General features: G+C 42.5%; 1 protein-coding gene across 2 annotated transcripts; it reads right to left on the bottom strand.

Annotated features, from left to right (window-relative positions):
• Positions 1-35,029: 35,029 nt before the first annotated feature.
• On the bottom strand, positions 35,030-68,183 carry ANKRD10 (ankyrin repeat domain 10). Of its 2 annotated transcripts, none has more exons than XM_063103286.1 (6): positions 67,758-68,183; positions 64,629-64,781; positions 59,756-59,847; positions 48,977-49,212; positions 40,528-40,623; positions 35,030-36,631 (listed from the first exon to the last, which is right to left on the bottom strand). In XM_063103286.1, exons 1-6 carry the CDS (start codon positions 67,965-67,967, stop codon positions 36,156-36,158), a joined length of 1,263 nt encoding a protein of 420 aa, XP_062959356.1. In that variant the 5' UTR covers positions 67,968-68,183; the 3' UTR covers positions 35,030-36,155. The 2 variants fall into 2 exon arrangements, with proteins under 2 accessions (XP_062959356.1, XP_062959357.1); XM_063103287.1 differs by lacking the exon at positions 67,758-68,183 and adding an exon at positions 66,456-66,778.
• Positions 68,184-72,089: the final 3,906 nt, after the last annotated feature.

Genomic DNA, 72,089 nt, shown 5'->3' with positions numbered 1-72,089 from the left:
GCGGATGAGCGAGCAGCTCCCGAACTGCATGTGGCACATGCCTGCGAATAGGGCCCCTGTTCTCCTCACTTCAGTGGGTTCCCTTGTGTGCCCCCCACCTTCCTATAGCCCACAATGGGCCTGTCATGAATCCTGCTCTGAGCCCCTGCTGTGCCGTCCACCCGCTCTGCTGGATGCTGCGTCCAGCCTCGGCCCTGCTCCTCCCGGCCTGGGCAGCAGCGTCCCCCAGGATGGTCTCACTTCCCCGCAGTCTCCGGTCCCAGCCAGATGCCACAAGGGGCCTCCTGCGACCCTGCCCTTCTTGTCCACAGGATGGGACCAGGGTGGCCACCTCAGCCATAGACAGAGCCTTTCAGGGCTCAGCAGGGCCTGGAGAGGAACCCAGGGGGGGACAGCCGATGCCAGGCCTCCCGGCAAGGCAGAGGGAGGGGGACAGAGGGTCCTGAGGAAAGAGGGAGGGGAGGTGGCCGCCATTCCCACAGCTGAGGAGTGACAGGGCTTCAGCCTCCCAGAAGGGGCTGTTCTCCCCTGGGGATTCCTCATCTTCTTGACTAAGCCAATCAAAACTTGTCTCTGTCTGTGGCTTGAGTGACAGAGACAGAAAATAGCCCCTGAGGGGCCACAGCTTGCTCCACCCGTTCCTGGCCTGCAAGAAAGTCTGGTGTGGGTGACAGGACCTGCCCCTCCCTGCCTCCCAGCACGGTGACATGGCAGGAGGGCCCACGGGGAACATATGGAAGGCTCTGGAGGGGACAGGTGACGGCAGGGGCCAGGAGGCCGCTGGGCTTGGGGAAGAGGGTGTGGAAGGACAGAAAGCTGTTCCATCTGAGAGGGCGCTGGCAGCAGGACGGGCGGGAAGGGGTCTGTGGGTTATGTGGTGGTGGAGAAGCAGCTCCAGCCTGGTGGTCTCTGGACAGACCCCGTAAAGACGCTTTCCCTCCTGGCTGCTGCTGTTGCTGCCACGAAGGTGACCGTGTGTGGAGTGTAGTTGGCCGCCTCGTGTGGGTCACGTCTGCAACGTGGAAAAGCCCATAGTTGCTACGTGTTATGGCTCCAGCTGTGTCCCCCAAAAGATATGCTGAAATCCTAACCCCTGGTATCTGTGCGTGTGGCATTATTTGGAAAGAGGGTTTTTGCAGATGTGAGCAAGATTGGATGGGTCATTAGAGTGGGCCTCAATCCAGCATGTGTGGAGAACACAGAGCAACATGGGAGAGCAGCGTGTGAAGATGGGGGACACGGGCGTGACACTTCTCCAAGCCTGGGAAGGCCGAGGACCTGGGATGAGGCCAGGACGATTCTACGTAGGGTCTCTGAGGGAGCACAGCCCACACCTCGACCTTAGACTTCCCAACCTCCAGAGCTGCGAGCCGAGGCTTCCTGCTGTTTTCAGCCACCCTGTCCATGGTGCTCTGCTAGGGCGGCCCTGGGGAACCAGTTCAGCTCTGGACACTGTACTGCAGAAGAAACCTTCTCAAGACACATGAGGACGGGGCCATCCAGCTGGGCTGGGGACAGGAGAAGCACCTGCCAGCCCAGGATGGGGAGCAAGGAGCCTGCGTCCCCTGCCAGGTAGCTGCCCTTCCTCTCTGGCACCAACGCGGCACAGGCTGCCATGCTGGCTCCAGATGGCCGGCGGGTACAAGATCCCCTCTCGCTGTCCCCAGCCTGCCTGGAGGCTCGTCTCCTCCCCAGCAGGCCGGGCCCCTGTGGCCCTCTGAGTCCCGACTTTCTCTCTTTCCTCCGGCTCAGAGGGTCTCACGCCAGCTGTTGGTTGGGCACAGAAGCTGGGCACCCAGCTCGGCCTCCACACACATCCTTCCAATTATTCCTATCTGATACCCGAAACAGGTGTTTTTGTTTTTGTTTGGTTTGAAGCTCAAAAGCTTAGGTGCGACAAAATGCCCTGGTGGGGATGGAGGGCACTTTCACTGTGGCTTAAATGTGGGAAGGAAGGCGTGGAGCAGGAGGACGCAGGAGAGATGAACCACCTCGGACACTGATTGACCCTGCGCCCCTGCCCCAAGAGGTTTTGCACCCGTGAGCAGGAGCCAGAACCACACCCAGGGCTGAGACACCCGCTGGAGGAAGACTTGGGGGTCTGTGAACGCTCCGTATTCCACAGGGCTCCTGGGCCGGCTCTGGGAGGAGTAGCCGTCCTTCTTGCCTGCCAGCCCCCCGGTGTCCAGACATGAGACCCCACCCTGTAGCAGCCGCCTGCCTGTCCTGCTGACGGTCTGTGGTGCAGGCCCCACCCCGGAATGCCCAGGGCGATAGAGTGTGGGGGACTCTGCTTAACCCAAGCCATGTAGGGGTCTGTCAAGAGGAACAGGGGGCCCCTCTTGAGAGGACACTCAGACCAGCAGAGGAAGCCAGAACTGCCAAGGACGGTTCCAGGCAGCAGGCCAGGGTGGGAGGGGAAGGTGACTGAGGCCAACACGGTGACACTTCTCCATGGATCACAACAGAGGCCCCTGGGTGAGGAGACAGTAAGCCAGGCCCATCTCCATGGATCACACTCCTGAGGATATTTTATTGGCACAAACCTCAAAAGCATTAAAAAAAATTCCACATGGTAACGTTACATGCACATGAGATAATCCTACATCATGTCTGGAGAATCAGTGTAGCCCGAAGTGGGTTTTTGTGGCAAAATGAGAAATAATCGATGCAAAGCTATTCCCTTTTAACAAATACTTATTTTTGCTCTGCTTTTGGTTAAGGATTTTGAATTGTTTTTGATGAAGAATACAAGAACTGAGATTTTTTTTTTAAAGTAAGATTATTTAAAGGTGAATTTTCATCTTGGGTGCAAGTGCAAACAAAATAGCTCCAGCAATCTCATGCCTTAGGTCCACGCACCATGTGGTAAATGTGCCTCAAGGTTACCTTCTATTTCATAGTAAGTTTTAAGCATTTTTCCAGAAATATCTATAACCTAAGTTAGAACCATGACAGCTCCATTATTTTCTTAGTCTCATGATAAAGAACATGGAACAGTAATTTTGAGGAAAAAGATACTTGTTCCAAATTACAGCTCCTCCACGGTGGATCAAAAGATTATTAGGACAGTTTCCTTTAAAGACAAGGTAATTCGAGATAATGGTGCTGCCACTCAACCAGCCGTTGTCACGACTGCAGGCTCTGGAACCTCTCTGGGCTGGTGAAGATGTGTCTTCACACCAGGCTATAAAGTAATCGCTTTTGTGTGTCTGTGTGTGTGTGTGTGTGTCTTGTGTATCTATATGTGTAGTGTGTGTATATATTGCATATTGCGTGTCTTGTGTTGTGGGGTGTGTGTTGCGTGTGGGGTGTATATACGTGTGTGGTGTGTGTCTTGTGCATCTATGTGTGTTTTGTGTGTTGTGTGTCTTACATGTGTTTGTGTGTTGTGGGGTGTAGTGGATTGAATTTATGTCCCCAAAACTCACTGAAGCTTGAATTATGCCCCCCAAGTTTTATGTATTAGATACTTAGCCCCCACTGTGACTGTTAAGAGGGTGGGAAATCCTATTATGCTCATTGAAAGGTGGGGCCTTGAAGACGTGATTGGTTGGTAGGACCGTGCAATAGTGAATGGATTTAAAATGGTGGTCAGGGGCGTGGTTCTGAGGACTTTAAAAGAGGAGAGTCTGTCTCTCTCTATCCGCTTCCACCATCTTGCAATGTGAGACCCCTGGGTCACTGTTGCCACCACCAGATGGACTTTGGACTTCCCAGCCTCAGAACTGTAGGCAATAAATTTCATTCTCTTTATAAATCACCCAGTTCCAAGTATTTTGTTGTAAACAACAAGAACAGACTCATACATGGGGTGTGTGTTGTGTGTGGTGCTGTATGTGTGTGAATTGTTTGGGTCTTGTGTATCTATGCGTGTGTTGTGTGTGCTGCAGGTGTGTGTTTTCATGTCATGTGTCGTCTATGTTGTGTGTGTAGGATGTGTGTTGTGTGTGAGTCTGGTGCATTTGAGTGTCGTATGTGTATGTTTGTGTGCTATGCATCTGTCGTGTGTGTTGTGTGTCTTACCTGTGTCTTGCGTGGTGAGTGTGTGTGTGTGTGTGTGTGTGTGTGTGCATGCACGATCTTAATGCAGGTTAGGGTATCAAGTACAAAGTGACGTGGGCAGAGGGTGCCCTTAGACAGTGCAGGCAGGAATCATCTCCACAAACCATGCCGACATTTGCACTGAGCACTGCCCTTCCTCCTCAAGGAGATGTTGTTTAATTTACTCATTGTTGAGCAAAAAGGCAGAAACCGAGGACTTTTAATCATCATAAAAGACATGCTGTCTATGGCAAACGAGCCAGTAAACAAACCCTAATAGCAGTGCGGGGCACAGTGTGTCAGCGCTCCACAGCCTCACCGGGAGAGGAGCCTCGGCGGGGTGCGAGGCAGTGGAGACACCCCCCCTTTGTCCGGGTCCACTTGATGTGGAGTTGCATGTGACACGATAATGCACCCGGAGCTGCACTTCCACGCTCTTCAGATGACAGCTGTGCTGTTAGAGTGGTGGCTCCTGGCGCAGCTGCCCACGGGTCTCACTCAGGAGCTGTTGAGGGGGTCTGACACTCAGCCTGCACCTTGTACCGCTTGAACCAGAATCACCGGGTTTAAAAGCATACATTATTTTTAAAGCTTCCAGGTGTTTCCAATGTGTGGCAAATCTGAGATCTAGTGTCCTGCCTTGCTACTTGAATTGTGGTTCTTGGATTTGTAGTACCAGTGCCACCTGGGAGCGGGTTAGCAATGCAGATTCTCAGGGGTGCCCAGGCCTGCTGCATCAGAACCTGCATTTTAACATGACGCTCAGGTGATTGGTGTGCACACTAAGTTCAAAAAGCTTAGAGGTAGAGTCTTTGCACCCGCATGGTATCAGAGAGGCCAAATTTGTGGAATCAGTTTTTGTGACCAGAACAGTCTCAAACTGTGTGGAAGAAAACCCTCTGAATCACCAGCTCAGTCGCAGAGCACTCTTGCTAATCTATAGGTCCTCAGACTGGGCACCCAACATACTCCTGGCAGACACACAGTGTTTTCCAGGGGCTCACAGGCATGGAGAGCTTTAGGGGAGCTCTACCTGAGGACGCCTCTCCTCTGCCACTCCCCGCTTCACATTTGAGCTCCTGCAAACCATTCAAAAGGCGGTCCCATCTCCCACCCATCACAAATCTCTCTGTGGTGCTTTGTTCTGGGTTTAAAACACCTGCTATTTTTGCAGATGGCAAACAGGGAGGTTACAATAAAAACTAATGAAACCAGTTATGTGTAGAGGTGGGTGAGAATGGGATGGAAGGGATGGGGATATCTTTCCATATAGTTTTGAGTTTTGGAATTGTGGTGAATAATTTATATGTTCAAGAAAATAAAATTAGATAATCAAGGAGGGGGAAAACACTGTGAATTGAATACCACAAGAAACAAATAAACCTTACTGTACTGCAAATGAACGATACAATCACAGAGAAGAGAAAAAAGAACTAACCAACTTCCAAGCGCAGTACTTCACTGCACACGCTCAGCTTGCAGGGACAGGAGCTGCAAGCAAACCTGAGATCCCCCAGCAGGATTGTGCCACAGCATGGTGCGGCGATTCCGAAACGACCGTGCGTCTGCTGTGGAACCGAACAGATGAGCACCGTATCGATTGTGTTGTAAGCCAGCATTCTCACGGGAGAAGGCAAGGGCAGACCGTGAGTCACGATGACAGCCCAGCAGCAATGAGCACGCTGTGCATACAGATGTGATGTCTAAATGCCACCCCATGCTGAAAGGAATGTGGCTCCTTGGAGACATGAGTGATTCCAGGGAAGGGACAAGAGAAGTGTAAGATAAGCCTGGAACACCTCGGGCCAGAAAGTAAGAAAGTGTTCAAAGATGAAAGGGGCAGGTCCAAGGGCATAGCGGCAGCTCACAGGGGCTTTCTACTGGCCAAGCTGGGACAATTAACCACATTAAAATGAGTAATAGCTGTCATGGGTCACAAGCCATTAAATAAAATAAGAGCCCACGAGTCCACCCTGGAAAGGAAGAAAGATGGGAGGGCGGGAGGGAGAGACGGAGCAGGACCTTACTCACAGCGGAAGACCGACTGACCGACGACTCAGAAGGACTGAGCATCAGGAAAATCAGCACTTTGCAAACACCATGTTAATATTTAACTCAGACAAGAATTATTAACAGATACTGAAACTACTCAGAAAGTGTGGTGAGGAACAATGTCTTTATGCAGTCTCAAAATGACCCCTCCACAGACACGAATCGTTTATTAATTATAAAGGGAAAATAGTAACTCCATAGTGGAAAAAGTTGGCAAATGTCAACTTAACCAAGTGATCAAAGTTGACCTCCCCAGTTGTGAGCAAATCGACATCAGGGGACTTCTGATAGTGATGCTCTGAGAAGAACACAGCGTCACTTATGGGATACTCAGCCAGAAAACACAGAACTTGAGTCCAGTCATGAGGAAATGTCAGACAAACCCAAGTTAAAGAACGTGCTGCAGAATAACTGGTCCGTACTCAAGAAACACCAGTGTCATGAAGGACAGACACAGGCTGAAGGACATTCCACAGGTTACAGTGACTAAAACAAACCACCAACAAACTACAACATGTAATTCCTTTCAAAATTACTACAAAGAGCATTATTGGGACAACTGGTGAAATTTGGATCTGGACCTTAAGCGTTTATCAGGTAATAGTTTTATATCAATGTTAAACTTTGTGATTTTGATAATTATACTAGGGTTATGTAAAAGAAGGTCCTAATTTAGGGATGAATTATGTCTGCAACTCACTCTCCAAATGATTCAGAGGATAGAGACAGATAACAGAGAAACTCGTGGATAGTGGCCCTAGAGACAATAAGAGAGTCCGTCGCTCCTGTGAGAGAACACCCTGAACTCCCTGCTGTGGACTGAACTGTGTCCCCCAGAGTTCCAGGTATTAGAAACGTACCTCCCACTGTGACAGTGTGAGAGGGTGGGAAATCCTCTTCTGGTAATTGAAAGGTGGGGCCTTGAAGTGGTGACTAGATTGTAAGGACCGTGCCCTAGTGAATGGATCAGTCCATTTGATGGTTTGATGGTGGCCATGCACGTGACTCTGATGGCTTTAAAAGGAGAGCGCGTGGGACGACCCTGTGGCGCACTCGGGAGAGTGTGGTGCTGGGAGCGCAGCAGTGCTCCCGCTGCGGGTTCGGGTCACATATAAGGATGGCCGGTGCGCTGACTGGCTGAGCGCGGTGCGGCCGGTCACAAAAAGACAAAAAATAAAATAAAATAAAATAAAAGGAGAGCACGTGAGAGCCTCTCTCTCGGTGTCCCGCCACTCTCGCCATGGGACATCCTGCATTGCTGAGTGAGTTGTCACTAAGAACAAGACCCTCACCAGATGAGTCCCTGGACTTTGGACATCCCAGCGTCTGAAACTGTGAGGAATAAAGATTGTTCCTTCACAGATTACTCAATTTTAGGTATTTCTGTCATCAGCAACGGGAACAGACTAATATACTCCCATAAGAAAAACTGAATGTACAAGCGCCATATTTATTCAACCCACAAACTATGGCAGGATCTGTGTTCCCTGTGTCTCCTGTCCGTCTACCGTCTGTCTGTGTCCTATCATCTATCCGTCTCCACATCTCTCGTCTGTCTGTATATCACGTTATCTATCGACCATCCATCTCTGATCTAGCCTCTCATCGTCTGTCATCTATCTGTCGTCTGGCTCCTGTCTCCTATCTACCATCTATCAACTCCTATCTGTCATTGATCTGTCTCCTACCTACCTATCCTCTGTCTGTCCATCTATCTATCTATCTATCTATCAACCTATCTATCTATCTGTCTGTCTGTCGTCTGTCTGTCTATTCTTCTGCTTCATTGCAGAGTGGGACCTCTAGAGTAAATTTAATTTGGCTATAAAACACATAGGAACTTATATTTTGTGGGCACATCTGTAAATTTGGTCCTGCTACATTCCAAACAGGAGCCAACATTTATTTCATGGCTCCTGGGTGACAGGGAGAGAGGATATGGTCCCCACCACCCTCGTTCCCCATCTTCCATCTCCGACACCATGGCTTTGGCTAATCTAGTGATCTGCAGCCCAGAGACTTCTTTGAATGGACTATCACCAAAATTCTAAACTTTCAAAATTTACAAAATAGCTAAGGTGGGCTACAGTCTGACCATGGGGTGATTTGAGAATGGCTTTTGCTCGTGAGTATCTCCATAAGTGCATGGATCCTAAATTTCTGTTAGCTCTGTTTCTTTACATCCAAACACTGGGTCCCTCACTAAAACACAGTGATTGTTGGCCTTAGATTTATGATTGATTTTCCTAATTTTAAGGAACTTTAATCTGTCGAAAGAAGACTTCTTCTGTCTCCTGTGACTTGGAGGTCTTTCTCCAGCTACCTCTTTCCATTCAAGATGTAAACATGCCCAAGTTCCTCCTGTCATAGGCACCAACTCGCCGCAACACACATGCCAGCCCACTACGTGATCCCCTCTGGCCGCTCTCCCACCACCTCCCTTCAAGTTAGTGATGGTGAGTGTTGCCTAAATTCACAGCTTCTCTCTACCTTCCATCTGTCCGTCAGTCTTGATGCCTGGCTTTGGTCTCTGTCATTCCACGGAACCCATTCTCATGGATGGCCTCTTTGCCGTCCCGTTCAATGAACATTTCCACTTGTTATCCCGCTGGATTTCCAGCAGCTTTGGGCACTGCTGAGCACACTGTGCTTCTTGAACTCTCTCCTGCACAGTTTCCAGTCCACCCACTCTCTTGGTTTTCACTCCACCTGTGTCCTCATGTCTTAGCCTTCTCAGCAGACCATCGGTAAGGACAGCGTTTCCTATTCTCTCTTCATCCTACCTAATCTTCCTAGGAGAACTCACCCGTTCCCTTTATCATCTAGAATCTGACAGCTCCTAGTCTATAAACCTTCTTAGATCTTTCTTGAATCCCAGATTAAAATATTCATATATTGACAACTAGATATTTTCATGTGGATATATTATGGCTTGAATTGTGTCCTCCCAAAAGATGTCTTAACCACATTACCTGTGAATGTAACTTTATTTGAAAATAGGGTCTTTGCATATGATCAAGTTAAGGCGAGGCTATTAGGTGGCCAGGACCCAATATGTCTTCTCCTTATAGAAAGGGGAAATTTGGACACAGACAAAGACACACACACACACAGGGGGAGAACACTAATATAAGAAATCAGGGAGAAGAAACAGAAAAGAATGAGTAGGAAAGCTGAAAATAAAGTAGAATACCAAAAAAATGAACTAATAAAAATATCAAAAGCTGGTTATTTAAAAAATATATTTAAGACAAGAAAGATCTGGCAAGCTGACTTTTGGGAAAAGTGAGAGGTAACATAGGTCATCAAATTTAGGAACAAGAACAGAGATGCAAGGACACAATTGAAGGAGATGAAAAAACTGTAAAAACAACTTGCTCAAATTTTTGTCAATAATTTTGAAAATATAGACAAAATTGATGACTTTGTAAAAAATCCACCCACAAAGTGATAGCAAGCCTGAACAGATACATAAAATGGTGACAAGGACAGCAAAGGCACACCATTAAAAAAGGCAAAAACCTGCCAAAGCTGCAGTTTTTTGTGATTTTATAAAATACTTGGGGGACATATAATTCCCACTTGCACAAACTGTTCTAGAACATTAAAAAAAAACCACACTATCAATCATTTCAGAAGACCTCACAAAAACCCTGATGAACACACCCCTCCCCACGTTCACAATACACACAGACAGAGCCACAGACATCAATTACTTCCTGATGAACGCAGGTAAAACTCACCGAGAAACACATTAGCAAAATGAATCCAGCGATACGTCAAGAGCATACGCTGTGGTCAGGTAACTTTATTCCAGGAACAAGGGTATGGCTCGTCATCAGGAGATTCACTAGCACAATTCGTCACATGCAACATACCAGAGGAGATAATCACGTGCTTCTATCACTGTTTGACCAAACTCACCTGATGAAATTCAACTTATTTCCTAATTACAAACTTGATGTAAATAGAAATACAAAGGAACTTAAAAAATATATAATGAAGCACATTTCCAGGAAACCAACAAAGCGTAAGATCTTAAATGATGAAACACTGAAGGCACCGGAGGCAGGAAACCATTTAGAAATGCACAATTACTTGATATTGCTTCAAACATTTCAGTCAAAGCTTTATAGCCAGAAAACCAAGTTTGCAGGTATTGCCAAAGAAAGCCAAACCGCCATTAGTTTTAGATTTTATAATTGTATGACTCGGAAATTTAAAAGCCTTACCAAAAAGTATTAGAACAATAGGAGAATCTAGCAAGATGAAACAAATTTAAGAAAAGAAAAAAAAAAAGGATTTTATATTGACATTATTGTTAGAAAATGAAATGGAAAAAAATCCCATTCACAACAACATCAAAAATCGAGAAGCATCTAGGAATAAGTAGAGCACATGTAAATACATATAGCATGTAATATATATCTCATACATTTAGATTAGGGCAGCACTGAAGACCCGAACAAAAGCGGGGAGCACCCCAAATGGGAAGAGAGAGACACGAAAACGCCAGTTGTTAAATCAACACAGAGACAGGATGCCGCCCAATCAGATCCCAACAAGAACTGCAGGTGACGATCACTTAGTTCTAATATTCGGCAGGAAAACGTGTAGGGAAAACAAGAACATCAGAAGGAAGAGAAGGCAGGACACTGGCAACTGATCCAGGGAACAGAACAGCATCGAATGTCCTTTCCAAGTACACACTGGGCTTCGATGCGTGATGAAGGTGACTCTTCAAAAGAGCCTGAGGACAAAGCCATGCAATAAATACTGTACATTTGGAAGAAAAAATAGAAGTGAATGCTTGCCCCATGCCTCATGCAAAAGTAAATTCTAAACGGATTAAAAACTAGATCTATGTAGAATATATTTGAAATCTCACAGTCAAGTGAGCAACTTTATACAAGAAATTACATTCAGAAACCATCAAAGAAAAGAAGGATGGATTTGACTACTCGAAGACCAAAATCTATAGGTTAAAGACACTGGAAGCAAGTTAAGCAGCAAGGGTCGGAGAGGTGAGAGTATGTGCCACACGTAACCAAGGCCGAGAGTGAACAAAAACCTCCGAGGACCACCCGAAAAGGTCGTCAGTACAAAACCAGACGGAGCGCACAGACAGGTCACAAAAAAGGGATCTAGTGACCAAGAGGCATATAAGAAGATTGTAACTGCAATTTCTCTTTACTGAAACAGGCTTAAAATTGTGTGCAAGCCCTTGTTTGAATTCTGGTGAAAATGTTTTGTTCCTTAAAAAGTATTAAAACTTTAAGAAATTGATTCTGGAAACTCTGTATTTGAGGCAGTTTATGGGTTGGGACCTGCCTACCCACAAGCTGTTCATTTTGACCAAGTCTGTCTGACAGGACAAATGACCGTCTTTTATTTTTTACTTGGCAAATCTTTATTCATTATACAGAATGATCAATTAAATTGTCTTATCATCACTTTAAGGGCTCTCTCCTGATTTTGGCAGAAACACTTTCTGTCACATATCATGAACAAAGTAAGTTTGTAAAAAAACGTTTTCATTCTTTAAGCACAAAAATTAAAGGCCAGTGAGAGGAGGCAGCCAAGGACACGCAATACGACCACAGGGTGACGCTGCCCTTCAACCTAAATTGCATTTTAATTTCTCTTTATTGTGATTCTAACTTCTTTCCCATGAGCTGCTTCTTCCAAGGTAAAGTGAATTACTTCCTTTGCAGTTTCAAAAATAGCCACTAATACTTTAAGTATCACCATTCCAACTTTAAAAATTCACACACATTCAATGAGCCAACTTAATTAAAGTTGGTTTCCAGCATTGGTATCTAAAGTAATTTGAACAAAGTGATGAAATTTAAAGGGGACTGGACCTTGGTGGGCATTTTGAGTAAATCAGAGAAACGCGGATTCTCCGAGGCTTTGCAGGCAGCATCACTAATCGTGAGAGTGACCCCCACTGATGGGTCCTGTCCTTGACTCTGTGCTCCTGGCACAAAATTACTCTCAGCTCCCATCTGGTCCCAGACTTCCTATGAAATACTAATGTTTCTGTCATCTTGTTCCTCCATCTCTCTGTGCCAGTTTTTAAAATCTTTTTAAAAGAGATTTCTTTTATGAATTGGCTATACATATATTTTTAATCGGATAGATAAACCCTTATGTGTTTGAGGAGGTGTAAGGAACTCTCAGTCTCTTTTTAAGACTTAAATATTTGCAATATGCACGTTACCTGCATCACTTAATTTTCAAAGACATGGTAGGATACGTTTACTGCAGCTGTCTGAGAAAAGAAGAATTAGTTATCACCTTGTCAGAGAGCCTACAAGCACAAAAGTAACCTTTGCTTACCACAATCTTCTAGAATTTCCATCAAAATTGTATCCCTATACCTCTGTTCCCAGCCCCTCCCCTTCAACACAAACTTTTTTTTTTTTTTTTTACTGAGTGTGCCAGAATTTGAATGTCATCTTCCTTTTGGAGATTAAATTGGCCATGTATGTCAAGAGCCTTGGAAATATTCCTACGCTATAATCCAATTATTTTACTTCTGGGATTTGATCTTAAGGACCTGATATCATATATGGAAAAAGCCATACACTCAAATATATAAATTGTTTCATTATTTATGTGATAAGATGGGATTAACAGCCCTCCCTTCCTTTCTAAGGCAACGCCCATACTCCTCGACTGGGGGTCTGGGTCATACCAAAAACTCAATGGGGTAAAAACCAGAAAGTGACAGAGACTCTGCCAGCACCACAGATCATACGACTCCCTGACCTCTCAGGTGCCTCACCTGATGGGAAGTCCCTTCTTTCCTTCCTGTGCGAGGTCTAGAGGAACCAGACGTCTTCTTTCTTCAAGAGGAAAGAAAGCTCTCGGCTGAGAGTCTCAGCCATGGACGGAGTAAAAGAAGAGCAACAGAAAAGACCTTGGGAAAGGGCAAAAAAGGGGAAGAAATAAGGGGATTGAGGGGCATGGGGGGGAGAGAGGTAGACTAGATGCCCCGTGAGTTGGTGACTCAAGGAGAAAAGTTAGAAGCTGTTTTTCACAGTCCTTTCAACTCTGTGTTAATCATTGAATAGAAATATTTCTTTTTGGTACTGAAACTCCTAGCTTGGGTTCTCTAGAAAACAGAGTGATTGTGCTCTATTTGGGAGGTGCAAACCCAGGGCAACCAGGGCAGGGATTCGGGCACGGGGAGGAGGAACAGGAAGTAGCATGGAGTGGTACATCACGGTCATCACGGTGCATCATGGTGATCATGGTGCATCACGGTGCATCACAGTCATCACGGTGCATCGTGGTGATCATGGTGCATCACGGTGTATCACGGTCATCACGGTGCATCATGGTGATCATGGTGCATCACGGTGCATCACGGTAATCACAGGGCAGCTACTGGAGACAAACGCTGCATCGCACCATGAATGCATCAGCTGGGCATGAGGTCTGCAGGGAGAAGCCAAGCCTCAGGGGACAGTGAGGGGGTTACCTGTAGTCCTCCCTTTGACCTGTTTCTCATTGGTCAATGTCCGCCCTCCTGGTTGCCCTGTTTGGATTGCAGGTGCCACACCCTGAGGTGTGACCATTCACATCCAGCAGTGTGGGAAAAACAGGAAACTCTGTGTGGCTGGTCACTCAGGCGACATGCAGTGGCCACAAGGGAGGACCAGCACTCCCACACAGGCGATTGGTGGTTCCTGGGGACAGCAGCACAGCCCGAGACATGGACAGCTCTTCAGCAAATGAGGAGGTGCTGAAGACGTGTGTCCAACACAGGCAAGATCGCATGAGCCTTTCAAATTAAAAGTATCAGAAATGCATTACAGTTACAAAAGCAAAAATGTGAAGCTACATTTCTAAGAGTAGGGGAATGGTAAGCAAACAATATATCTACTGGATAAAACATTATTCAGCCATTAAAATAATTTTATGAAGATTACACTGTAACATGAGGAAATGTTTATAAAGTTTTAAAAAATCCGTGTTCAAAGTTGCTGGTATACTATGATTACAGCCATGTTAAAGCTATCCATAAAACGAAAAGCTGAGAGATTTACTTCTAAAATAATGGCGTAAGAGTCAGGAAATCCTTTCTCCAAAAAACAACTTATAAAACTGGACAAAACTGTCAAAAACAATCATTTCCATGCTCTGCAAATTGTCAAAATTCCTTACAATAAACTGTATAAAAATGAAAACACAACATGTCAAAATTTGTGGGACACAGAAATGCTCAGAGAGAAATTTATACCACTAAAGGCACACACTCGAAAAGAGGAAGAGTCTTAAGTTAATAATCTAAGCTGCCTCCTTAAAAAATCTAGAAAAAGGAGAGCAAAATAAACTCAAAGCAAGCAGAAAAAAAATAATGAAGAGGAGAGAAATTAAAGAAATCGAAAACAGAAAACAATAAATACAATCAATGCAAAAAAAGAGCTTGGGTTCTAAAGAGATGAATACAATTGGCAAACAACTAGCAAAACTGACATAGGAAAAGAGAAGACACAAACGACCAGTTTATGAGTTTAAAACATATCACCACAGACATGTTGACATCAAAAGGATATTAAGAGATACTATGAACAACTCTACATACATAATTTTGACAACTTAGTAAAAAAAGGAACAATTTCTCAAAAAATACAAACTACCACAACTTACACCATATGAAATTTATAATTTAATAGCCCAATCTTGTAAATATTAAGAAAATGAAAGTCCTAATTCAACAGCCCCCCCAAAGAAGGTTTAGATGACTTCTGTAGATAATTCTACCAAATATTTAAAGAAGAATTAACATGAAATCTACACAATCTCTTCCAGAAAATAGAACAGGAGGGAACGTGTCCCAACTCATTTTATGCAGCTAGTATTATCTTGACACCAAACCAGACAAAAATATACAAGAAAAGAAAACTATAGTCTAATACCCCTAATGAACATAGTCTTAGTCCGTTTTGTGTTGCTATAACAGAATACCTGAGACTGGACTATTTATTTATTTATGTATTTGGTGGCTCGCTGGTGTGGGGATCTCACCCCTCGGCCTTGGTGTTGTAACCCTATGCTCCAACCAACTGAACTAACTGGCCAGCCCCAAGACTCGACAATTTATAAAATGTTTATTTGGCTCACAAGCCTGGAGGCCGAGAAGTCCAAGATCAGCAGCCCATCTGGTGAGGGCCTTGTGCTTAAACTTAGGAATCGTTATAGCAGCCGTAGAAACTAGTACAAAACCTTGAAACTTCCTGGCTTAGACTTGATTTTCTGGGTCAACCTTGGTTCCCTCAACTGGAAGGCGGAAGGGGAAGCGGGTGTGTGCAACAAGGCAAAACAGGAGAGGGAGCCTCGCTGTGCGGCCACCCACTCTTGCGGCAACTAACTCCTTCCCAAGAACTAACCCGGGCTCCGGAGAAAGACATTCGTCCGTCTTAACAGCCTAATCACCTCTTACAGGCACCGTCTCCCAACACTGGCAATTAAGTTTCCACATGAGTTTTGTCAGGGGTGAACCACATCCAAAGCATAGCAGACATAGGTTCAAAAATTCTCAACAAAATGTTAGCAAACTGAATCCAGAAAAATTATGAAAAGGATTAACATGATTTATGTGATTTATTCCAGGAATACAAGGTTGAATTAACATTCAAAAATCAATTTTCTTTGCATGCCATATTAATAGAATAAAGGAGAAAACCACATTATCATCTCAATAGGTAGAGATAAAGCATTTTTGGACAAAATCAAAAACTATTCATAATAATAATAATAAACTATTTGCAAACTAGGAATATAAGGGAACATCCTCAACCAAATAAACAGTAACGAACACTATGAAAAGCTTACAGCTAACTTTATCCTCAGTGATTAAAGACTGGATACTTGTTTTAAATAAACAAGAAAGGATGTTTGCTCTTGAACTTCTAGTCGACACTGTGTTGGAGGGTCTAGCAGTGCAGTGAGGCTAAATAAAGAAATTAATGGTATCCACATTGTGAGGGAGGAAATAAAATTGTCTTTATTTTCAGATGACATGATTCAATATGTAGAAAACCCTAAGAAATCCACAAAATGATACTAAATTTCATGTGGATTTAGCAAGATTGCAGGATACAAGATCAATATGCAAAACTCAGCTGACTTTCTATAAACAGGCCATGAACAATTTGAATATGAAAGTATGAAAACAACTCCATTCACAGTAGCACCAAAAAGAATAAAATTCTTAGAGTGCTCAAACCATTGATCGGGCCTTATTTAGAGTAGCCACGGAGTAGCTTAGAGAAAAGATCCATGAGGCCAGATTTGCATGGAGGATGGGAAAAATGCTTTTAAAAATGTCATGTCTGCTGTGTCTTGTCGTGTGTGTGTATCACGAGTATGGGGAAGTGCCACAGTGCCTGGGACTCATCGGCCAGCACCAGCCATCTCCTAAGGAGGGCACAAAGGTCGACCCGAAAAATCAAGTCTAAACCAGGAGGCTTCAGGGGTGTATCAGTTTCCCACGGCTGCTGTAACAAATTACCACAAACTTAGTGGCTTAAAGCAACACAGATTTATTATTTTACAGTTCTGGAGATGAGCAAGGTTTCTGGAGGCTCAGGGAGGGAATCGTTTCCTGCCTTTTCCAGCTCCCGGGGCTGCCCACACTCCTTGGCTCCCCTGATTATGAACCCAGTTTCCACAGCCACATCTCCTCTGACCTGATTCTCCTGCCTCCCAACCAATGCGATGGCACCGAGCCCCCCAGATAATCTAGGAGAAACCTCCCTTCCCAAGATCCTTAGTTTAAACATGTCTGCCAAGTCCCTTTGCCAGGGAAGGTTTTGGGAACCAGGCTGTGGACGTTGAGGGGGCATCATTCTGGCTACCACGAGGGAAGGACAGGAGGCAGCGGGAGGCGCCCGGGAGCTGAGCAGCCGGCCGCGGTGAGTGGAAGCTTTCTTTGCCCCACATGCTTCTTAGTTACGTTATATTTCCACTTTCGTTTGTTTTTATTACTGGAAGTAACCTCAGCTCTTTGTCCAGAATCAAATGTAGAAAATACCCAATAACAGTGGAGGGCTCTCCCCACCCACCTGTTCCATGTCAGAGATAACAGTGCATGTAAACTGTTGAGTGTTTTCTACACACATAAAAAATAATTTCTATACTTTGAAAAATATGCTTACATGTTTACCCTTCCAATGACATCAGAAAGTCTGTAAAATGCCTGCATGATAAATTTTCCCATAAAATCCTTTTGTGCAGTAACGTTTTTTAAAAGAAAGGTTTATTGAGGTGTAATTTGCATATACTAGAACCCCCCCCCCTTTTAAATGTGCACTTCTGTGAGTACTGACAAGCCCATACAGTCTTGAAACTGTCATTACAATCGAGATACAGAAAAGTTCCAACACCCCCCTCCCCAGATTCCCTGTGCCCCTGGCAGTCAATTCCTCCATCACCCCTGGCTACGGTGGGTCTGTTTACCACCCCTTAGTCTTGTCTTTTCCAGAGTGCTGTATAAAGGAGACCATGCAGTGTGGAGCCTTTTGAACTTGGCTTCTTTCATGTAGCATGATCTCTGCACATTTTTAATATGAGCCTCGGTCTATTATCTCCATGTGTCAGAAGTCATTTTGGAGATTTTCTGTCAACCAACGTCACTTTGATTCTGCACCCTGATCTCACGGGGCAGGCAGGGAATGCAGCCTCTGCCCCTCTGAGGTTCCCTTCTTCCCCGGCAGGAGGGTATTGCTGCCTCCAATCTTCTTCAGGTCCACACGGGGCATACTGAGATGCCCATGGCCTGCTGGCCTGGAGTCCCTTTGGGGCTCCCCCTCTGCTGCCAGTGGGGCTTGGCAATCTGGAGAGGCTGCACGCTCCAGTCCAGAGTCCAGCCTCTCTGGGCACTGCTCTCCGAGGCTGCCCTGCCTTGGGGACACAGCCAGCAGGAGGATTTGTGCCTGTCTCCCCTGCCTGAGCCCCTCGTGAGCTGAGATGGTTGAAAACCAAAGCTGGCAGTCTTGCCACAGTGTCCTTGAAGCAGAGAAGCCCCGAGCCGGCCACCCCGAACTGAGGAAAAGAGAGACTACAGGAAGAAAGTGCAGGTTAGCATCTCAAAAAGCTGTCCTGACTCAAATGTCCTTCAGTGGCTGAAGGGTTAAATGGTGGCACATCACACCACAGGACACTACTCTGCAATAAAAAGAAAGAACTGTTGGTACACGCAGTGGCTAAGGGGGGGTCTCAAAGGCATTATAAGAAGCACCCCCCCAAAAAAGCAAAAAAATGTCACATGCTATATGATTTCATTCATATAGTTTCTTGAAATGACAAAATTACAGCATGGAGAGCAGATCAGTAGTTATGAAGGGCTCGGTTACTAAGGGTGAGAGGTGGGTGAGGCTATGGAGGGCCTGGGGGCGAGGGAATGGTTCGGCCCCGTGATTGTGCCGGTGTCACGCAAGTCTACACCAGTGGTAAAGTGCATAAACACACACACACACACACACACACACGAGTGCACTTAACACTGGCAACACTGGAATAGGTTCTGAGGATCGTTCCCAGGTCCACTTCTCGGTTGTGACACTGTCCTCCAGTTACACAAGATGCTACCCAGGGGGAGGCAGGGAGGGTACGTAGCACCTCCCAGTACGTTTCTTTTGCAACTTCCTATGAATTTATATTTATTTCAAAATGAAGAATTAATAAATGCATTGTATCACACATACATAACCACATATTTAATGGAATTATACACGTTACTCTTGTGTTTGGGAGAACTGACCATTTTTCATATACAGATTTGCCCTCTCATTTAACAGTTGCATATCTGCCACTGCATGGATGTATCATCATTTCTTTATTCAACGTCCTCTTGATGAAATACAGTGTCCCCACTCCAGGATCCTCCTGTCACAGTCAATGCTGCAATAAACACCCTTTTACACATAACTCTGCGTAGCAGTACACGTGCGTTTCTACTCATTCATTTCAGTCAGTGGATATTTACCAAGTGTCAAGTGCTGTTTTAGACACTGGGAATATAGTGGTGAACAAAAAATCTTCATCCTTAGAGAGACCACATTTTGGTGGGGAATCATATGATATGGTGTAATGTAATTGAAAAACATCATATACATATAATTGCTGGGGCACGGAAGAGTGGGATTGAGGGCAGACTGGTCGTCTTTTCAAGGCACCGTGGAAGGGTGGGCGGGTACGGAGCTCACAAAAAATTCACAATCATTCATGGTGAGTTTTTAGCAAATTAGAAAGAATTTGATATTTCTCATAAGACATTTTAAGAGAGACCTCAGTAATTTAAGGAGGAATCAGAAATACAACTTTAGACACCATAGAGGAAGACAGATGGAAGTACTTCGAGAAAACAGCCTGGAGATAATGTACTCGCCCGACATCTGCCAGACTGGATGGCGGAGCCAGCACCGGTGTGCACGGTCACCTCCGCAGGCCCGTGTGGACGTCTGCTCCAGAGCCCTGTCACTGCGGGGACCTCAGAACATCTCTACTCTGAACACTGACTTGCTTCCTAATTTGCCTGTTTTCTTCTGTGACTCATTGGTTATTTAGATGTGTATTTCTTATTTTCTGTACATGGAGGTTCTCTTGGTGTCTTTTTAAAATTTTATTTCTATTTTAAGTCATTGTGGTGAAAGAAAATATTCATTTTGCTCCTACTTTGAAATCATCCCCTCAAATTTGTTGAAACTGCCGAACTGTTTACACAGCCACTGCCCCTTTTACGTTCCCACGCACAGTGCACAAGGATTCCGATTTCTCCACATTCTCATGAACACTTGTTATTTTCTGTTATTTTGATAGAGGACTTCCTAATGGGTGCGAGGTGGTATCTCGCTGTGGTTTTAATTTGCATTTCTAATGATTAGTGATGTTGAGGATTTTTTCATGTATTTATTGGCCATTTGTATATCTTCTTTGGAGAAAAGTCTATTTAAATTCTTTGCCCATTTTTAAATGTTTTGTTTTGTTGTTGAATTGTAGGAGTTCTTTATATTTTATGAATAATAGCCCTTTATCAGGTGTATAAGTTGCAAATAGTATTTTCTCCCATTCTACGGGCTGCCTTTTCATTCTGTTGGTTGTGTTCTTTGATGCACAGTTTTAAATTCTGATGTAGTCCAATCAATCCATCGTTCCTTTATTGCTTGTGTTTTTGGTTCCGTATCCAAGAAATTATTAACAAATCCAATGTCATGAAGTTTCCCCTCTGTTTTTGTCTAAGAGTTTTGTAGTTTTAGATCTTACGATTAGGTCTTTGATTCATATTGAGTTAATATTTACATATGGTGTGAGGTAAGGGTCTGACTTCATTCTCTTTCCTGTGGATATCCAGTTTTCCCAACATGAATTGATGACAAGACTGTTTTCTCCATTGAACGACCGGTCTTGGCACCTTTGTTGAAAATCATTTGACCATATATGCCTGGGTTTATTTCTGGCATGTCTATTTTATTCCCTTGGTCTATATGTCTGCCTTTAGGCCAGTACCATATTGCTTTAATTACTGTAGTTTATAATAAGTTTTAAAGTCACAAAGTGTGAGACCTCTAACTTTGGTTTTTTTCTTCAATATTGTTTTGGTTATTAAAGGTCCCTTGAGATACCATATAAATTTTAGGATGGATTTTCTTATTTCTGCAAAAATGCCATTGGAATTTTGACAGGGATTCTAATTCATTTTTAAGCATTCTCTATATGCTGAAGGGCATTAGCTCTTTGTCTAGCTTGTGACATGTATCTTTTAACTCCAAGTGGAATATACTTTGAAATATGGTTTGAGGTAATGATATAAATAACCTTTTTAAAACCTATCCCCCCCCCAGATTTCTGAGAACATTATATGTTAATTTCCTCTATTTATTAGTCAGCTTCTGGTTTATTTATCTGGATCCGGATTTATACATTTTTCTTATCAAAACTATCTGACGTTACATACCTGAGAACTTCAGTGTATAATTCCTAGAAACAAGGACACGCTTCTACCTAACACCCCTGCATCCACGTCAGGCAGTCACTCTGACCCATCACTTCCACCAGCCCTCAGACTCTGTTCAAGGTTCTCCAGTTGTCCCAATAATGTCCTTCTTGGTGAAAGGATCCAGGTCAGAACACCAAGGTGCATCCAGCTGTCAGGTCTCTTCAGTCCTTCCATCTGGAACATTCCTCAGTCTTGACCTTCCTGACCTTGACACTTTTGAAGAGCACAGCCAGTCACGTGGAGGTCCTTGGTTTGGGTCCGTCTGGTGTCTGCTCGTGGTCGGGGTCAGGCTCCCTGTCTCTGGTGGGGACGTTACAGAAGCTGTGGGTGCACACCCTGCAAGTCCTGTCAGGGGCTCTGTATCCTTACATCTAGATGCTTTCTTAAAATCTATTTATATACTTTGAAAAACCTGAGCTCATGCCGATGCCTCCAAATCCAGTTCGACACCACAGGGATCACTCCAGTTTTTCTGTTCTGATCTGAATTCTACACTTTAAACACATGGACTTAGTGTTATGGCCGCTCTTACATTCTCATCACAGTAGGGGAGACTGTCGGCCTGGCTTTTTTCCTAATGTGAGTACTCCATATAGCGATAGAAGGATAAAATACTTTTGACACAATGAACATCTTTCAATTCATCTTTTATAGAAATCATCTGGATCAAATACAGTTTTGAACAATACTTGTTAAGACCTGTTTCCGGCTTTATGCACCGGGTGGATAAGGCGCGTCGTCCCCGTGGACTCAGCAGCGCCCCACTCGCCCCAGTCCCTCTGTGGTGTTCTTCGTGGTTCTCATCTTGCAGGCTAGTTCTCTCTTTTTTTGGACAGTGCACAAATGTTTAATAATAAATAGGTCTGCTTAGAGCCAAGGCTCAGCGCTACCCCTTTGCCGCACACCTACCTAATACAGAAAGAGACTTCTATGAAACTAGCACTGTAGTAAGAAGTCACAGAAACAAGGTGAGGCCTGGGCCTAGGCTGTGAGCGCATATGGCAGCGTGGGCCTCCTCTGGCTGCCCAGGTCTGAAAGAGCCTGTGCTCTGTCCTCACAGACAGGCCTGCTGCCACCTCCTCACATAGAGGCTGAAAGGGTGGGAGGTGTCCTTGACCATCAAGGCCACACCAGGGGACAATCACAGCAGTGCAATGGGGCTTCTCACAAGGGCAGACAAATAGCTAAAAATGTCACAACGAAAATGTCCCGAAGAAAATCCCCAAAAATTTCTTCTCACCAGACCCCGTGGGGTCTACTGGGCCTTCACAGGGACACTGGCCCTGAATGTGCCCACATTTCTTTGTCAAGCTCCAGGTTTGGTCACTTCCTTTTTGTGTGTTAGGTGTAGCCCCTGCCAAACCAGCCTCCTCGGATGGGGCTGAGCTAAGCGGGGCACCGTCCTACAGGGCCTCCTCTCTGCGTCCCCACAGGGACTTCTGATTGTGGCTGCCTTCCTCACCAGCATGCAGGGGTTCGCTAGAGGGTCTCCAGGCCAGCTCGCCCCTGAGGAGCCACAGGACGGCATCACACCTCCCAGGAAACTCCAGGTGGCCCAGTGGTCCTTCACGTCTTGCAAGTTCACAGCGCAGAGCTTGGGCAGCCGGCTAGGGGGCTTGGCCATGCAACTGAGGCCTGGATACTTCTTTAGACCCTTCAGACTGGGTTCTAAACTCAGGATCGTGTCTACTGTGCTGGTAACCTCAGCCACCGCTTCCCCATTCAGAGGGTGGCCCAACAACCCCCACTCCCCAGTGTGCAACGGTGAACCTGAGCTGGGTCCACACTTGGGCAGGTCCGGCCTGTCAGGTGTCAGTGGAGGTGGTGCACTCAGGCTCATCCAGTTGGGACTGCAGAGGTACAGACCTCAATGTCCATGTCCCTGGAGCTGTGGGACGGCCATGTGTGGCAGCTGCTCCGCAGGGGAGCTGGTTTGAGTAAGACACTGTGGGCTGCACCTGCTCCTGCTCCTGCTCCTGCACCTGATCCTGCTCCTGTACCTGCACCTGCTCCTGCTCCTGCACCTGATCCTGCTCCTGCTCCTGCACCTGATCCTGCTCCTGCTCCTGCTCCTGCTCCTGATCCTGCTCCTGCACCTGCTCCTGCTCCTGCACCTGCTCCTGCTCCTGCTCCTGCTCGTGCACCTGCTCCTGCACCTGATCCTGCTCCTGCACCTGCTCCTGCTCCTGCTTGTGCACCTGCTCCTGCACCTGCTCCTGCTCCTGCACCTGCTCCTGCTCCTGCTCCTGCACCTGCTCCTGCTCCTGCTCCTGCTCGTGCACCTGCTCCTGCACCTGATCCTGCTCCTGCTCGCACAGTGCACGATGCTCAGGTGGGTGAGGTGGGCAGCGGGGCGCTTCTCCCTTTCTCCACCAGGCCCCTGGTAATCGGGGGCTGAGGCTGCCATGTGATCCCCAAACCTGTGCAGACAAGAATTTGGCCAGCTCCCGGACTTCCTCTGCAGCTCCTTGGTCTGGGCCAGCAGCCAGCCCTCCTCGGCCGCAGCTCACAGGGTAGTTCTGTGAGGCATAAAGTCGGGTGGAAGTCTAGAATTTTTCTGTTACATTACTGAGTAATCCAGGTGCTCTATTTACTTGTTAAAGCAGAAACAAATAATATTTGCAAACCAAATCATCCAGCGTGAGGAGTCTATGCTGTAGTTGTGTTAACTGGATCACTCCCAGGCCTCTCCCTGGTGCGGGATGTCCAGTCACATACTGGTGTGGTCACCGGGCTGCCCCGCCGGTCCTCTCCCCTGCCTGTTTTCATAATAGGTGTGAGAATGATCAGGAGTATCAAATTTCTTTTTAAAATTACTTTCTATGTACATTTACACTTTTTAAAAAAATTTCGGAAGGAATATCAGAATACATGCTCCCTGTAAAAATGCAAACAATACAGAAGCCTATAAGGAAACACCTTCCTAGAGCCCACCTGGTTCCAGTTATTTTACAAGGATTAGCTCCTTTAACCCTCACCACGATCCTGTGAATGAGGAGGAGGCACTATTTTATTTTATTTTGTTTTATTTATTTAATTTTTATTGAATCATAATTGATTATACATATTTTGGGGGTTCAATGTTGACATGTGTGGATCAAATCAATATTACTAGCATATATACTGTTACAAGTCATAATTATTCTTTCTGCCCCTTGTCCAATCTCTCCCCATCCCCCTCTTCTTCCCCCTTCCCCCCTCTAATTACCCTAGATTTCTTCTCTCCTTCTGAAAGAGTAATGGTTACTCTATTGATTTGTTGCCTGGATGATCTGTCCAATGCTGAGAGGTGTGATCAGGTCCTCCAATATTATCACAGAGCAGATGCTGCTTCTGTCACTCTGGAATGGGCTTTGTGGAGAGAGACATCCTCTTCTTTTCTTTATGTCTGCTGGTGACTCTCCTTGTGACAATGTACTCCAGTGGCTGGTGGACCATCTGCATGGTGGTTGTGGCGTCTAGCTGCTTTTGCAGCAGCCGTGGTTGGCTGTGGTGGGCCACCCACATGGAGGTGATGTTTTTGGCATGCTTCTTGGCACTGGCAGTGTGCCTGGTTGTGGGACAGGGGTCTGCCCCCCAGCCTGATGCCTCAGGACCCTGGGTGGGCCCAAAGGTGCTGGTGGTGTGCCTGGTTGTGGGCCGGGGGTCCATTCCCCAGCTCCATACTTCAGGTTCCCTGGCGGGCCCTGAGGCACTGGTAGTGTGCTTGGGCTGGAACTAATATTTTGTCTTTTGCTTACTTCTAAAATGGGGGAACTTCCCGTGGGGACCAGAACTTGAACTCTGCAGTTGAGCTAAATTGTTGCTTTGCTGCTGATTCCCTAGGGAAGGCTTTTTGTGCAGCTCAGGGTTTAATGGTTGACCTTATAGGTACTTCTGGCTCTCCAGAGACCTGATGCACCTGGGTTGTGTCATCTAGGCTGCACCCCATGCAATTCTGCATTCTTGACCAGTCTCCTCTGAGTGGTTCTGCCCTGACTGGGGGGCAGATCAGCTGTCCTTGCTGTGTCCCAGTGTTCCCCCGGTGGGCCTGTCTCCCCCACTGCTCATGCTCCAAACACTTCCCATGTGCTGGTCCCTTGTGATGACTCACAGGCCTCTGGGTGGCTCCTTTTTTTCAGTTGTTCTGGCTCCTTACTCCTATGTGGGTACATGGGAACCCTATTAGTGGTCTTGCTGGCCTGGGGACCAACAAGGCCCTCTTCTCCCCTGCCACCTCCAAGCAATTTCATCCAAAGGGCACAGCTGTGGCTTCTGCTGTTTCCTGCTCCATATGCACAGCAGCTCCAGCCTGGAAACGGCCATGGCCCAAAATGCTCTAAGCAGTTTTTTCCTCGTCTCATTGTGGCTTCTCCCACCTTCATTCACTCTGTATGTCTCTTCTCCTCTTCCCCTGAGCTCTAGCAGCCCCAGCTTGGCTGTTGTTGCTTTTTTATAGTTGTAAATTAGTTGATTTGTGGGAGAGAGTGACGCTGGGGACCATCTATTCTGCTATCTTGACTGGAAGCTAGTAGGCACGATTTTAGACCCCACTTCAGAGATGTGGAAAAGGAGGCAGAGAGAGGCTGGAGTATTTTGCCCAAGTTGCACAGCACTAAGTAGGAGGAGGGTTTGAATGCAGGTGTCCTAGCTCCGCAGTGAAAGCCTTTCTTCACCCTCTCCCCAGCCCAGCGCTAACTCCTCCCAGCAGAGTGGTGTCTACGCATCACAGACACATGAATGTGGAGCTATGGGCTTGTTCCTTTTTCCTTTTAAAACACAGAGGGGGTCCTACTGTAGGCATTGATTACCCTGCTGATGCCTGGAGACCCTTCCCCATTTCTTACCTCTCTGCAGCAGCCCATAGCCCCATAGCACCAAAGCATACTTAACCATTCCCCACTGATGGCATTTAAGTTGCTTCCCATGATTTGTAATAATGATGCAACGCTCACCATCATTTATATATTTTGTGTGCCCTCGTGAATATATAGCAGAAAATTCTCCCTAGAAGTGGATTGCTAGGTTGAAAGTCTGAACGTCGTGTGATTGGTAGCAGATGTTAACAGATGTTCTCAAAGTGGTGCCACTTCCCAGCCCCAGCCCCTGCCCGAGAGCGTATTTCCATCCCTCACTGCCACACGTGACCGAACTGCTGAACACGATCATCCTAACGTTTTCAGTTTTCAACAGATTCATACACACAACTGGAAACCAAGTGAAGAGCCCAGAAGAGACACCCCCCACCTTAGTCCCACTGTTCAGAGAAAACGTCTTATTTGCTTTTTATCTCCATTTCTTGATTTGTCAACTTCAGACATCATCTCTCGGTTCTTGACGATGACAGATAAGGAAATAGCTCACTCTTACTACCCTGCTGGAGTGCGCAGTCATCCTACTGATTGGTTTTCTGACAGTCACTTGTGGTAGAAGCAGCTTGTGAGTTTCTCCAACTTCCCTCCTCCACCTCCTTCCTAGAAGCATCCAGCATGTGGCCTGGCATGTTGTTGGAACTTTGGAAGCCACTTAGCTGGGTGAGGAGGCAGAGATTTGGGGTCCGATGACACCATGGCTTTCAGACTTGTTCTACATAAGAGAGGAACAAACTTCTATTTTATCACTGTGACTTGGGGGTCTTCTGTTATATGCACCCAAATGTAATCCTAAATAATATTATGTCATTATAACTGCAAATAATATGCTTAGATTTCTATTGTTTTTCTGTCGTCCCTCCTCGAGGACATCGTCATTCTTGAGGCCTTTTTCCTGCTCTCCCCTTGGGATCCACACCCACCTCTGCCAGCTCCCGCACCTGGTCACGGTTAACACTGCAATTAACACTGCATTCTTTTTTTACAGCTCCAACTGTGCTTTGTCCATAAGCTGAGTCAAAAAAAATCCAAAAAGCCATAAACTACAACTATGGAAATGATGTTTTTCTCTCAAAGTCTGGAAAGTTAGTATCCACAGCCTCCTCCAAAAACAGGTAAGAAACTCAGCCTTCCTTCCATCACACTCCACACCCGACACTCAGTATGAGGTGACCAAGGGATCCGGTGACACACACACGCACCCCCAGTGCACCATTTTTGCACACACAAGATCTGGGTCACAATGAGTGTTACCTGTTTCTTTACTCAGGGGGTGGGGCAGTGTCTGGCCGAAGCTGGGCTGGCCATCATCTCAGTTTGACTGAGACTTTCCCAGTTTTAACACTGAGGTCCCGTGTCCAGGGACCCCCTTGGTCCCAGGCACAGTGGGAGGGTTGGGTGCTCGGTGAAGAACATGCCGTGGAGACTCTTTAAGACACGGCGAGTGGGTGACACACACTTGGGGGCTTCCATGCCAGAATGGTCTCTGCTTTCCCTTTCACAAGGGTGCGAGTTTGGCTGGAGACAGGACTCCAGGTTGCATGTCAGGTCCCTCTCAGACCTTGGGAAGCATCTTCATTGCGGGACCACCTACACCTCCCGCAGTGCCCCCTACACCCACCACCTGTGCACAGGACGGACCCCACCCAGCCCCCTCGACCTCACGCCAGCTCCTGCCCATCTGGGGCACGTCCTGCAAATGTTGGCAATTTTGACAGTACTCAAAAAATTTTTAGAATGGTTTTATGTTTATAGAAAAATTGCAAAGTTACACAGAGGGTTCCTGATGAACACCAACCTTCCCTACTTCTAGCAGGGTTCCCCCCACATTAGCAGGGTTCGCTGGTCATAGTTAGTAATCAGTATTGACACATACTGTCAACAACCAAAGTCCATCTGTTCCTCGCATTTGCTGAGTTCCCCAACACCCTCTTCCCGTTCTGGAGTCACACTGCATGACCGTCCCAGGTCCCGGCCTGGCCTCGGCTCCGATGCGGCCGAGCCTGCTTCCCGCTGCCGGGTGCCTGGGCTGGGAGCCGGGCCTGCCTCCTGCCAGCGCAGGGCGTCCTGCCACCTCTGTGCCACGTACACCACGGGACCTGAGGCAACACGGAAGGGTGAACGAGTGTGGTGGCCGCCAGACTCACACCAGTGCATCACAGGAACAAAGAGTTCCCCCATCAGGACAAAACATGGTTCCCCTCTACCGCCACTGTCACCGGCTCTCTCCCCCGTCCTCCTCCATACCACAGTCCTTGGCCCCTCTGTGCTCCTGGGAGGAGAGAGCTGCGGGCCTACCAGGGCTACTGTCGCCCCACTTGGACACAGCCATGGGGTGCCCTGGCTGGCCGCTCGCTGTCCCCCACTGTCAGCCTCCTTCCTCTCGTGCCTCCTCTCGGGGCTCACTGTCCCCTGCCCAGCGGGCCCCAGGAGGAACCAGCCTCCCCAGCATGTGTGGGCCATCGTCGTTTCAGACTTACCAGCCGGAGCTCGGGGATCACAGCAGCCCGACTCCATCAGAGAAGCTCCTCGAGCCCCATCAAATGTGACAGTGAATGCTTGTGACACAATCACTGTACTTGGCAGATGTCACCTGAACAAATCTGTGTCTTGGTTCAAAGCTCTGCCACGAAAACTGGAATTCCATCTGGAACTACGGGTGGCTTGCTCTAGCTTGCTCTAGCTTGGTGGGCCGGGCGGCTCTGGGGGGAGTGCATGCTGCTGGCAGGTCGACACCAGCCACAGGCGAGAAGCACTGCCTCACTACGCCCACCGTACACATAGTTGTTAGATCCACCAGGCTACAGAAATGACATCGATCACTTTAAGAGAAGACGTTAGTGCGGAGAACGGGTCATAGACGTTAACATGAAGGTGCCCTGCACTAATGATCAAAGGTTCTGGTCACTTTCCTCTGACAATCATCAGTTTGGCAGGTTTTTCTTTATGCTTTTGCTGTGCAAATCTGCGGTTGCTTGAGTGAATAATGTCCATCTGCGTCATCCAAGATTGAGCCTCTTTGAATGTGCCCACAGTTCCTGCTCCCTCTGCTGACCCTGGAGCTGGTCATTATGCTCTGTGCCAAGGGAATCCCCACACGCGGAAAACCTGCCTGTGGTCCTTTGCTGTAAGGTCTTGCCCACCGTGATTACCTAGGCTGCCCGCAGGAGGTGGCGAGTGCAGGAGGTGTTCGCGACCGGCACATATACCAACGCTTTTGTTGTTTTTATGTAACCTCCCGAAGGTACCTCAATAGCTATAATTTTAATCCTGTGTTTCCCGTGCCTCAGGGCCGAGGATCCCATGCTGCTGGGAATGAAACCTTTTACATGCCCTTTCTCTTCCAAAGAGAATTTCAAAACCACTGAAATAAGGAAACGGGGTCATTGCTGTGTAACGGAGACTTAATGTGCTGTGTGATAGAGTGGTGCATGTTGTTTTGCTTGCAAAAAATTGGCTTCAATTATCTTGAATTATATGAACTGTCAGAAAAGCCATACCGGCAGACAATGGCGATGAACAGGTACCTTTTAGCAGAAAGGCAACAGGACTGGCTCACTGGTGCATGGGAGCCGCAATTTTTGTAGCTGTTTCTAAAAACAAGGTAATTAAATCCACTGGTGAGAGCACTGTGGCAGTCACAAACGGTAAAACAAAAAAGCCAGAGTTGTTCTCAAACCGGGGTATCTGAAGTTTGGGGAGGTGCCTGGCAAAGGCAGTGGCAGAAAGATGGGAAGGAGGGAGGTTTGAGAGGCGGCTGAGATAAACCACGCGGAGCTGTTCCAATTTGATCTTCTTTTGATCTTTAAAATGTTTTTAAAAAATGTATCTGGCTTCAGATTTCCTTACAAAAAAAGACAGTGAAATGGAAACCTGATGCCTCCGCCGCCCCTGCCCCCAGCCCCTCCGGTCTGAGACCAGCGGGCTCCTGAAGGTGCTGGCAACATTCCCACCAGGTGTTTCTATCCTTTTACTACATCTCTGCCTGCACCCAAATGGAGCATACAGTGTGCATGTATTTCTAAAATTCGCACACGTGGGACTGTCCCGTGCCATTCTGCAGCTCGTTTCTTTCGCTCAACATCCTGGCTTAGATGGTCGTCCCTAGTCGTGTGTGAAGACCTAGGCTGGGCTTGTTAACTGCTGTACAGTGTTCCATTAACTATGGTAATTTATGAATCCATCCCTGATTTGCTGGACGTCTGTGTCGTTTTCAACTCTTTGCTGTTGCAGTGAACATTCTTGTGTCTGTGATAAGCACAGGTCTCCAAGACAGGCCCCAGTGACCCGTCACTACTCTGTGAATCCTTCCACTTATGGGCTCCATTTAGCAACCCACCACTAGTGAGCAGGCAGCAGAGGTGATGAGATGTCACTCCCATGGTCACTAAAAGATGGTGGCTTCTGTCTCGAGAGCCCTCTTGCTCTCTCGCTGGCTTATCTGAGGGAAACCTGCTGCCAGGATATGAGCTGCCTTCCGGAGAGGCCCACATGGCAAGGAACTGGGGGTTGTCTCAGGCCACCAATGGCAAGGCACTGAGGACCTCTGTCCAACAGCCCCAGAGGAGCTGAATCCTGCCACTGACTGTCAGGGAGCTGCAAGCAGAGCCTCCCCAGGGAGCTTTCAGATGAGACTGCAGCCCTGGCCAACAACTTCATCACAACCTAGTGAGAAACCCTGAGCCAGAGGCACCCAGGTAAACGGTACTAAGATTCCTGATGCACAGAAACTTCGAGATAATAAATGTTCAATGTTTTAAGAATTTTAAGTTTTGGGGTGGTTACACAGCAACAGATAACTGATACAATGTCACTGTGCAAATCCCAGGAGTTTCTCCAGAGTACACTAGAACTGGGGTCGCTGGCCTTGTTATATCTGTCTTCAGCTTTACTGTAATCGTCAAGAAGTTCCATATAAAGATCTTGGATTAGAAACAATACAAGTACTTAAACTCAATTATAACTATTATATCAGTAAAGTTATTTTTTATTTGTGCTTGATCAGTCCCAGTATTCTTCCATACCTCTCATTGTTTTCTTATTTCATGTGTGGTTGCTGGTCTCAAGATGGTTATGCAGTTGATTCTCGTTATGTGTGGTAGTTATATTCTACAAAATCGATCTGATTACTGAATTAGTGAATACTGAAGCACTGCCCCTGGGGAAACACGGTCACATTTTTTTCATCAACAGATCAATACATAGGTTTATTTTATGTGTGTCTCTGTTTAAAGATGACTTACTTAATACATATATATCTATGTACATAGTTGATTCATTAAGTGAACTCACAGCCAATAGCACCATAACTTACACCTGAATGGAGCTTCTCTAACACACGCATTTTCTTTATAAGGCACATGAGACAGCACTTGAGCCCTACACTCGTGGGCCATTTTAAACAATGAAGTCACCAACAAAAAGCACGAAAATGAGAAAACTGTGGCACTAAGTAGACCACAGAGAGGAAACTCACTGACAGTGTGAGCTGAAGCACGAAGGTGGGCCTGCCTCCTTGTTCAGCCACAGCCAGGGACGTGCCCAGCAGCAAACTCACGTCTGGCCGCTCTCAGCCTGTCCGTGAGTGACCGCAAAAGCACGGCGAGTACTGATTTGGGGTGATAAGTAAATTTTAGCCAGTAGAAGAATTCAAAACATGGAATCTGCAAATAATGAGAATCAACTGTATCTTTTAAACTCTAATTTCCACGATTAGACTGTGCCTTAACAGAGTCCTCCTCCAATCTGTTCTAACTAAGCATCTCTCCTTCCCGGGACAGAGTCCAGAATGCACATGGAGCCTGTTTCGCGTCCCCGGCTCGGTCCCCCAGCACCCCCCCACTCTGCCCACTCACCGCCCTCTGCCTTGCCTCACTTTTAATCGTGCAGTTACCACCGTTGCGGGACCCCAGTGCTCCCAGCAACCACTTGCGTGTCGCCAGCATCCTCCTGACAGCCTAGGTGACTGTCCCACTTCGGCTCTCCTCCAACGCCCGCCCCTCCTCCCGCCCCTCAGCTGAGGACTTGGAAACAGATGTCGCCCCTTCACGGTTGGGGACCTCTGCACTTCCACATCCTCAGGGAGCTCTGGCTTCTCCTCCTGTCTGTCTTTCCCATCACTCTTCAAACCTATTTCCTGTCTTAAAACTCTTGGTGACCGGCGTCCTTCCACCTATCGCCTGTTCTGCCGCTCCCCTTTTTGGGAAAACTCTTCAGAAACTTTTTTCTCCATTTAGACTTCTCCTATTCTGTTGTCCAATCTGTAGAAAAGTCAAGAGGATTCCATGAACCCCGCTCTGCATTTTCCATTCTTCGTCACTCAGCTGATGGGATCTCATCACTCCAAATGCTAATGGTAGTTACGCCGGTAGTGCTCCAGCCATGATCTGCAGAGCCCTGGTGGTCCCCAGGGCCACTTCAGGCGTCCAGAAGTCAAAACGGTTACCGAGATTTAAGTTGCCTTCTTCACTGTGCTAACATTTGCACTGAGAAAAGTGGGTAAAACTGCCAGCTGGTTAGCAAGAATCAGCAACAAATTGTCCTGCTCGCCTGTTTATTTTTCATTGATGTGTACTCAGGTAAGAAAAAGAAAAGCTAATTTCACTCAAGACTATCCTTGATACAGAAAAAAATGGTAGTTTTATGAAATTCCAACCAGTACATGTGCCGTGTGATTCCCACTGCACACCACGATGCAGCAGCCTCCCAGAAAAGCATTTCTCTGGCCACTTATGCCAGAAGCACAACTGACTTCTTCAGGAGACAACATTTTTATCTGAAAGAATGATTGACAACCTATGGTTATTGAGACCTGGGTATGTGGCAGACATGGTTTTTGGGTTTTTTTTTTGTTTTTTGGCAGCTGGCCAGCATAGAGATAGAACTCAGGACCTTGGTGTTATCAGCACCACACTCTAACCAACTGAGCTAAATGGCCATCCTGAGGCAGACATGATTTTAAAAAATTAAGCCTGCCACTTCTAGGAAAACATCTGACAGCATTTGTGGCCAATGATAAGACCTGAGCTTTTCACCAACAATTAGAATGTCGCAAAACCTGTACATAGTACCACAACCTTGACACCTTCCAACTTTTGACTTTTATGAGATCGTGACACTAATGTGACACTTTGACACTAAATATTCAAATGTTTCAACATTTAGAAGATGTGCAGTTAATATTTTCCAAGTACTTAATGCATGATGTCATGAAATCATGCATGGATTAAAGGTCCATTTGAAGTGCAAGATAAATGGATTTTAATGTAACTGAATATAAGCAGGTCATTTATATGGATTCTGATTCAACATTGCAACTAACCTTTAAGAAACTTCCACTATGAAGTTTTAGTGTTGTTTCCAATACCCACAATTAACTGCAAAGGCTATCGAAGTATCCTTCCCTTTTCTAATTACTATCTATATGAGGCCACATTTTCTTTACACAGTTCAATCAAAAACTTATTTAGGTCTTCTTAGTGTTGTCAGTGGAAGTGGTCTTGAATATCTTTTGCTAAGATATATTCCTACATGTTTCATGGTTTTGGTGCTACCTTGTTACATTTCATTTTCCAATTGTTTGCTACTAGCAGAGGGGTTTTCAAAAAGGTTATGCAAAGATTCCTGTTACCTTTTAATTTTATTTCTCCATGAACTTCTTCAATTATCCTCGTATATAAGAACACAAGCAAAAAGAAAGGGTCTTCAGGCCCCAAAATGATGACAACCAGTTAATTATTCTAACAGTTCAGTATAAAGTTAATTTTGGTGAGTTAAGCACAGAAAAATCTAAGCTTATTTTCAGTGTTAAGATGATATCCACAATTTCTTAAGTTCTTAGGGCATTCTTTTCTTCCTTAAAGTCCTAATTTAAAAAAAATTTTTTTTCCCAACTACAAGAGTACTCCAAAAAAGTTTATGGAAAAATAAAATTAAAATGCTAATCTTTCCATGAACTTTTTGAAGAACCCTCGTATATACAAAGTAGACAGTCCCTTGTACCTTCAGTACCTACCACTCAGCTTCAGCAACATCACCTCACACCCAACCTTGTTAGATCTGTCTCTACCCACCTTCTCCTGTCCATACTGTGGAGCTAATTCCAGGTATGACATAATCCCATCATTACAATTTCCTTACGTCTCTAAATGAGAACTTAACATCCTAGTGTCAGTGGCTCTGAACTAGAATATGACAAACTTTCTATCAATCATCTGCTCAAGCGTGGATGTTGCCCTACTACAGACTCTGCAATATTTCTGCTCCCAAGAAGCAGTTGTGTTCTGTCCAGCAATTCCCAAGATTCATCAAATGTTTTGATCTCATGTTTTTCAGCAAACATTAACTATCAAGTCTCTGAAATACTTTTAAAAAGTCCAAGCTGGGGATGGAATTGTTTCATTTCTCAAAAACTCAGAGCAACGTGGGTGGCTTCTTGGTTTGATCTGCTGAAAGGGTTTCTAAGGCCAAATCTGGGTTCTGGCTTGATTACTGCTGTCTGCCATGGGCACGGGAGGTGCAGCTGTGATTCCACACTATGTATTTACTCTTCCTGTTCTCAGCATAATTTTTGTGACACTTCCAAAACTTAATGCCTCACTTTGGTCTATTAACTGTTCCAAGAATATGTATAAAGTAGTGAATGTTTTAAACCACATATGTAGGCATGCCAGAATGACTATTTTGCTGTCATTTACTAACTACAATTTACATTCTTAAAAGGCTTATGTTCATGAATATCTGCTGAAACCAAAGAAGTTGAGAACATTATGGTTGCTATCTTTTATAAAAATAAGCACCTGGGGACAATACTGCTAGCTGACATGCAATTTATCCTGCCCTCGCAACAGAGATTCAGTAAGACAAAGTGCCATAAAACTAGACTATATTAACAGATCAAAGGTAGAAAAAATATTATATGGAGAGAAAAGAATAAAGTAAAATCTTACAAGCAAATAAAATGCAACACTAAACTTCTGTCTCCTTCCCATTCCTCCCATTGATATCCACCCCCATGACCCCAACACACACACATACACACACACCAGGAAGAGACTACATTCCAGAAACAAACTAAGTGTGAGAATTTTTTTATTCAATTTGTAAAGGACAGTTTTAAAACAAAATGTTAATAACACTCTTAGAACATCGGTCTGTTCATTTGACGTTTTCTCTATCTGCACCAATTTTTATTATACAAAAATCAGAAAAGTAAAAATTCATTACAATATTTGCACAGAGCAACCACTACTTGTCTAAATATAAGTCAATTTCTATAAGACGATAAAAATTAATGCAGTTTTACTGAGAGAGTCAAAATCCTCTGTTAACTGGATATACATAGAGGTGTATATTTTAAAGCAGAAACCCCCAAAAAGTAAAAAGAAGAAAAGTGTAAGTCAAAATGGTCAGTTAAGTATCTTTACCTGACCAGTCCTACAAATAGTAACTTCCACTACATATAAAGGAAACCATTATCTGTGGTAAAAATTCTAGACACCTAGTAGGAAATGTGGAATAAACCCACAATAAATCAGGACTCAGTTCCAGGCTGAGCCTGTTTCAAAATGAAACCTAAGGCAGTGGTCTACATCATTAAAGAAGGGGACCATTTATACCCCCAAACCACTGTGTGTCTGTCTACAACTAAAACCTTCACCACACAGCAAGTTGCAAAGTTTAAGTTTCAATGCAAAGACATTGAAAAAGACAAACACGTCACTGCAAGAAATCTTTGTAAGGCTGAACCTTGCATAGGGAAATAGCCGTGTTCCATCACAAACTACAGGAAAGAGTAAAAGCAAGCTTTTCAAAATGACGCCCCTGTGCAAACAGAGATCAATTACCAGGTATTTTACTGCCCCAATTTATCTTGATCAGATATAATTGTTTGACAAAAGGAGAAATGGCAATTTCTGGTGACAGTATTAAAAAGAAAATATTGAGATTGGCATCAGAAAAATTAAACTCCAAAAAGTGCACCTTATAAAAGGACCGATACTGCACAGTAGAAACATCTATGCACTAAGCCAGCCCTACTCATGCACTCACTGGGAAGCACTCACTGGGAAGCTGAGTGAAAGTTTACTTTTCCAGACAGTTAATGCATAAAAAAACAGTACACATCCTGACAGTCCTTCAAGCCACTCCAAGCTGGCTGCCAGAAAGGACTGTGAGCGTCTGAGCACAGGCCCCCATCTCTAGGAGCCGTGGTGCAGGTGCATGGCGCCCAGCACAGCTCTGTTGTAGCGCTCCTCCACTGTCACCGAGTTGCAGTGCTCAACCACACTGTTCAGCTCAGGGATGCTTTCAGCGGTGTCTCCAAACCCGTGGTAATGTCCATAGTGCAAATTCTCCCCAATGTCTTCCACCCAGGAAGGTCTATTGGCTATGCAGCTGCTTGGACTCCCATTCAGGTGCAGAGAGCCGCACATCTCAGGGTTAACGCTCATGGTCTTTTCTGGCTCCTCAGTGTCATTAACACAGAGAGAACCCTGGCTACTTGGAAATGGTCGTCCTGGAACTAATCCATTGCTAATTCCATTAGATCCTGTTAAGTACTGGTCATTCCTGCTTTCCATCCCACTGAGCTGGGTTGTGGAGGGGAAGTCCAAATGTCCATTGATGACAGATCCATTTGTCAATGTATTCGGTACGGAGCTACTGTTTTTCATATCTGCATTAAGAAATACACCTGTCACCAAAATTCAGAACCAGTGGGGGAGGAGAAACTATAAAATGCTTCACTGTTGCTATAATTTCTAAGAATTTACTTAGTTTCTTTTCTTTCTTTCTTTTTTTTTTTTGTTTTAAACAAACCAGTTCCTTTTCCAAAGTAAGAAATGATGTGCGTAAGCAGATTTAAAAATAAAACACTATAATAGCATTTGCCTGGTAAGAAGGGAAAATGTATGCATTTCAGCAGCATTGAGTAGCCAAAATTTTTTTTAAAAGTTGACAAATATACTGCATGAAAAATACCAACAGTACCGAAAAGCCGTTGAAAAACTCATTTTGGAGAACAGTTTAAAAACTGCCCATAAAAAGGTCCACCAGAAATGAATGTAAAGTTTTCTACAAAGGGTTAAAAAAAACTCTCAAAACTTCTCTAGTTCTTAGGGGAAAAAAAAGAGGTAAATGAATCAGGTAAATTAAGAAAGTCTTTCAAACTATGTATAACAGCATCACAGTGTTTTTAAAAAGCTTCTCTCCTCATAAGTCAGGGAAGCATACACAGGAATATTAAAAGGAACCATTTTTTTCCCCTAGTAACACTCAAATCTACATAGTACTTCTGCAAAGTGCCACATAAGAGCAGTGTCAGAACACAGAGAAACAGGTGACCAGCAAGGAACTGTGAATACCAATGAGCCTCATGAACACAGTCTGGACCAACAGCACATTCTCAACAGTTTCTTCTGGGTCCAGCAAGTGGAGTGACTGACAGCCAAGGTTTCATGTTATTAGGTTACTTTCAAAAACCACTTATGTTGGAAAAAATGCTGACAGTTTAGTCTGCACATGGACATCTATTAGGAGAAAGATGTCTTACGGGAAAGGAGTCAATCACAAAATGCTTGGGCACGCTGGGGTAGGCAATGACAAGTTATTTTTCTGCATATTGGAACCCGAGAATTAATGTTCATGTTCATAGAAATTCACAGAGCAATACACAGAATGAACTACAATTATCTCTTGCTTGGTAATATTAAATTTTATCTCAATATTCTGTGCCATCAAAGGAAGGCATAATATTAAATATAGAAGAGCTCAGTTCTAATAGCTTTTAGAATAAAGACATCCTAAATACATAGTTACCCTAATTATGTCATATACTGTGTTACTCTCCCCAAGAAGGGCTTCGTTTCTGTCTCACAACCTAGGTACTTCTGACAGAGGTTTTTGCGTGTCCTGTAAGTCTTCCTGCCAACAAAAGATCTTGTTCAATGAACAAAAACATCTCCTAAACATTACATCAATCATTAATTTTTTGGCAATTAAAGCAAAAATCTGTTTAATAACTGCTATGAATTCTTCAGATGATAACATATTTTTTTCAAATTAAAATGACAGTTTTTCTATTTATTTAAAACTCAACTAGAGAACAAGTGTTTCAAGGACTAAGTATAAAATACAAACAAAAAAAGGAAACAAGTTATTTCCAGGAAAAATGTATATTAATAAAAAAAAAGTACAGGCACATCTCAGAGATACGGAGGGTTCAGTTCCAGACCAGTCCAATAAAGCAAATACCTCAATAAAGCGGGTCGCACACACTTTGTGGTTTCCAAGTGCATACAGAAATTATGTTTACGCTATGGTCTAGTACGTGTACAATAGCATGTCTGAAAAATGCACATAGCTTAACTTAAAAATGGTAGATAAATGGCACTGATAGACTTGCTTGATGCAGGGTTGCCACAAACCTTTGCAAGAAACGCAGTACCTGTGACGTGCACGAGCGAAGCACAGTGAACTGAGGTGTGCCTGTGTACACCATCTCCCCTAGCTGAGAAAACTCAAATACAGTGTGCCAACCTTGATAGCTACTAATGTTCCCTGTGTATACACAGTTTTATACTGAAAGGATAAAGCAGAACTTTTCTTTACTGCCCAGTAAATTCATTCCATTATTTAATCTCAAAGTCAAGATTAGGTGATCACCTCATATTGTTACAAAAAAATCTAATGAAACCGAGCACAGGAACAGCAGACGTCCCGGAGACGTAACCCGGCTGTGGGACTGGTGCGCTTCTGGCCCTCCTTTCCTCCGCTCCTCCTTCCTGTCTCGCCTGCCTGCCCAGCTCCTCCTTGGGTTCCTCCAGCATCCTGAGGACACAATGCAGGCAGCCAGGACGGGCCTGGGGGTGACGCTTCTGACAACATCCTGCCTCCCTTCCAGCTGATCCAACATGGGAAGACCTGGATGTATGAGAAAGCTCTCTCCTCCTGAGTCTTTTGAGGACACAAGTACTGTGGACTTCATCCTGAGTCTCAAACTAGGGGCATTTAAAACATGAAAACATTGTTTGTACAGAGTTTTTAAAAAACGCATCAACCTTGAAAATAATTTCACCAAACAACAACAACAAAAAAATATGAAGTTACTTTTAAGTATTTAATGGACAGCTGCCTGACTTCTGTGATGATTCTCAGGGGACAGAGGAGGCCGTTCCCTGTACCTTTTAGTGGACATGGAATGCTCTTTCACGGAAGGAAAGCTGCAAGTGGCCTCCAATGACTCAACCTATCTGTCCATTCAGTAAGACAGTTCTACATATCACGTGAAGGAAAACGTGTGGGCTGCTTACGTGACAACTCATACACGGGATGACTAGGCTTGGAAGGACGCATGGCCTTTCAACAAAATGCTCCAGGCTGCTATGCTAGTAGTTTAACATGAAAATGCAAGGAGCTGATGTCTTAAGAATAATGATTATTTTTGCCTATTCAAAAGCATGTAGCAATGTCGTTTTCTTCAAAAGCATGCTTTGAGTTTTGTTATAGACCCTGACTATAGAAAACCTATTATTTTTTATATGTACTATTCAATCAATTTCCCTTGGAAATTCTACCCATTTAATTATTTGGCATAAAACTCTGCCCCTCCCTAACAATTCTGTAGCTTCTAGAAAGATATACACATTTCCTTTTCATTTTAATGAACAGAAATGATTTTTTCATGTGGATTTGGGAAACAAAATACATAATCTTTTATTCCCAGTTAAGATAGACATAATAATGAAACAAACAAAAAAACGAGGATCTATTTCTAAATATATTAACACATTAAGAGAATAGTTAAAATGTTCTTGTGGTCATGTAAATAAATGAACGTTAGAAAAAAGCATTAGTAAATGGATAAATCTTTTATAGATATTCTAAATGCTAGAAGAAACTGAGCTTTTAAAGCCTTTTGAAAACTGAAAATAGAACTGTTTTAATATACCAAAAACTTTAATGTATGAAATGTGTTTTGTGAAACATGGAGCATTTTAACAGACCCAGAGTGAATGCCACAGAAACCGTAACAACCGAGAGTGCTGGGTAAAAGATTCCATGCTGACTGGGTTACCAGTGAAAGCTACACTTACTAGTTCTCAATGTTTACAGCTAGTTGTCCTCTTTGCAACATAGGGCTCTGAAAATACTAGCAACAGCATGGTCAGTATAGTCACCCAAAGGTCATGTGTCAGAAAATTAAAAATAAAAATTTCATCAAAAATAAGCAAGGCACATTAAACAAGTTTCAAATCAAAATAGGAAGATTGCACTTATATTTTTCATATCCATAGAGTGCACCAAAAACGCATAACCTGTATCTACAGACTTGTCCAAGATACGCAAATAATAACATTTTTAAAGACACTAGACAACAAAGTGCAAAAAAGTTTAAGAGAAACTTATGTTAGAAATAATACGCATACTGATTCTTGCAACGACAAGGGGTTTGCATTGCTGAAACAGTATATATTTCTATTTCTTTTGGTCCAACAGAACCACTCTCCTGTTGTTTGGTGTCTTCGACCATTGGATTGTTGTTGCAGCTAACAGGAAACTGTCCACTCCCACCTGTTACAACAGCCAACTCTCTATCAATGTGCATTTTGTCAGCATCGTCTTCTGTCTCACCATTCACTAGTGACATGGCATAATCCAAACTTTGAGCTGTACAGAAAACAAAGACTGTTTTAGATTCCTTTGAACACACAACATTTTAAGACACATGTTTTTCATTCCTTTCTGTCACCAGAGAATGCTTTAAAACTAAAATAATTCAAATATCTATAGATTGCTAATGAACATAGCTCACTACCGGAAACTTACTTTTCCACAACACACAAAAAAATTCTTTAAATGTGCAGTTTCAATTGGAAGTCATGAAATTTCAGATACCTATTCTAGATTTATTTGATGACAGAAATTCTAACTTTAAGGCTGTTATTTGGAGAACATAAAGTGGTCATACAACTTAGAGACAATTCTTGACTTCTTTTTCCAAATTCAGCAAATGTTTTTTAAAAGAAATACTTACGACAATTCTTAAGTAACATAAAACCCTTAAAACAGTACTAAGATTTATAAACATTCACTAATTCCATGAACAAAAAGTAATGAGATTTAAAGCAACTCTGTCAATATTGCCCCAGAGTGGCATTTGATCTGAGCAACAAAATACAATAAAATTGAAGACATACATTAAAAAGTCCTGGCTCAAAGACATTTGGAGCTGAAGCTACCTACATGTGCACATTGCTTACAAGACTATCATTCTCTGTATTTTTGAGATGCTAATGCACATATCTAATCACTTTCCCTCCAAGTAATGCATACTCTGCACAAACACTTCTTCCCCCAAACCCTACAAGTCCTCACTTCACAAAAGCGGCCACTGTCACTCAATGGATGGTTTCTAGTCTTAATAAAAATGTTTCTACCAAAAAGGATCCTAAAAGACCACTGTTAACACCTTGCTTTATTCACTGACCATGGTATGAAACCCACATCAACTACTTTAAAGATAATCTTTAATCTGCTTATGGCTATACTATAGTTCACCTTACCAAATTCCCTGCATCTGTCTGCGTTGCCTCCCTCCTCTCTCCTATCATGAAATAACATAATCAACATCCTCTTAAGTGCATCTTTGTGCACACACTCCTGGTTTATGATGCAAATGCCTACAATTATTTCCAGCACACACACACACACACACACCAAATAACTGTCAGTGCTAAATATTTCTTTCAAATAAACATTTAAAAATAGGGGGAATTGAACTTTGCAGCTTTAATTAGTTCTATTTTTAGAGGCACATGAGTCATTTTCAGTTATATATACCAGTTCCAGATTATTTGCCAAAGATGCTACTGTACAGAACAAGAAACCCAATTTCTGAATGAATAGTATCTAGGAGGGTATATAACAGTGTGATTTGTGTAGCGGGGAAAATAAGTAGAAGTCTACACATGTAAACAGCCAAAAGCATTCTTCAAACATGGGTGCTTTAAAAACTGTGGATTTTAGTCTTTTTCACTCAAGCTTTTCTTTACCCTCCATAGGTCCAAAATCGATGACAGGGCTCTACTTTCACTACAAAACAGGTACTTTCAAAAAATCAGTGGTAAACAGAGCATCTTAAAGAAAAAAATTGGGGGAGAAGGTGGAGGAGTAAACTCCCCTAAGTGTGCCAGGTGACAAGGTCCTCAACACCCTCCAGGGCATCCTTCCTGCATTCAGAGATGAGGACCCTGCAGTCAGTGGTGGGCAGGGTGTTCCTGTCCACTCTGCACTGCCTGCTAAGCTGAGCTCACTGGGAGTAAGGCGCAGACAGCTTTACGTATCTATGCACCTACGGTCTGGTTTTGTTTTAGAATTCAGAGGCCAGTGTTCCTTGGGTAAAGCGACAACGAGAGGTTATACTTGCGGCTTCGTATCTCTGAAAAGCAGGTTTAAAAAAAATCCTTTTGACAAGATGTGAGGACAAGACAAAAAAAAAAAAAAAAAAAAAACTGTGAAAGCAGGGATTCTTGTCTTTTCATTCACTCAGCCCAGTGCCCATATCAACAAAGAAAGCCCACTCAACAGCCAGATCAAACAAAACACTGAAAGTAGACAAAAACCACGAAGAGTAACGGGAGTATGCAGCAATCAAAGCTGAAGAATGACCATCATTCCAGGCAAGCAGGTTCTGCAGGGGAAGCGAGGCCTGAGGGCAGACCTGCCACTAGGGGGCAGAAGAGCTGCAGCAAGGGGACCTTGGGGAGAAACTAAATGAAGGACTGAGGCACAGACCCGTTTCAAAGCAAAAATGAATCTCTTAACAAGAGAAGTAGGCAGTGACCAGGGACTTCTGAAATGGCTCTGTTTAGCAGATGCATCTTTTATTAATGCAGATGGCTCCTCATTAATAAGGCAGGATGAAAATAAATGGCTTTCTTTCACATTTTAGCATTTAGGAAACCCTAATGTGGGAACGTTAACACAGACACCCTGGAATCTCATCATTTCTCCAGTGTTTGCAGCGTCTCTCCCGTGGTCTGCCACCCAAACCTTGGGCAATACTATTTCATACTAATGCCTTCACTTCTTTACTCCAAGCACCTAAAAATAAACATCACTCAGTTGGCTGGATGGAGGTATGAAGGTTGCGATTATTTACTTCTAAAAACTGTATGTCAGAAGCCACAAAATTAAAACTGGCCTCTCAGTTTTTAAAGACACTGGATCAGGACTCAACTCTGGTTGTTGCCTCCTCCCACAACGAAAGACTGCCACCTATGGCACTTTCTCCCCACAAGCTCACCTGCCATTGCTAAAGGAATCACTTAAACACGACACGCTGCACTTGAGAAAGGTGACCTGGATACACACTTCAGAAAACATCTTCTTCCAAAATTACCAATTTTTATTCTACTTACGTTTTGGAAAGGAAACACTTTCTCTTTCCATTATTCCTATTGACTTCCACAGTTGGAAAAACTGCTGAACATTTCTGAAAACGTTACATAATAGGACAACTTTCTAAAAATGTCCTCACCTTTTGACTGCTGAAGCAGGCATCTATTGAGAAGACAGGTTTCCAAGCCACATTAGACAGAAAACTATCTAGGACTGGCTCCAAACCTCCCAGCCTCCATCCCCCAAGGGCACAACCATGGTCAGGTGTGACAACTTGCCATCACTAGGAGATGGTACATGCCACCAGCTAAGAAACCCCTCATTTTCAACCTTGGGTGAAAGGAGAGGTACTCCATTTGGGGCTGGTGCCTGCGACAACTCAGCAGTCTGCATATTTTCATCTAAAACTTGAGAGTGGGACAAAATCCCTAAAGCCAGTTCTCAGCAAGACTCTAAAACTACATGAACTATTTATGATTAAGCAACTAGAAAACGTGGAATAGGTCTTATCCAATTTTAAAAGCCAGGGAAAGTCGGCTGCACTAGAGAAGTGACACAATTGGACACAAAGGCAATGCCTTTATGTAGATATTTTAGTGCCAACTAGGCTGAGTTAGGATGCACTCAGGTTTACTACTTATACTGACATGCAGAACATGTACATGAAAACAAGACTTTAATTGCCAGGAACACTTGCAAATATACCTAGGGCTAGTGGAAAAACCAAAAGAAAACACCTAATCAAGCCTATTTAACTTTAAAGGCAAATAAATCCCTTAATAGGCAGAAGTAGTACTCTATACGGTCTTATATTTTAAGACTAAGTGCTCTAATTGGCTAACAGGGCATTACTTCCAAGACCTATCCCAATCAGGTTATGTCCCCTAGGACAAAGCAGGAGACAACCATTTTACATGTACAAAACCTGCCAAGTAGTTCCATAAAATCAATATTAAGTGTGGTTTGGGATTGACTAGTAACCTACATTCTGCTGTCTCCAGGTGCTATGCAGAAGGGTTCCAAGCACTGGTCCACGACCCTTAGAGAGGTGGCCAGGTGCTGCAGGACACCTCAAGCCCCTGTGGCTTTCCACTGAACTGAGTGCCTCCCTCTACTGAGAATGCTAACCACTGGGGAAGAAGCTTCACTTTCCCTGTTCAAGGAACAAGAAAATCGTCCCCTTTGCGGTTTCCCACCAGCCATTATTAAACAGAACTGTTCTTTGCTCTGCTATAGCACATTTTACTCAAATATCTATTTTTTTCTTAGAAAGGTCCTGTTAAAATAAAAATAGCACTCAAGGCGACCTTTTGTGGGACTTGGACACCTGCCCCGGCATGAATTCTAGCCATGGGCAGGAAGGAAGCAGCACCAGCGCTTTGAGAAGAAAAGACTAAAAGGGATTTAAGGTTCTGTTCAAAGAACACAGGAGGGAAAGTGCACGTGAAGTAGACTATTCTCAAGGACATGTGCAAGTCTCAGTTTTGTTTCAACTGTGGCATCCACAACTGCATGGAGAACAAATCAGGTGTGTGAGGTTTGCTGAATTCAAGACTGAAACAAATCTTTCAGTATAATTCAGATTGTATTTATAAGGTGTCACGTCTTTAGGGATCAAGACAAAAACAAATAGCTCTTCCCTGCAAATCTGAGAAATCTGACATCAGAAGTTAAAGTGATATATATATAACTAGAAGGAACTAAATTAAAAACGTACTCCTGGGAGGCATTTGATTTCTTGACTCTCATGTTTCAATTAGGCAACGCCCATCATGTAATAAACTTACTGGTCACACCTGCCCTCCCTTCCTTTAGTTCAACATGAACAATTAAAACAGAAAAATGGAGATTCTCTATCCATCTTTAACTCATCCTGGGAAAAAGTGTGCCGAGAAACTTTTCGCTAATTTTACACTAAGTCATAATGTTGTAGATATTTTTCCCCCCGAAAGTTTTTATATTAAATACCTACACATTATGGATGAGATTCTGAGATCAGTAACATACCCATATGATTAAAACAGAACTGTTAAGTCCACTTAATGCTTGAGATCTGATATCACCACAGCCTACATCTTATGGCAGCACTTTCCACAGTTATTAAAGGTTTTCTAACTCACACTAGGTCTTAGGACTCTAGACCTCTAATGAAAACATTATTAACAAGATGATGTTTTCCTTCACGGGAGAGACTGGCATTCTTTTCTAACCAGGTTCACCGATAATTTTCACAAGTTTCCAAGGAATACATATACCAATAATTGTACTGAGTAATCCCTGAAAGTTAACTAGGATCACTAACAAACCTGAACTGACTTGTGCACAGCAGGTGCAGCTGCAGTCCTGAAGTCCATCTGTCACACCATCTTGCACGAATGTTGATAAACAGAAAAACTGTATGCTGATGCTTGTCTGCACCATCCTGAATGAACAAAATTCCACGCTGGGGAAAATATTACCCCCAAATACTTTTCAGCAAAACCAACTGCTCAAGTAACTTTGGGTTTCATTTCACCCTCCAGAGTTCATGTCCACATCTATTATGTCTGTATTCTGACCAAACTGCACTTTGATAATGACGTGAATGACTTTATGAAAGATATTTTAGAGTATAAAATGTTGTAGTATAACTTCCTTTCAAAAGACAGTTTATACTCAAGCAATACAAAAAGGCAAGTCATTATTATTTATTTAAGATCTTTTACATCAATATAGTTTATAAGGGAAAATTCCTCCAATTTAAAAGACTTGAAAGGAAAGCAGTTTACTGAGAGTAGACATATTCCTTTCTGTGGGGAACAGTAGGTATTTGCCAGACTCATGATTCCAAAGTCTATATATAGTCAAGATATTGTCCCAAGTGCCTTAAAAAAAAAAAAAAAGAAAGAAAAAAGCCAAAAAAATGACAACTTAAACTCTTGTAAATATTTTTATATGTGAAGTTATTCAAAAAAGCATTTTATATGCATCTGGTACGTAAAGAAAAAATACTTATTTTTACTCTGGCATGAGAACCAAAAAGTTATCTAATAAAATGAATAATTAAGATTGACACAACTTAAGCTCACACACACTTAAGCAGCAAATCAAAACAAAATCCCAGAAATTATAATGAAAACAAACTAAAGCAGCCCATCTTAAACTGCAAACTAAAAAACTGTTCAAAAATGGAAATAATTATCTAATCAAATCAAGAAAAACTTCATTTAGAACATACAGGTATTTGGGGGTGGGAGGGAACCACCTCTTTGCTCCCCATACAGGAAAGAAAAAGGAGTGATGGGTTGAAGATGGCATGAATCTGTCTATGCTCACACAAATACAAAATTAAAAATAATACACATACAACCAAGTGACATGTGAGACAAACCTTAGATTTGTCAACTACATAAAGGACTGAACTATTAGGAAGCTTTAGGAAATTAGTAATCAATGTCATGGTCAGTAAACGAATTAGAAAAGCTAGGGAATAGCAGCTTTGAAGTAACATACATCTTGGTTTTAACAAAGATTTCTACTGTGATATTCACAGAAATATTATTCATCACTTAATGTGCATTTGAAAGAGTGGTTCAACCCTTTAGGTCTGCATAATTACTACCTCCAAAACTTAAATAAAAATGTTGGGCTTAACCCACATTTTCTTCTGAATTAGCACCCTCAGACTCAGGACCGGGAATGTGTGGTGTGGGACAGCTGCACAGCAAGTTCAATGAGCAAGCTATGAACCTCTAACCACTGGTCAACCAAATGAATCCTTGTCTAGATGAAAAAAACCCACAAAAACCCTGAAAACCAGCAAGACTCTTCAATGGAATCTGTGTAGTAACAAGGTTTAGGAAACTTAAGGAATCCTTCGAAACACTTTTCAGGACACTTAGGCAATGTGATATTGGCTGATTCAACTAACCTTAGAAACTGTGAAACTAGTTTTAAAAACTCTCTAGGCCATATTTGAGTCTGAATAGAGTGTTAAGTGACTTTTTAAAAACACCAAACGGAATGTAATATTTAACAGCAATGAGGGAATAAAAAACATGAACTAATTTTGAAGGATATTTAACTAAAAACCAACACACTGTGCACATACAGTTCACGCATGAGGGCATAACGAGGCCAACATGGAACACCACAACACTAACCAGGCGTTAAATGAAACTGCAAAGGATATTTTTAAAAAGTGAATGCTCTTGAAGGGCTTTTAAAATATTTTAGAGAAAATATACTAGAATATTATACAAATCAACGACAATGCTGAACAATACTTTACCATTAAAAACACCATTTTGAAGTGTATACATGCCTTCGTGCCATGCTTATGACTTCAACAGCATCTTTCTAGAAATTACTAGGCCCATAACTTATAAAAACCCTCAATTTGGTCAACCACTAAAGTTCATACATTCATTTCTACAAAAAAGTCACATAATCACAAGAGTTTTTACAGTGATAAGAATTAAATTGTGAAGTAGATAACACATTTTATCAACTTATAGGGAAAAAAATTGTTTCATCTGGATACACCCCAGTTAAGTAAAATGAAGTAAGCATTGGAAAGAGCATCATGTTTACCACACCAAATTTAGAGTGAACGAAGACCTCTAGTCTTTTAGGTAATTAACTGAGATTCACTTGTGTTTTCCTCATGCTATACTTGTACAGTTATTTTTTAAACCAAAGGACATGACTTTCTGTTTATTCTCATAAAATCTCATCTGAGTTCATAATTTTGATTGATTACACTCACATCTCTCCTTTTCTGTGTTCACTAAATATTCCTGCCAATATATCAATCTGTCTTCTGATTAAGACACAGATGTAATTTTTTTCCTGTATGAAAGGAAGGCTTTTTTTAACTTCAAGAGTAACTGGCTGGGCTGGCCTGTGGCTCACTTGGGAGAGCATGGTGCTGACAACACCAAGTTAAGGGTTAAGATCCCCTTACCAGTTATCTTAAAAAAAAAAAAAAAAAAAAAGTAACTAGCTGATTCTGCTTATATACAAACTCCAGAACAATCTTTAAAAAAAAAAAAAGATGAAAGAATACTTAAAAGTATAATAACTTACCTTAGAGACTTAAATCCTCAACGTCAAATTAACACACCAGACCTTGCTGCAATAAACGAACACATACTACCACATGGGGTACGGAGACCAAGTGAGGTCGAATCACGGTGCAAGTGGTAAAAGCATAGAAAACATTTACATTACCAAATGTGAAAATGTTTTACTGCCAGACCATCAACAATTTTTTAAGCTCTGGAACATTCACAAGAAACAAAAAAATCAGGCATGGTGGCAGGTTTTTTTAATAGTTATATTTCAAACAGATACAACAAATGAAAAAAATCTTAACTCGTGTGCGCACAGGCACTCAGAAAGTTACACACACATTTATGTCTGCGCCGTCACACTTCCCTCGCAACCCTCTCTTGATTAAGTGGCCCATCTTCACTGTGGCAACACAGGACAGACCTCCTCCAACACCACCTGAGAGTCCTCCAGGCCCATTGTCACCTGAAGAGAAGGTCTCATCTCACAGGTGCATTCAGCCATGAAAAGAAAACACGTTAAACAAAGGAAAAACTACCATGCCTTCCACCCCACAAAGCAACCTCACCTTCAGTTCTAGCTTTCTTTACTCCAAAGGATTCCGAACCTTCCAAGCATCTCTTTCGATTTGTTCCCACACTAGTGTGAGTAGGAAATACACTCTGGTGACCCCCATTTGAGGTGCCATTGTTATAGAAATGGTTCAGGTGACAATTCTGGAGGTTCAAGAGCAACTGGGCACACTCTCGGAAACCCTGGGTTTGTGCAATGTCTGCTGCAGTCAGGCCACTGGCATTTCTCAGGCTGTACAACACAAAAGCACGGAATTAGCTCCCACTCGTACCTGAGGCTGGTCTGCTCCTGCTGCACTGACTATCTATCTGAAGGTGACATGAAAGAGTAAACAAATCTACAGCAAATCTTCATTAAAGTAGTAGTTAATCACTCTAGCTCTGTAACTAACTTCTCTCATACACATTTGATTTCTAAGCAAGATTTGGGAGACAGTAATTTAAAAAAAATCAATATACGAAACTTTTAAAAAAGGCATCTTCCTATTTAACTTAAAATCATGTTTTATGTTAGTCTGAAGAATCTAAATTTATGCTAACTTCAGACTTAACTTGAATTCTATATTATCTGCACTTAATTTTAATAACCCATTCCTTTAGCTCGAGTAAAATCATAACAAACAAACATGTACTATATTGTCCATGGCATTCATAACTGGCTTCCTAAAAACAAAACTGCTTACCAACAGGAAGCCAGATTTTATGTTAACATGTGACACTATAAGTGGAAGTTTAGAAGGGTGTCCTGATGTTAAAATAACTTACCAAATTCCAGATCTAAGCTGAGTTTTTTTGTCTGTTTTTTGCCCTTGCTTATTAGGAAATCTACATTTTGGCATTTTAGAGCATTTGAGTAAATATTTCTTTGGAAAAGCCTTTCAATATTGTCCTAGGAATTCATTCTCTAGGCTAAAAATCTTAATAAAGAACCAACATCTTACTTGACTAATAACACTAAAAAGCAAAGGTCTTATGCCCTCTATAGCAGCTAAGACTCAGATTAAAGCAAGAAGTGGCAGCAGAACATATGAGAAAGATTTGAATAAAATAGAATAAGCTGTACTTGTAAACCTTAATTAGGATACTTAATTAAAACTGGGGGAACCAAAAGCAATTCCATGTTGAAGTTCCCCCGGAAGACAACACACACTGCTCTGTGAAATAAATCTATAAAAAAGCAAACATTCTGTTAGCTGCAGATTGATAAACTCAAATTGCAGAGGTACTAAACAGCAAAGATAGTGGCCATACCTGTTCAGCAAACTATGCTAGGTACATAGCAAAGAAGTGATCAAATAAAGGCTTTATTTTGTGTCATTAAAACAACCATTCCAGAAACCCTAATGTTCTTGTGTTTCTTAGGGTTATTGTTAATGCAAAAAATAAAAGTAAAAATAAAAAAATGTGAGAGTGAAAATTACAGAATTAGGGACAAATAATGTTTTTATTCATAAGGTTAACAACAGCCTTGTGGTATTATTTCCATCTGTCATACTCATAAAGCACCAACTTCAGAAATAAAAAATTAGTTGTTTTTAGACACTCACTAAACATGTCTCCATATTCTGAAGTATGAGATAAAGAAACGTATTATACATTCTGAGGACAAGCCCAAATCCAATCTGATCAGATATAAAACAGACAAGACTTGAGAATCCCAAAACCAACAAAGTTTTCTAAAAAATATAAGGCAGTTGTGTATAGGACTATTAGAAATTAAAATTGACATTTTATTTGGCATAAAACTTCATGGCTGTGAATTCTGATGAATATTATTCTAGCATTTTGTGATATTTTTATTTGATATGTTAACTAAATGAAAAGGAAACACTACAGTTTGGGCAGACTGAACTATATCAACTGCATGTGCACAAAATAAAGTCAACTTATTACTGAAATATACACAAATATTAAGTGTGTAGCCTAATCATACAGCTGGATGACTTTTTGTAAAAATGGTGTATTTCATTTTCAGAAGATATTAGAAGTGAAGATGGTCTAGAAAGGTCTACTCTGTCAAGAATATGAACAGAGAAGTAAGCTGCCATATGAAAATTTTAAAACTCTTCAAAATTTGAAAAGATAATGACTATGAACATAAGAAAAATTTTAAAAAGACAATTATTTCTATAGATAAGCATGGACCTGCTCTCTTTACTTAATATGAGGACAAATTAAAGTACTAAATAAAACTGAGAGTAAAGATTGCTCTTTAGTGGATCAGAGAATAAAAAAGAACAGTAAATAGATTTTTTAAATAGCATTTACAATCACAAATGCCAGTTCACTGAGGAAAATTAAGTCACTTAAGGGGCAAGCCAATATACTGAAGTTAAACGAACACCCATCTGAAATACAATCAACTCCTTTACTACTCATTCAGAAACTGAGCACTAGACTGGAATCTGGGCTAGAACAGTAACTTTACTGTTCTTTCAAGGAAATGTAACATTGAAGAAAAATAAGCAACAAATTAGTGCCAATGTGTGGAGATGATTGAGGACTAATGTCGGTGGGGGCACTTGCTTACACATAGATAATGCTGGCAAGGCTCCCTGCCTCGCCTCCTTCCCGACTTAAGACTAGAGCCAACCAAATATCATCTTCAAATCTTATTTTAACTAAAAAAAGCTCAAAAGGATTACAGCCAACTCATACTATCTACTCCACGTATGGACCAAGCAAGCAAGCAAGAAAGATCACAAGTCAAACTGAACTTCTACTGGCTTCTCACATCATTTCTGGGGACTGAAGTTAGACATGAAAAGGAGACAAAAAAAAAAAAAAAAAGATTCTAGTAAATGTGCTGAAAAGATATCAGAATCTGGAACACATGGCCATCGTCAAAGAATTAGAGGAGAGTATAACTTTGTTGAACATTTAGGTGGCACTGGCATTATCCATGTATTATTACCAGAAATAGGAATAGAAAGCATCCTAACTCTGCTTCTAGTGAGCTAAAGATAATTTCAATTATATTATTTCTCACGTTACTAAGGACTAAATGTGTACAACACATAGTCAAGTGGAAGACTCTGTTAAAACCCGATCCTGGTACATAACAAAAACCAACCACCACCCCTCTCTTGCCCCTTCCCATTTCCTCTCCTACATTCATTATTTGCATTGAGAAACATTATCCCCTGTGAAACACACTAGTTCTTCTCTGCTCACATCACAGAAAGCCAGCACTTGCAAGTTTTTTAATGTGTAGTGCACATTATAGAAACTGACCTGAAATCACCTAATCCAGAGGTACACACTTTTTCTATTAAGGGCTACACAGTAAATATTTTAGGCTTTGTAGGCCATGTATTCTCAGTCCCAACTACTCAACTCTCGTTATGGCCTGAAAGCAGCCTCAGACAATTGAGGGTGCTTATGTTCCAATAAACCTTTATAAGAACATTACAACTTGAATTTTATATAATTTTATGTGTTATGAAATGTTATTCTTTTGATTTTTGTTCAACCATTTTAAAACTGTAAAAACTATTCTTAGCTTACAAGCCATACAAAAACAGGCAGCTGGCTGGATCTGTTCAATAACATTTACCCAAACAGATGATACTGGTAAGTATTCCTCTATTCTTAATAATGAATTTCCTGAAAAAGTCTTTCTATTAATTTTAAACACTATTCAATTCAAATAAAAAGATAACTTGCTAGAAGTTGCCAAATCTGACACTAAATGTTAAATACCAAAAAATTACCCAAAAGTAAACTTTAGAAGGATGTGAAACAAAAGGCACACTTTGACAGCACACTTAGAGGTGAAACGATCATCCTTACTCCAATGAGTGTTTTCTGTGACATGTTCGAAGTGCTTTACAATGCAATTAGCAAGTTGCTTGATGTGGACAAGGTGAGAACTACCTTCAGGGGTCCCAAATTCCTCAAACTATTTTTTATAGTTTAATTTCAAATTTATCATAGAGGCTGAAAATCATGTGGGTCTCCAAGTCAAAGATCAGAATAAACAATCATTAGATTGTATAGTTCTCAAAACTTATTAGGCTCAGGTCGTTAAATCCTGTTTTCATATATACTTTCCTGTTTGTTAAGCAATATTTCAATTTTGCTATTTTAAGAGTTACAACAGTAATCCTAGTTAAAATGTATCAAGTTTATTAAACCTTCAAACTCTAGTGTTCCAAGTTTAAGTAGATATTAAATCTAAGCTATCCTGCTTTACTTTCTTAAAATTCAAGGGAGGTGAGCACATGAATGAAACACTTGATTCACAGGTTCTATGTTTATTTCACATTTGAATCTAGTACTTTGTTCTGTTTTAGCATTTTTTTAAACAGTTCACCCTTTACTCTTTAGTACACAGATATTTACTGAGCAAATTGTATGATCACACAGTACTAACTCTGGCCAGGCCACACCTATCAACCTCGAGTGAGGTATCAGTAAGGACAAAGTTAACTTGGATTGTGGTATTTACACACACTTTTCCAAAAGGAAATTTAAAGTACCTGAAAGCATAAGAAATAGTCTCAAAAACTATGTTTTGAATGAAAATTGAGGTACTAAAAAAGTATACACATTACTTTTAGACTACATCTTCAAAACACATACACTTCCGAATTTAACATTAGCAGTCTGATGGATGTGGGCAAACAGATGCGCCTGATCTAAAATGTACCTCCATCAATTTCTGATAAGAGGAGGGTGCCGTCAGGTTGTTCTAAAGCTCTCATCAACCCTCTCCAACATACATTCAAACAATCTTTGAAAACGGGCAGAGATTTTTAAAAATAAAGACAGTAGTCAACTTGACGTTCAAACTGGTTCTAGTTTGTAGAAGTTTTAAAACTTGATTTTCTTTCAAAGAAAGTTGGCACGATCAGATTTTTAGGCTGGTAAGCTAAACTTGCTACAATTTATTATGAGAACTATAAAGACTATGCTTATATCTGTAAATCATAGTTCCTGTAATGTTCACCAAGACTATGTAAAGCTATCGTTGGGCAGGCCACCTATTTTCTCCCAAGAGTTCCTATTATTCTTTCAAAATTGGAATATTAAAACATGGGAAGACAGAATAATCTTTACTCTGAATTAAATGTTCTGCCAAATAACTGGCAAAAATGAGTCAAAGTAACGTTAATTTTAATAAAGTTAAAACACAAATGCTTACACATATTTTTGTAAGAATATTCTACACAGACTATTAAACTTTATTATACCTAAGAATTCCTTCCCACAAAGAACTTTAAAATAAAACTTCATTCTGCTGTCAGCTAGTGTCCCATCTGTTTTCCACTTATAGTGTCACAATTCCAGAATATACGAGAAGCCATTCTAATAGAAATGGTTTTTTAAAAAAATTTATTTTGAGAAACCACGGATCAGGAAATACCTGAAGTATAATTTTTAGAATCCGAGTTGTCACATCACCTTCAGGATGTTTTCTTTTTGTTAATGCCATGTGACAATAAAAGATAACCACATTTTAATATAAATAATATTTCTGTTAAAATTCTGATCTCAACTTAACTATTGTTAGTTTACAAATAAAAAGGTAGATATCATAAATTAGGGTAAGCAAAGCATGCAAATCTATAGAATCTATATCTGAATTCCTAGATTAGCATTAAAACCAATCACCGCAACAAATACCTCAACAGTATGCCTTGTGTGCAGAAAGGAAGCGATACTGAACATTCAATGCCACAACTGTAAGGTTTTCGGAGAAGCACCTGTGGCAGTTTCAGCAGTTTCTATATGGAATGCTCCCCCTTTCTAGGATTACTTGAAAAAATCAAGTCAATTCGAATTACGTAGCTGTAAAACATTGACATGTGTAGTTTTTACAGATTCAGAATCTTCTGTGTGATTTAAAACGGGCAATGGTTCATAAAACAGGAAACTTAAATATTAAGGGATCACATATTTGCACGCAACATTTGGATTAAAAATACATATACACACACGTGAGGCGCAGAAGCGCATTCACTGAGCTTAAGCCACTGTCACGTGACCACCTTCACCATGAGCTACTGCTCTAAAACACTGCCTTTTAAATTACCTTTGGTAATTTTTTTTTCTTAGCATGAAGCCAATTTAAATAGGTCAATATTTCAACATAAGTTTAACAGTATGGACTAAAAACCATCAACTCACGATTCTGGTTACTTTAAAATTTGGTATGCTGTATCTCAAATACATTAGTAACTATTCCTAGATGGAAATAAGCAAATACATGGAATCATTAAAAAAAAAAAAAAAAAGTAAACATTACTAAATGTCCATTTGTACAGACAAAACATTAGCAAACATCTAAAATTTCTTCAGTAAAAAAAATACATGTGTATTTTTAACCCTTTGGTATCCAAACTCTTATATAATTATGAAGACTTTCTTAAACATATTCTTCAGCTAACAATAGGAAGAAACTATTTTTTAAAAAGTTTCTACCTAAATAAATTTGGTGCCAAGTTTTCATTTCAAGTTCAACATTACTGACATAGTTTTACACTGCAACTGAACTGCAATTAGTTTGCATACATTAAAAGCAACGATTAAACAAATATTAAACCTATATATTATTCAAACTTTTATGAAAACTAATCAAAACTGTAAATTTGTCAACAACTCTGGAATACTGTCAGCTTTCCATCTGTTCCTGTCTGGCAGCAGAACTTTAATAGCTATCTTAGGAAGTAATTCCTCCATCCTGAAATACTTTAATAAGAGAAAACAGAACCAGGAAATAGCAGCATCAGACAGGTATGGTATAGTGACAATCAGGTGAGGGAGGCAAATGCTAGGATGTAAGGATGAATAGAATCCACAGGATCTAAAGTCAGAAAATACTAACTCAGAGTGCTCATCATTTTAATAAATTTCCTATCTGGACTATTATCCCGAAGGGCCTATAAGTGAACAAATGACAAGAAAGCACAAATTTCAAAAATAAATGGTTAATTAAATGAACTGGGGTTACATCTTGTCAAGGGCAAAAGCTGCAAATGAATTTCTACACTAATACTAAACACGCTCGCCACTCGCATCTGCCCTAATGGAAACTGTGCTTTCTAGACAGGGCTCCACGGGAAGCAAGGAAGGTAGGTCAAAAATGGCCACCAATTATGAACCAAACTAAACCAATTCCATCTTAATTAAGAATTTCTAAAAGTTCAGCAGCATTTTTTTGCAGCACTACAAAATGTCTACTAACATCACATTTTATACTTTTGTTATTACAGCCACTGTGCCTGTTTTCTAAATTAGGCAAGAAAGATTTTTTGAGAGTGAGTCAGTGAACGTCCTCAGATAAGGTTATAAGATGCCTCTCTAGCTATCTAATGATCATAGTTAAGTTTCTTTCGGGATCAAAATAATTAAGTTAAAATATACATAGCCCACTTGAAGATATGGTTAACACAGGATAAATAGCTTCTAAAGAACTTCTCTCCTATAGAAAGGTATGACACTTCATCACTGAACACTAGCATCCGTATCATTTGGAATTAAAATGGAGTAGCAAATTTGCCTGAGATACAAGACCTTCTGGTTTCACTCTAAATCCAGCTAAATCCCTTTACTTCTACTCAGTGGCATAAAGAAAAGCTATTTTAATATTTGGTTGATATGGAAACATTCTCCACTTTACCTCTCAAGGAAAAAGAGACAAAGAAGCAGCCAAAATTAATTGGTGCCAAAATACTAAAAGTTAAGCTAATCCAAGGCACAAAATCTGCTATTTACAATTGTTGGTAGTAAAAAAGGTCTTCTTAATTATTAGCAAACAGTAAGCAAGTTTTCAACAGTCTTTTTCCAAAATCACATTAAGACTTATTCTGCTCTTTCAAATGGAAGAGTGACAAATTTTCTGAGTTAGTATATGCCCTTCTTCCAACCAAAAACCCTAAGTGTGAAGCAAGCGGCATTCAAACACTGGCCACAGTGGAAAAACTGAATGACCCCAGAAGCAAATCAAGGATGATGACAATTCCTAAGTAATGAAAACTCTACACTCAGATCCTTTAAAGTACACAAACAGTCTGGTTACAGGACTGAGATTTAACCCAGTGTATTCTAATTTTCAGACATAAAGAATGGCAAATAACAGTGACCATCATATAAGCCAGAAAAAGAACCTCATATGGAAAAGAAAACTTGGCACCAAAACTCAAGATTTAAAATAAGAGAAGAAAAAGAAAGTCCATTAACATACTCACGTGTGGTGCTAGAAAATTTAATACGATGCACAGCAGCTGAAATGCGTTATCTTATAGATGCAACCTACATTAACAAGTAAGTTATATAACAAACCATTCTAGCCACAGACACTTAATATATTACCCTCCTTATTATCTACCCGATGACCAAAAAAGCACAATTTAATACTCTGGCCACTGTATGTAGCAGATATATAAAACACAAAGTAGGAATTAGGAATAAAATCATTAATTTAAAAATACTGATATGAGGCAGCTTTCAAGCGATTCACAGGAAAAAGGAATTTATATTACCTCCTAAATATAGCAGGTAATATAAAGAATAATCAGGCAAATTCTAAACTGGAAAAAGCAAGTAACTTTAAATAAGTAAATTAATTCTGTGCCCCTTGATTTTCTTGGAAAAAAGAAAGGCGTATTATTTGCTAGGACTACACTTTAATATATAAGCATCATTATAGGGAACAAATAACATAGACCTAAGTACCATTATTTTGGAGATTCAAACTGTAATGTGTTGGTGGACTAAATGGGGTAAACTATAAAAATGTACAGAACAGAAATCAAGAAGCAATTAACAACTTAATTTACTGGCAAAACTGACATTTTATCTAGATGTTGAAACTGAATAACCACACACACAAAAGCAATAAATAATGATTACTTGTGCTCTATCTCCAGGCCAAAGACATAATTTTAAGAATCGCTTTTGGCTAGGTAGCTCATAAATATTTCTTCTAAAAAAAATGTGAAAGCTCAGTCCAGGGAAGTCACCATAGTGCAGGGTCTTGAGGGGGTGGCTCTTATACTGAGAAGGAAAAACAGACTGGCCCTCGAGACCATGCTCAGCCACACCTGGTGGAAAAGAAACACTTGAGAGTTCTGTAACCAAGGACAGAATTGTAAATAAAAGATTCTCATTTTTAAAAAGACATTGACTAAAAAAAAGAGGACAGATAGATATTTATTGGCTCAAAGGATTAAGCTATCCATTAAAATGAATAAAACTAATATCTCTGTAATAAAGTGTTCAGGATCAATTAAAGCATTGTTTAGGAAAATAAGTCATTAAATATATCAACTTCTAATTACTCATTATTTCAGTAAATGACAATTAAGTAATCAATCATGTTAAATATGACTCTGCATTTTATAATCAAAGCTTCTGTTATTAAAATTAAAGATCTGAGCTTTTAATCTAAATACAGCTAAGAAAACTACATCTATAAATCTGCTCTAAGGCAATTTATTGAGAATCATCTCAATGTTTTAAATTGTACAAAATATATTCACATTATCAATTGTTTTTACATTACCTTAAGTCATAACTACTACATATGAGGTCACAAGGGCCCCTGCAATGCAACAGTTAATACAGGCCATATTTATAACTAAAACACTATATTAGTAAAGGATCCAAACTACTGACTAATCTTGCCAATAATACCTAATGGAACAGAAGCTAAGATACTAAGAGACTAATGACAGCCTCTGGTCATTAGACATGCCTTGCATTAACCTATATGGTTTTGCTGTCCAGGATCTATTTTCAATACTTACTGTAATACAGAGTCAAAACAATGAAATGGAAACCAAAGGGTTAAACTAAGTTAGTTTTGTGGGTTTTATTTCTCTCAAAGTCTAAATTTTCACATTTCCAATTAGAATAAAGTGGTTTATAATTAATTTTTACGAATTATTCATAACACAAGGTAAAATAAAAAAGCTGATATTATCAGTTATTTTGGTTATTACAGCTCTATAGCTTACACTCAACATTTAAGGGTGAAAACCGCATCCATTGTGTTAATGCTGTGAACTGCAGAAGAAAAATTTTTATAATATAAATTTAAGAGAAAGTTAATACAAATAAATTTAATAGCTAAAATAAGTATATAATGACTAGCTAATGATTTGCATACAATATAACATTTCTAAATTAGCACACTTAAACACTAAGATTGTTCCATCAAAACATAAATAAGCTAGTTGATGTAAACTGGGCTAAAACAAGGATATTCTAAAACAGTGCCATCAGTATCAAAAGCTCACACTAAGTTTGAAGTCTTTAATGTACAGACTCCTATTTTACAAGGAGCTATAAATCATTAAGTCTTAATAGGCTTTAAAACATAACGTTCTCACATCTGGTAAGATGAGGAAATCAAAACTTCGAAAAGCTAATTGTCTTCAAGAAAAAAGTCTGAAAAAAAATTCTAATCCAATCCAAGCCCCTCGTTTAGAAATTAAATAAGTTTGAAGACTTGCCCACAGTGACAACTAGTTAGTGGCAAAGTCAACGATGCCAAGTTCCAAATCAAACTGTTAACTGTTCTTTCCAACCTGACATGCTCTTTCTCATGACAAGAATTCTGAGGCTCCTGTGAAATTCAGCCCCATTCTGCTAGTGGTCAACTCAATCCACGCAATTTTCCTCACTAACAACTAATCAATCTAAAAGGCAAAATTATATTACTAATTTTAAAAATGAAGTTTAAGGCTTCGGCTTGTTCTAAACACTGCCTTAAAATTAAATACCCTTGACTGCGTCTTCACCTAGGAAGAATAAGCAAAGACACTTACTCGACACGAGCCCCGCTTGCCACAAGGGCATGGATGCACTCCAGGCTCCCGGAGCGAGCCGCCTTGTGAATGGGAGTTTCACCCTCACAGTCCTGAAACAGCAAAAAGCAACATTCACACATACTCAGATCTAACAAAACCTTTGACTTTTTAAAGTAAAATAATTGGCATAGGCCAGAGACCTTCTCATTCACACTTGAAATAAAATAGTGCGGTGAGCAAAACTTGAAGCAGAATACTCAAAGGAATATATACATAAAAAGATAAAAGCAAGACAGGGAGGGGGGCACATTCTCCAAAATGTTTAGCTAGAAGTCATTGACCAAAAATCTTAGGACATCTCCAGTAGTGACAGCCTGAATGCTCTCAATGGTGATTTACAAATCATTTTACACTAGATCTTAGCACAATGTGTTGTATATAAACCCAAAATAATTATCCAACAACAAAATCGCATTAAAATAGTAATCAAGGCCAAAAAATAGCACATAATAGCTGACTTATAATCTAATCTATCCATGTTCCTCTGCGTCTACTGCAATGCCAACCTGAGTCAAAATCAGTGTCTACCTTGAATTTTCTATCTTGAACTTGAACTAGGACATCTTAGACAAGATGGTTTGAGGTTAGACAATCAGGCAAAGAGAAGGCAGAACAAAACATAGCAAGCTTTGTTGATCAGATATGTGCTTTAGAAAAGGATGGTGGAGGTGGCATGAAGGACACAACAGAGGCAAAAGGAAGTGAGCAGACTCAGGAAGACCAGCACAGTCGTCCAAAAGAAGATGAAGTGGTTTACGCTGTATGAATGCTAAAAAATTCAAAATGCTGTTTTCATAGGCTATCAGGTAAAGAAGAGTTAAGTAGGGTAAATGTAATCAAATATACAGGCAATCAAAAGAAGGAAGTCATTTCTTTTAGAAAAATTAATTTATAACTTTCTGTCTGGGAAATTCTGAGGGCTAGGCAGCAACAGTTCTTGAATCAATCACACTTAAACATCACTGGGAGCTGAACCTGGAAGTAGATAAACTCACATAATTAAGGGATAAAGATAAAAAGCAGGAGTGAAACAATTGTGCACCGTACGTGGCACTCAGAAAACAGTTCACTCATAAATTCAGTAAATATCTGGGCTCCTTCACCAATGCATATAAAATCATGGAGGAAACAAAGCAAAAAGAAAGAATGGTGATTATGTTATTGAAAAATAGGATATGAAAGACTCAACTGCTCAGCAGAGGAAAAAGTGTATATACATTTATTTAAACAAGAGTCTAAATATCTCTAAACAGAATATAAAGAGATATAATGCTCTAAAAAGAAAAAGCCTATCTTTGAAGAAAGAAACACAGAAAATCATACAGGGAACTACCTGGTGAATTCAGATGTTTAAAAAAGCAAAAACCTAGTCCTATCCTCCCAAAAAGCCAGGGAGGGGAGAGAAGAAGTACATAATAAGGATGTAACCATCTAAAACTACCTGTCTTGCAGGGTATAAGCTGAGCAAGGGCAGAGAGAGAGGACCATACCCTCCAAATGACCTCAGAGGCTTGAACATTCCCCACCCGAGGTGTTGGATCCAGATTAGACCAATCAGAGGAATGGGTTCAGAACCGACCAATCAGTGTTGCCTCATTCCCATATTTGGATCAACTTGGAACTAACCAATCCCTTATTGCTTCCTCATATGACCTGATTCAGAGCTAGCCAACCAAGTTTGCTGACAGTTCCTTTAAAAGCCTGTTCAGCTCCAGGATCTGGGAGACAGATTTGAGAGCTGTATCTTCTGTCTCCAGGCCAGTCTTACTTTGCTAATGAAGCCTTTCTTCTCACAGAAGCTGGTTATGTGGTATGGGCCTCTGTGTGCATGGGGCAGCAAGCACCCCTGCTCAGTAACAAGGACAAATAAAAACTTTCACTAAAAAACTGCCAGGAAAACCAGAGATAAGATTTAGATGAGGTTTTGCAAAAAATGCTCAAGAATAAATGGTTTTTAAAGCTATACTTGGAACAAGATGAAAAAGGTTTGCTATATATTTTTCAAAAAGATGGTGGGATATTAAGAGGACAGAAAAAAAGCAAAACTACATGGCTCCTGTTTTATGTTCCAGAAGGAGAACAATCTTTAAGGGCAGAACAAACACTATTTAAAGAAACGTGCAGCCAAGAGAAAAGATACTTATTGTAAAGAGCCATCCGCATGGTACTCAAATCTCCAGTTCTGACCAGTCACATCTCAAAAGAACCAAAAACTGTGCAGTATGATTCTAGAACTATAGCAAACAGAGTGATAAAGGCAAGTTGGAGAGGTGCCAGAAATCTGAAGACAGGCAAGACACCTTTATTTTTAATAAAGAAAAAATTGATTTCTAATCTAGTTACCAGAAACTAAAGGCAACATCAAATGACAGCAAAATTCTGGAAGAGTATTAAAAAGATGACTCACAAATACTTACCAAGGCTGGGCAATATAGACTCATTAGAAATAAATCACATGAAAACTAACTTCCATTCCCTCTTTGGGGAAACTCAGAATACTGAGGCTGCAGACAGTACCTCTGAGCTTTAGCAGTCTTACGGAGTAACTTGAGATACGGCCAAGAAAGTCTGTATTAACACTGAGGAAAATGAACCTGGAACTGTGAGTAGCTAATATGCCAAAAGATTAACAGACTAAAAGATGGGTTAAAACTAGCACAGTATTAAGAAGAAATGCTGTGTCAGGTTCAAAAAAATTAAATGCACACAAAGAACAAAGAATGAGAAAGACCTGGATCTGGCTTTTTAACAGTTTATGTGGGAAATGACAAAAACTGCCTACCTCAAAATGAGTCAACAGTGTGTTGGGGGAACTAACAAAAGTGCTATTGTGACCTCAGAGGTCATGGGGTGCCCATCACAAAAAAAGTTGCAGTCCAACCACTACACAACAGAGCAAGAGGACATCTGAAATTCAGAACTAAGCACCCTATGATGGGAGACCACAACGGCCTAAGATACTTTACACAGGAATTCCAAGATGTTTAATAATGCCAACAACCCCCTCAGTACACGTGAGGACTTGGGGATGTTTAACCAGGTGAGTATTTTAAATACCTGGAGGGCTGCAAGGAGAAGGAGAGATTTGGGGAGTCCTGCCATGGTAAGCAAAGTACAGCAGTTTCCACGCAGTGCTACCAAGAAACACCTTAGAGGAAGGTGGCAGAGCATACCCTCACTCCCACCACTTTATCTGAAAACACTGAACTGCTATAAACTACTACTAGAAAAGGAAGACTCTGGATTTAAAAAGGTCTGAAAAGCAGTATTAGTCAATTTCTTTAGACCTCTCTAAGTTAGATATGCTACGTAACAATTTAATGAAAATTAACATACAGAATAGCCTACGCTTATATCTACATTAACACTAAATATTAATTACTGCCATTCACGGAATTATTATCTATATTTTATTGATAAGAAGACTGAGCCACAGACTAAGTAAATGACTTGCCCAAGGCCAGAGACAGTGGAACCTGGAATCAAGCCTACAGTGCCCTTTCTACTGGAAGACAGAGAAGGGAGAATGCAGGACAGGAGGCGAGTGGACGGAGAGGCAATGCTCAGCACACATGGGTACACAGTAGATCAGTCTTGACTCTCGAATATGAGTGAAAGTAACAAAGCGGCAGAGAAATATATGTACCTAAAGGCACAGTTGTGTGGAGATGGAAGGAAGAGAAGAGGTATAAAAGTTGTCTCATATCCCAAATTTCAGTTCAGTAACGGAAACACTCCTAAAATCCTGGACAATGTCCTCTACACTGTTTTCTACTGAAAGTTTCTTAAGGAGATCACATTGCCCTCTTCTCCCTTCCTTTCCCATTGATCCTTGTTTTAAACCATGACAAAAAACACCATTTTTCTTTAATTACTTGTTGCTTAGGTGGGTAGCTGAGTTATCTTTAGGAGAGGGACTAGCAATTACGTTATATCTGGCTATAATCAAGGAATGAACGTTGGGAACAACAGAGATAAGCAAAAAGGAGGAAATAAAAGTTCCTATACACACAACACGACCTCGATGACTATTAGCAGAAAAAAAGGTTTAACAACAAGAGAAAGAAAAAAACAGGACAACATAAATAAAGAGTGACTACTGGAGCTTGTGGAACAAATCCCTCAGACTAATGCACCCTCAGACAGGATGCTGAATCTGGGGACTGCTCCAAATCAGACTACCCACTGGATGCTTCTGATGCTTGTCTTATGTAATCAAGTCACTAGTTATCTAAACATTCATGTGTGTGTTTCACTTAGGTAAAAAGATACTGAAAACACACCATGAGAAATGTGGCACGCTTACGTACATGTTTGTAAACTTAATCTTAAATACAAAGTCCTTGAGTTGCTTACTTTTCCTACGTAGTAAATGATTCTTAGCTACTTACCTGCATCTAGTCATCATCCCCAAATAGTATCTGAAGCAACATTAAGTCACTTTGGAGCTGACTTAATGGCCCTTCTTTTGTTAGTATGGATATTTTCACAATTATCTGTGGAAACGAAGCTAAGGCCACTGTGAGCAAGGAAGCCAAGAAACCTGGGCTCAAGGCCAGACTCCTTCAATTACCAGCCTTAACCTCAGGCAAATCACCCTAAATCGCAGTGAATCACAGGAAATCCCGTATTAGGTCAAAGTACTCTATTAAACGGAAAGCGTGGCCATGGAAAGGGCCTATTATCTACAAACAGTTGAAGAAACATAAATTCGTTTGCCCTCAGGTAAAGCTATCAAAACTCTAATTAAGGCTTCAATTTAAAACACATGAGTAATCATAACTGGAAAAAGAAAAAACGAAAGCAAACAAAGTCGGTCACCGGTTCTTACTGGTTTGTTAATGTTGGCTCCTGCTTGAATCAGCCAGACCAGGCACTGAGGATGTCCTCCAAAAGCAGCAATGTGGGCTGGTGTCTGGGCGTAGCGAGTGGTGGAGACGTTGAGTGTGGCTCCAGCTCTCACCAACTGAATCAAGCACTCCAACTGCAAAAGCAGCATGGGAAGGGCATGAAAACATGCAGACACGTCAGTATACTGCTAAATACTACACAAATAATCTAAATTCTGTAATGTTGATAAGTGGCATTTTACCAACTTTTAAAAAGAGAATAAATAAAGTCAGTCCTTCCCGATATGATGCAAACTTTAAAAGGCATTTAAAGGAACATTTTTCCTCGTCCTTATAAAAAAGTTGGTACACAGGAATAGAAAAAACCACACACGTAAATATTTTGGTTTTCTTCTAACTGAAAAGCCCAAATCAGAAAAGATCAGTGAGCATTATTCAAAGACTTCTATCAAAACTGGGTTTTTTGCACATACTATTCTAAATAATAAAAATGTTAAAGTGATTGGTAGGTTATGAAAATTTGTGTAGCCATAACAAACTCTTCACGGTCGGTCAAAGGTTGTTTTCTACAGTGTGCACGATGGTACTCTGCACAGTTTTATACAAATCAGCACTGAACACTCAATTGAGACTCATTCTCCATATTATTTTATTTCTTAGTCTTTTAAAACTATTTGTATAGAAAGAAAATCCTATACAAAAAAGGCCTATAGAACAGCTGAGCTCTGCACCTAGCAGGTAACTAACATGAAGACTGGCAAGTTAAGACAAGACTTTGCAGCCAGGCACTGGTACTATGCTAGCCTCTGGCTAAAAGAATTCATCTCATTCAACAAATTTAGCAAGTGCCTACCATGTGCCAAACACATGTTCAACCAACCTGTTCTCTAATCCTGGATTCATGGATCACAATGCAGAGTTAGTGAAAAAGCTAGGCAGCAAACAATTCTCAACACTCCCTTCTCACCCCAAGTCTCCTTATCCACCTCTTCTAGCAACTTTTCTCCCCTTGCAAAGAACAGATCACTTCAATAATGCTTCTGTGAAATGAACTCTTAACAGTTTGTAGTACACATTTAAAACATGGTCTGTCTTAAATGAAGTTGAATCTGGGAGTGGAGGCTGATGAGACACAACTTTTGTATATTTTTACTTATTGCCTTTATTCATTTACTGAGTGAAAAATGAAAGCATCAACTAGTGATTAGATGAAAAAGTCTCAAACTCAACAAAAACAAAGACGAAAATTACTTGGTGTGCCAAAGTGGTTAATCCTTAATATCATTTGAGAGCTCCCTAGACAAACCTGTGGCATATGGGTTCAATTTAGAAAACTGTGTTTGGAATTCTGAAGATACTGTTCAACATGGTATCTTGTAAAAAGCAAGGTGCAATTAGAAATTTTAAATGTTTATTCCTCTGGGAACAAGTAAGCCTCCAACAGTTAGTAGCTTGTGCACCACTGGCACATTTCTAAGAACACATGCCTGAAACCTATATAAAAGGAAGCAACTGCTGGCAAGGTGGGGGATGAAAAGCTGGGGCCCTGTAGCCCAGAGTCCTGGCTAAATTTCTGCCATAATATAGCTTTTTCTCACAGATGGGAATGAGTGGACACTAGATAGGGGCTTTCTAAGGACCCCTTCATATCTAACACCTAGTCCTAATGACTAAAGACAGTTGAAAATAAAGTAACTGCCTCTAGTTACAACACCGGGTCTCCAAGGTAAATCTACTGCTAAAGCTCTCCTAAAGCAGAGACACTATAAGAGTGATTTTTTTTAAAATTGTGGTAACATAAAGCTTACCATTTCAGGCATTTTAAAGCAGATGGCTATTTTTATCCCCAGAAATAACTGGAGGCATCGTTGGGTTGATAAGTATTCTAAGTGACCATGAGTCATTTGGAATGAGGCCTTAAGCACGCACGGTAGATTGTAGACTGGCTGTCAGACAATACTGTGTTATTCTTAATCAGGGCAGGGAGGGCGGAAGCAACAGGGGAACCTTGGGCCAGCACCCTGACTCACTCTCACTCGGTAGAGTGCTGCGCTGGGAGCGCAGCGGTGCTCTCGCCACGGGTTCGGATCCTATATAGGACTGGCCAGTGCGCTCACTGGCTGAGCGTGGTGTGGGCGACACCAAGCCAAGGGTTGCGATCCCCCTTACCAGTCCCAAAAAAAAAAAAAAAAAAGGAACAGGGGAGCCTTTAAGAAAAAGGCAGTCCAGAGCTTTGAGGTTCCTGGTGTTTAATGTAAAAATAGACCAGAGCAGGAGGCGCTCTGCAGGGAGATGAGACTCTGACCCCTCACAGGTGCCGCCCAGGCCCCTCTCCTGCCTCGTCCGGGTCCTCGACTTTCCCGTTTTACGAGGAGGAGACGACACAACGGAGCTGCGAGCCATCCCGAGGGACGGCCAGGGAACCGCGGCTTCGGCCGGAGTGAAGACGTCGGGACGCTCGGGTCTTCTTGAGACAACTTATGTCACATCATCCCCACGTGTCTCCGCAAGACTTCTGCACGCCAGCCTCGCCGTTTATGAGAGAAAACACTGATCTGAAGGTGCCTGAGTGTCATCGCCGAAGTGGCGTCTGAGAGGGACAGTGCGTCTCAGCCTCAGCCCCCTGAGCCGAGACGAGGACAGCCGAACCTGTTCAAAGTGCGTCCGTCACCCTGACGCTGTACGGGCAGGGGACGCTCCCTCCCCATGGAGGTCGCTACCCGGCCGCGCCGGGGTCCCCCGCGCGCATGTCCGGCGACGCGGCCTTCCACAGCCGAAACCACCCCGGACACGGCCCGCGAGGAGGAAAGGCTCCCCGCCCTCAGTCCGGCGGGGCGGGGCGGGCGCCAGGCTGCCGCAGCTCGCGTCCCCCGGAGGCCGCCGGGCGCCGTCGCCGGGAAACCGCCCCCGTCTGAAGCGCGCCGACGCACATGCGCCCTGGGCCCCTCGGGGCTCCCGCGCCGCCGACCCCGCTTCCGCCTCGCGCTCCCGACCCGCCCGCGACCCCCGGCCGCGCTTCCGCCCCGCGCCCCCCGCGCCTCAGCCGCCGCCTTCCCCGGGCCCCTGCCGGACAGCCGCGGAAAATGGCGCCTTAAAGCGCCCGAGCCCACCTTGCCGAAGTGCGCGGCCCAGTGCACGGGCGTCCAGCCGTAGAAGGAGTCCTCGGCGGCCAGGTGGGCGCGCGGCGTCTGTGGCAGCAGCGAGCAGAGCGCGGCCAGGTCTCCGTCGCGACAGGCGCGGTGCAGCGGGAAGCGGAGCGACAGCACCTCCTCGCTGGAGAAGCCCGCCTCCACTCCCGCGCCCGCCCCCGCCGCCGACATGGTCCGTTACCGGAGAGCGCGGGGCTGTTTGGCCGAGCGAAAGCGCCTGGGAGGACCCGAGAGGCCGCCGCCGCCCGAGCACAAAGGAGCGAGAGCAGCACCCCTCGTCCCGCCGACTGCCAAGCCGAGCGCGCACTGAGGGGCGGGACGGCGTCGGGGGCGGGGCCTGCGCCTGGACGGGGCGGGACCTGCGCCTGGAGTGACAGGGGCCGGGGAAAGGGCCTGCTCTTGGAGTGACAGGGCGGGGGCGGGGCCTGGTGGCGCCTGCGCCTGGACGGGGTGGGGCCTGGATGGGCCTGCGCTTGGAGCGACAGGGGCCGGGGAAGGGGCCTGCGCCTGGAGCGACAGGGCCGGGGAAGGGGCCTGCGCCTGGAGCGGCCGGAGGAGCGGCCTGCGCCTGGACGGGGTGGGGCCTGGCTGGGCCTGCGCCTGGAGCGACAGGGGCCGGGGAAGGGGCCTGAGCCTGCAGTGGCCGAAGGAGGGGCCTGCGCCGGGACGGGGTGGGGCCTGGCGGGGCCTGCGCCTGGAACGACAGGGGTCGGAGGAGGGGCCTGTGCCTGGACGGGGCGGGGCCGGGCCTGCTCCTGGAGCGGCCGGGGCGAGGGGAGGGACGCAGGTAAACCTCCACCGGGAGAGACTGGGGCAGGGGGCACTCCGGGCTGTGGGTCTCGGCCGCTCCCCCAGTCCCGACCCCTGGGCTGGCAGTGGCCTCTCCGAAGCCTCCAGGGAGAGGCAGCCTTCCCCTTGAATGAAGGGCCAGGCTGTCCGGAATCGCGGGTGTCTGGGATTTTCCAGTGACCCGGTCCCCGTGGGAGCAGGTGGGAGCCGCCGGGTCTCCTTGGGGCTCATTTCTGCAGCGTTCATGAATTCGTGCAATTAATATTTATTGGGCGCCTGCGGGGAGCAGGGCTTCTCGTTAAAAATCTGAAGATCAACAAGCCCTAATTTCTTTACGGAGCGGAACAAATTACCCGTTATCTCTTAATTAGGAACGCCTGCCTCGTAACCAACCGCAGCCCGTTAGAGTAATGTTAGGGTTGTGCGTGTGCAACTTTAAAAGATGTCATAAAACCAGACAGGGCAAAAAATAAAAGGCTTTTTAATAGGGAAAAATACCACTATAAGGATGTATTAAATTCCCTTTTTCTTTTACAAAATTCTGCATCACAGAAATTCAACTTTAGATAATCGATGTCTAGGAAAACGTTGATGCGTAAGAAGGTGTATTGCAGCATTAATTAGTAAAGCAAGAAATTAGAAACACAGCGTTTAACCAGGCGAAACGGTTAACTAGTGGTATAAACACCACAGCCTTCTGTTCATAGGACGAACGTTATTGAGTGACAGCGATGAATGAAACCGGCATGAGAAATGCTCCAGATGTAGTGGGAGAGGAAAGCGGCAGCTATTCAGTGAGCAGTTACTAACGAAGGGGAGGTACGAATGAGGCATGGAATCTGTCTTCTCTCAGGGAGTTTACAATCTGTTAGGTAAAGCAAGAAAGAATATTGTAATAGTTCAAGCAATGCTTTTTGTTTGAACCAAAAGGGTAGAAATAAGCTATAAACTCATTTCAAGCTTTGCCCACTCCAGAATTCAGTTTTCTGTGCACACGCCGTGTTAATTTTAATCTAATCACCTCTTTAAGATATATGCCCTGATATGACTGTCACCCTGCTTAGGAAAGACCAGTCCCATTTTGCAAAAAGACATAGGCGTGCCTTGTTATTCCTAATAATGAGAGGGAGGGTTTGCTCTCCTTTGTGCTGCATTCTGGGAATGGCGAAACAGACACAGGTAAGCTCAGGAACTTGCCCAAGGACAAACTGCATACCTGTGGCAGAGCTTAGAATAATATCCAGACCTAGTTTGCAACCCATTGTTAGACTTTTTTAACCTTGGATTTTGTTTTGTGTAAAGAGTAGTAAGACCTAGGAAAATAAAATAGGTTATAGTGATAGGATAGAGTACCTCTTTCCTGAATTAAGATGAATATCTTTTTTTAAGGATTATTTGGACTATATACATATTTATTTAGCTGTACAGAAATATGCCGACATGTATATGATGATGGGTTCCCCAAGATGTGCCTTATGATAATTGTGGTTAGGAGATTTGTGGATAGGATGGTGTATAGTAAGTTCTCCTAGATACCAGTGGACCACCCAAGTTTTGCCCAACTCTTATAATCATTACCGATCACAGATATTCTCTAAACTTGTTTCTAAAAAGCTCTAGGGAGAAAGGTAAAAAGTAGATTCATAACTAACATCTTTGGTCTTTTATTTGATGAAGCAACCATAAACAAACATTATTTGAAGATATGGAATACAAAGATATGAAAGAAAACAGGAAGACTCAAAACTCAGTCTATTTAAACAACAAACAAATCTCTGCCTTTAGGAAGGAGGTTGTATTTTTCCCAAAAAAAGGATGGCATTGTGTGAGGAGTCAAGTTGGGCAGGGCTCGGCTGAATGAATGGCACAGTGTCCACACATGTGACAGACATGGAGGGGACATTGTTTGAGTGCTGTTATTCACTGGGAAAAGTGTGTCCTGAGGGAGATGGGAGGAAGAGGAAGGCAGACCCTCAGATAACATTCAATTCTGAATACACCATGCCTAGGAGCTGTTTTTTAATTTTGAAGAGTATCAGAAACCAGTGAGGGGTTTTGTGCCAGTTAAGGCGAGGTAGAGATGACTGGGAGTAGAGGGGTGGGGGACTCGGATCAGACTTGCAGCTTGGCTCTGGGGGTGGGGGCTGGGGAGCCCACCTGATGACCCAGCCCTGGCTAGATGTGGGACCAAAGCCTTACCCTTCTCTCCTGTGCCACTCTCTCTCCCTATCTGTGTCCCACCATGCTGGAAGGTCAATCGCTGAGACGGAAAACCTGCTTAAAATTTGACATAAGAACAGTCCCAAATATCAGTCATTCAGATACCACCTTCAGGTGGACTTTTACCACATCTGTATGGATTTTTATATCTAGATAGGATTGATATTTTTCTTAAAACAAGTTTATTTCTTTCAACTTACAAACTTTACTCACATCTTCATAAAAAACACTAGTGAGTTTATGGTGCCAGTTACATTTTTTCCCTACCTGTTTAAACAAATACATAACAAAATAACATTTGCTCAAGTACTTCCCAAATTGACTCCTACCATTTGTGGCGCTCAGACTGCACTTTGGAAAATGTTCAATGGAGCAAGGCCCCACATCTGAATCCTGGCCTGTCGATGTCCCTACAACCAGGGCCTGCCTGCCTCTCATTGGACTTCTTATTACACCAAATAATAGTGTCCAGTTCACGTCCTCGAAACTAAGGAAGCTTCTGCCTGGAAAGCTTCTCCCTGCCCTGTCCCCCAGCATGTACTCCCTCTGTTCTGGGTTAAATTGTTTCCCCCCAAAAGTCATGTGTTGAAGTCCTAACCCCCAGTACCTCAGAATGTGACCTTATTTGGAAATAAGATCATTGCAGATACAGTAGCCCCCTCTCTTATCCATGGTTTCAGTTACCTGTGGTCAATGGTGGTCAGAAAATATTAAGTGGGAAATTTCAGAAATAAACAATTCATAACTTCTAAATTGCACACTGTTCTGAGCAGTGTGAAGACGTCTCTCATCTTGTGAATCATCCCTTTATAACGTAGTGTGTCTCGGGTTCAGTACCATCTGCTGTTTCACACACCTCTGGGGTCTGAGAATGTATCCCCCGAAGACAAGGGGGACTTCTGTTTAACTAGTTGAGCTGAGGTCACACTGGAGTAGCACGGGCCCCTAATCCAAGATGACTGGTGTATAGAAAGGAGACGTTTGGACACAGATACACACAGGGGGACAAGAGCCCTGTGAAGATGAAAGCAGAGATGGGGTGATGCTTCTACAAGCCAAGGAGCACCAAAGATTAGGGACAGACCACCAGAAGCCATGGGAGGCCCAGAGCAGATTCTGCCTCAGACTCGGAGGGCACCGACCCGAGCGACACCTGATCCCATTCCAGCCTCCAGAACCATGAGATGGTACATTTCTGTTAAGCTGCTCAGTGTGTGGTATTTGCTATGACAGCTCCAGGAAAGGACACACCCTCTTCCCTGGCTCCACCATCTCCCTGAGGCT

Source organism: Cynocephalus volans, chromosome 7 (genome assembly GCF_027409185.1).
Source record: "Cynocephalus volans isolate mCynVol1 chromosome 7, mCynVol1.pri, whole genome shotgun sequence".
NCBI classification, from domain to species: domain Eukaryota; kingdom Metazoa; phylum Chordata; class Mammalia; order Dermoptera; family Cynocephalidae; genus Cynocephalus; species Cynocephalus volans.
The sequence above is the reverse complement of the archived record's forward strand: the minus strand, read 5'-3'. Positions and strand labels throughout refer to the sequence as shown.

Coding starts and splice junctions, on each gene's coding strand:
- ANKRD10 (XM_063103286.1), bottom strand. CDS start 67,967: ATGTCGGCGGCGGGGGCGGGCGCGGGAGTGGAGGCGGGCTTCTCCAGC. Junction 64,782..67,757: donor GGGCCGCGCACTTCGGCAAG/GTGGGCTCGGGC, acceptor CTGCTTTTGCAG/TTGGAGTGCTTGATTCAGTT. Junction 40,624..48,976: donor AAAGAAAGCTAGAACTGAAG/GTGAGGTTGCTT, acceptor TTTTCTGTACAG/CTCAAAGTTTGGATTATGCC.